At 46.8% G+C, this 72089-nt stretch overlaps 1 protein-coding gene across 1 annotated transcript; it reads right to left on the reverse strand.

The window, feature by feature from the left end:
- Positions 1-31825: 31825 nt before the first annotated feature.
- On the reverse strand, positions 31826-44012 carry LOC146059133 (uncharacterized). Its single transcript, XM_083171250.1, has 4 exons — positions 43871-44012; positions 34821-35208; positions 34430-34604; positions 31826-32344 (listed from the first exon to the last, which is right to left on the reverse strand). Exons 2-4 carry the CDS (start codon positions 35137-35139, stop codon positions 32257-32259), a joined length of 582 nt encoding a protein of 193 aa, XP_083027376.1. The 5' UTR covers positions 35140-35208; positions 43871-44012; the 3' UTR covers positions 31826-32256.
- Between the last annotated feature and the right edge of the window lie 28077 nt (positions 44013-72089).

Raw genomic sequence — 72089 nt, forward strand, 5'->3', positions numbered from 1 at the left:
TTGGGTGGGGGTGACCTCCCAACAGTCGGGATTCTCTACCGACATCGGAATTCCGACTTACAAGGGCGATACCACAACCCCCCTAGAGGGAGAATAGGACCTGTGGCTTGTGCAGCGAGCCACCAAGCCCACAGTGTGGCAAGTGCAGCGATGCCCACAAGGGGCTTTGATGCACTTGCCCCCCTGTCAGAGTACCGGCACTCAGGATTCCGTGTTTGTATATTGACCATCGGTCTTCCGACTGTCATCTGTAATACTACACCCGTATTATTTATTCCTTAAGGGTTTTTTTTACAATTGTGTTTCTTCACTGGTAATCCACACAAAGGCAACTGCGTGTATAGAACATCACAATGCTTTACGTGGTGTTGTGTAGCCAATTTACACTATACAATCAGATAATGATCAAAGTGCAGCCTTAAAAAACTAATATTCCTTATTGGCCCATAATAAAACAAAATAAAGGCCTCTTCTTTTTGCACTATACAATCATTTTCTGATTATTAATATGTAATTCTAGTTGAAATGTACTTATTAAACTGCAAGTATTTTTGTAAATTAATAAAAAATTATAAATCCCTATCTTTATTTCTATGACTATTTATTTATAAATGCCCCTCTAAATACATTTAAAATTTTGGACCTTGTGCCCCACACGCCAAACTGTCGCCATTAGAAGATGTAGTGCTACCCGGAAGTTTCACATGGCACTACACACTGCAAGATGTGTGCCCGGAGTGTGTTTCTGCTACGGCAAGCAACTCTGATGCTGCACTACTGATTAGCCAGATGCATGCGGTGGCACCACTCGCACCACCCTCTGTACAGCCCTGGGGGTATGATACATAAAGGTGGAATTCAGAATGTCTACACTGGAATGTTGACATGATCTGAATATATATAGATTCAGAATGATGACATGGATGTAGACATGTCAAATGTCACTACTTGCAATTTTGTCAATGACATAATGTCAACATGCCAAAATGTTAACATTGTAAATGTCCATAGTTTGTCAACAACGCAGTTTTCCTGAAATATATCAACTAACCCTAATTGCGTATTAACCAGTGGTGGCTATACTGGGAACATCTGTGACTGGCACTACTGGGGACATATAATGTAACTGGCACTACTGGGAACATCTCTAACTGGCACTACTGGGTACATATGATGTAACTGGCACTGCTGGGGACATGATATGTAACTGGCACTATTGGAGACATCTGTAACTGGCACTACTGGGGCACGATATGTAACTGGCACTACTGGGAGCATCTGTAACTGGAACTACTGGGGACTTGATATGTAACTGGCACTATTGGGGCATGATATGTAACTGGCACTACTGGGGCATGATATGTAACTGGAACTACCGGGGACATGATATGTAACTGGAACTACCGGGGACATGATATGTAACTGGCACTAATGGGGACATATGTAACTGGCACTACTGGGGACATCTGTATCTGGCACTACTGTGGACATGATACTGTATGTAACTGGCACTAAATATATACAAGAAAATGATTGCTTGGCATTCAAATTCAGTGCCTGACATAGTACAAACTATGTTTCATGTTTTGAAACCTTGTTTCATGCTAAAATATATATATATATATATATATATATATATATATATATATACAGTATATATATTTGTGTGTATTTGATGTGTATATACAACATATATGCCATATACCTCATTGAAATATAAAAATATTCTGAAATACATAATATCACATTTTTCAAATGGTTCTGGTCCCGAGCATTCTGGGTAAGGGATACTCAACCTGTATTGTTCCCTCTTAGTTTATGACATGAACATCTGCGTTTGACGTGGCCTCAGTTGGCGCGGCTGTAATGAATGTGTGTGTGCCCCATACACCTGCAGTATTAAAAAGTGAAGGGTTCAAGGCTCTGAGGAGTGAGCTAAATGTGCAGCTTTGATCCTCTCCTCACAGTTCACATGTGTGCTTGAGATGATCCATGAAAGCTGCTTTCTACAGTATCTGCAGCATATTTTAGCTTATCAAGTGCCTCTCCTCCACACATACAGTAAGGCAGAGGGTCTGTAACGTATCACTCAGCAGTGCATTACACAGCCGAAGGAAAAGTGCTTTACACATGCCGTAACTTTAGATGAACTACTGATTGGAAAGGTTTCTCTGACCAGACTCTTTCTCATCTGTTTTGCAAAGTGTTGTTTTCACTGCAAAAGCATTAAATTCCATAAGTGCGTATTTACCAAAATAAAGGTTGTTAACCTTGCAACCAACTCGTATTGAAAATCTTGGGGTCCAAAAACCTTCTGGTGAATGGTTAGAAGCAGACTATGGATGTGCGGATGCCAGAGGAACATGTGTAGTGGGGGCAAAAGAGTGGGTTTTGCAGATGGTAATGCCATCTGAAGATGATGTTTGTTATTGGGGTTCAGCTTGGTAAATGTGACAGTTCATCAGAACCCAAAGAAACCTATGGTGGCTGCATAAGTGGTCAGCATTGAAGAGGCTGCAGCAGATACCTAATATATCTGCTGTGGTCTCCACTTGGTAAATCCAGGAGAAACTATGCTTTTGACCCTTGGGATCAGGGCTGCCACTAGAAATGGCGGGGCCCAGGACTGACCTTCAGTCAGGGCCCACAGCGGCACCCCCCCTCCCCGCATGCACGCACCCCCCTAATTACCATTACTTTCCAGCAGCAACCAGCAGCAGCGATGCGGCATCTCCCTCCTTAACGGACAGTTAGGAGCACACACTGCACAGTGCAGTCTGCAGAGCGCAGAGGCCCTCTGTATCCTAGACTCGGCGCTCTGCAGGCTGCACTGTGTATTGTATTGCATGCCTGGCTGGGGGGTCGCTGGGTGGTGGAGGCGTTGTGTGAGTGCGGGGGTGGTGCCGTGTCACAGTGGGCAGCTGCCCGGGCCCCTCCAGAGGCCGGGGACAGCTGTACCCACGGTACCCCCTGTCAGCAGCCCTGCTCAGGATATTGCTATTTCACAACTCCTAGGCACCATGCCAGAAACAACAGAACCTGTTAGATTAAATATAATGGTCCTGCCATTATTGAGCTAATCTCTTTAAGTAATAATGGGTGGTTAATGAAACATTCATTTATATTTATTTTGTGTCAAGATCAAGAAACATTTTCTATGTCAAGACTTTTATTCTACCTGTGACTCAGCACTTCACTCACCAAGTATGAATTCACCTTCACATGAATGGATCCTGGCCTCGCTGGGATTGCCACTCATATACTCTAGGGTGCAGGTAAGTGGCGAATGCTACTTTCCTCTGGGTCTCTCCCGATCATATTCACCTGCGCAGGAAAAGGCAGGAAAGTGCTTGCTGTCCATTGGGCCCCCCAGCCACCGGGCCCCATAGCAGCTGCACCCCCTGCACCCTCTGTATTTCCACCACCTGCAACATGTATTTTGTACCAGAACGTATAAAGTGTTCCCTTAATATTGTGGGTAGGGTGGCCAATCCCGGGATCGGGATCGGCGGGATCCCGGGATTTGGCCCCCAAAACGCCGGGATTTCAATCCCGGGATTGGAATTTCCAATCCCGGGATTTCGGGATTAAACTGCGCATGCGCAGTTTAATGCCGGGCAGCGTCTGAGCACTCAGACGCTGCCCGGCTTCTCCCAATCCCCGCAGTGCGCAGCGTGACGAGGTCACGCTGCGAGGTCACGCTGCGCAGGTCACAGCCGCACGTCCACGGCTGCCCGCCCGCCCAGCGCTCCCGGCCACCTGCCCGCCCACCCACCCAGCGCTGACGGCCGGCAGCACTCACGGCCGGCCACCCGCCCGCTCACCCACCCAGCGCTCACGGGGACCCAGCGGCAGCGGTCCCTGCCACCGACCGACCCGCCCACCTAGCGGTCCCTGCCACACACCCGCCCTCCCACCCAGCGGTCCCTGCCACCCATCCACCCTCCCACCCAGCGGTCCCTGCCACCCACCCGCCCAGCGCTTGGGCGGCCAGGGTGTTTTTTATTATTAGGGAAGCCAATCCCGGGATCCCGGGAATCCCGGGATTGAGCATTTTTCAATCCCGAATCCCGGGATTGAAAAAATGCCCCGGGATTGGCATCCCTAATTGTGGGGGTGATTCTCTAACACAGAAATGCGGTAAAAACCGGGCTTTTTACCGTAATTCTGTATGTTCTGTCCCCCCTCCGCAGTGTCACCGCTGCGGAGGGAATCGCCAGCAAAAGCTGGTGACTCCCTGCAGAAGCCTATGGGCTTCTTACCGCAGCGCTGTGTGAGGGATCTGTCCTGCGGCCGGTGCCGTGCTCTGCACATGCGCAGATGGACTCCCGGGTCACAGACCTGCATGTTCAGCACCAGCGCCGCAATCGCAAGACACAGCACTTATCGCAAGAGCTGTCCCTTGCGTTAATGACCGTAGATGTTAGAGAATATGCGATCATGATCAAGATGTTAGAACCTCCCGCCCTGTGTGTTAACATATTGGGCGAAATTTACTAAGATCTGTATTCTACTTCACATGTGATGTTGCTATGGGCAACCAATCAGAATCTACTTCTTATTTATTTAGCACCCTCTAGAAGATAGTAGACAGGATCTGATTGGTTACCCATAGCAACATCACATGCGAAGTAGAATACACATCCCTCCCACAATTTCCCCCAATGTGTTAGCTCCTGTATCTTATTTTATATATTGCTATGACCACTGCTTGATACTAAACACATAGGGCGAGATTCACCAAACTAAAAATGCCGTAAAAACCCTGTTTTCGGGGTTTTTACCGTTTTTTCATATGTAGCAAAGCCCCACCGCCGGGGCTTCGCTGCGGGGGGTTACACCAGTTCTATATGGCGTAACCCCATGGAAGCCTATGGGCTTCCTTTTGTGTCCCCCATCCCCCGCGCACCCCCCGCCGATTCACGACGCACCCCCCTTACCTGTGTCCGGTCAGCCTCCTGCTGTGCAGCCGGGTGAAGGTTCCCGGAGGGACCCGCAGCACATCGCCGCACATCGCTTTGGCGTTAATAATCGCATATGTTACTGCATATGCGATTATTAAAACTGCGAATGCCGGCGATGTTCTGCGGGAGGTATTAGAGAATCCCGCCCATAGGGCGAGATGTACTAAGCCTTGAAAAGTGATAAAATGGAGAGTGATAAATCACCAACCAATAAGCTCCTGGCGTTTTTCAAACACAGTCCGTGACATGGCAGTTAGGAGCTGATTGGTTGGTGGTTTATCACTCTCTATTTTATCACTTTCTAAGCTTAGTACATCCGGCCCATAGGCTTTAAATGAAAATAAAAGTCTTAGGGTCAGATGTAGTAAGCTTGAAAAGACCAGGATCAAAGATGGGGCTGCAGATCTAATGCTCTGGGATGGGCATGGACATCACATTTAGATGATAGATGGCTCAACATATATATTTAAAATATGATTTCAGGTGGTTAGATGAAGGGCATTTGTGAACCGAGAAGGGGATCTCTCAGAGTAAGCAACATCCTTGGTCCCTCTTCTCATGTGCAGAATAGCAGAACCACTTGCCTCGTAGAAAAACAAATAATCCACCTTTCATTTTGTACAGCACTGGACAACACATGTGGCCTCCAGCAGACAGAAGCTGCTCAGTGTGCTGCATGTTAATGCTGGTGTGTCAGGCGCACAATGACAGTGGGGTGACACAATTCTGGGTACTGTAGTGTGTATTCCAGCCAATTCCGAACTTAAAGAGATAATCCAAGCTGGGACAGAACCGAGGTGTGTGTGATTTTAGCAAAACCGGACCACTCATCTCAATAATAACATCTCATGGGACATTTATAACAGAACTTGTGATGCCTGCTATACCTACAACATTATGTCACATATTGTAGGCTCAATGCATACTTGTAATAAGCCATAATTACACCTGCATTGCATCCTGGGAAAATGCAGATATTTGCCTGCATGTATGCCAGGGTTGCCTACCTTCCCAGAATGGCCTGGAGGCTTCCGAAAACCGGAAAGGGGGCAAGTCGCCCGCATTGCATCCAGTCTTCCGTGACACCCCCCTCAGCAGAGGCCATCAGTGGCACCAAATGACATGGATCGCATCATTGTAGCCCCACCCACCGCTGTGCAATGCCTGTAATACCGGCATTGCATGACAGAGTACATGGCCACAATGATGCAATTGCACTGGCCATACCCCTTTCGCATCATGCTCCCCCCTTCATGGAGAGGGCAGCCAGAAAGTAGGCAACGCTCCTGATGTACATCTATATGACCTCACTCCCTCTATCTTATAGCCTTTATCATTGACAGTGTACATAGTGCCGCATACTTGGTGCAAGAGATCTGACAGAAAACAGGCTTAGCTTCTCATAAACACAACATAATTCAATGTCACTGGGTTGCCTATAACCATTTATTTCCAAGCACAAAACAGATACATGTACAACTCAATGTTATATACTGTATGTACAGGCATAAGTTTAATTAAAACTAATTGTGAAGCCACTAACTTCTAACCCTATAGCAGGCAATGCTTCAAGTATTTTGGGTATTTTCATTTTATACAGTATATTTAAAAGTAAATTAAAGGAAGGCCAATTCATAAGATTTCAGTCATTAAAGGCAGGAAAGATGCCTTAGCTGCTGCAGATCTGTTTGGAAAACCACAGTGGCGGTTCTTACCTATGGGCTGCAGGGCTGCAGCCCCCCCCCCCAGGTAAAATCTGCCACTGTCTTTGCCTAAAGTGAAGCCAGATGCAGTCTGTAAGGCTGCACTGGCTTCAATGTGACTGGCAGTGACTTCCTATTGGAAGTCTGACCTGCCAGTCACTGAAGGCAGTCCCATTGGGAGGTGTTCAATCCCTCCGGGATGCCTCAAATGCGCAGCAGCCCTCCAAACGGGTTCTGCGCATGCGCAGTACTGCGGACCATACTGCCCATGCGCCAGACCCGGGAATCCAATTAAGCCTCCGGGGCTTAGGTAGCGCATGCCCAGCATGTATGAATTTACTGCGCATGCGCTAGCCCCTTGCAGGGGACCGGCGGCCAGGACCGGTCTGGAATGTGTGGGGACGAAGCAGCAGAGGCAGATGCAGCAGAGGGGGGCCCGCATTGCGGCAGCCATCCCTCCTCGAAAGGGGTAAGAGCTGCCACTGGAAAACCGTATTGTCAATCACAACTGTTCCTTTTAATGAGCCTTTAAAGGCACTCCACTAATTGTCAGTAAATCTTCCAAAATCCCCAGGATTTGCAATTGCTGAGATTTCCACAGGTCTTACTGGCAATGTGAATTAGTGAGCTTTTCCAGACCTACCCATTAATGGGCCAGGCGCGCTATGCTTCGAAAGTGATAAAGTGGACAGTGATAAACAACCAACCAATCAGCACCTGTCTGACATTATTCAAATACAGTCTGTGACATGGCAGGTAGGAGCTGATTGGCTGGCTGTTTATCACTCTCCATTTTATCACTATTGAAGCTTAGTGCGTCTGGCCCAGTATGTTTAAAGGCAATGGCTAGATCAGCTGTTAACATATACAGTACCTGGTAATCATTCCCTCTTAATACCACTTGATTTTCACTTCAATGTAGTGACTGTTGAACTGATTTGTTCTTAAGGCTCTGAGTTACAGATAAGCATCGTCAATCACTTAGTAAACATTTTACTTTCTGAATTTAGAAGCCATTTTGCCAATAATAAAGAAATAAACTACTGTAAAAGTTGAAACATGGGAATGATTTGCCTTCGTCTATTAACTTTTAAAATACTTGGGCTGAAAATGGTTTCTCAAGGAATTCTAAGATGCTAAATGAAGAGGAAAGCAAAATGCTGTACAGAAGATTAAAATTTGCCCCCACACAACAGGAACGACCCATTCCAGATGTTCATATACAGATGGAGCCCCTGCCATCCTTGGCCGGGGCTCACCAGACCCTCCCCGCTGGTGAGCGCCGGCGGCAGGGGCTTCACTGAATTGGGATGCACGTGCGTCTCACACGCACGCGCGTTCCAGTCTCTCAGCTGCGTGTCCCTGCCCGTCTCCGCTTCAGGGAGATGGGCAGGGTTAGGGGGGCGCTCGGGGCAGTGAGGGCGACGGTCGGCGACGGCGGGGAGGTGGCGGGGACTGGAGGAAGGCTCCGTTGCCCAGGGGGCACGCAAGCGTCTCGTGCTCGTGCACCCCCTGGTGGGGCTGGCGTGATGGTGGGGCTGGCGTTTCTAACGCCCTGCAAAGATGAAGCCAGCCCCATCTGTATGTTCAGAACTTTATTAGGAAAAAAGTTTATTATTTAAAAAAGTTATTTGATTAAAAAAAAAGATCCCAATAAGATTTTAATCCCAATTCCAAGTCTAAAAACAAATGAAACTTTTACCCTTACTTATATTAGTACATTGAAAAGTTTTCTAAAATAGTACAAGAAGATCTAGAGAAAAATAGAACAGGCAAACATGGGACTTGCTGGATTACAACCCCAAACCTTCAAGGGACCTATCTCCTCAGTCCCACCACATGCCAAATGTTATGCAGCACTCCCACGCCCCAATGATATGTGAAAGCACCACTCCTCACACCAGAAACACAGGTACACCTTGCCAGATTCTGTGTGTGTTCCTGGACAAAGTATGTATACAGTGTGTGTGTGTCAGTGTGCCCTTGTTCCTTGTACAATGTATGTGTGTGTGACAGTTTGACCCTGGCCCTGTACAATGTATGTGTGTGTGTGTGTGTGTGTGTGTGTGTCAATGTGGCCCTGGTCCCTGTACAATATGTGTATTAACATTAAGGAAAATAAAATTCACACTAATGTATAAAAAAAAACACAGACACAAAACACAGACTCTAATATCCATCTCAACACCAAAATTAGACATTGTAAAAGGTGGTTCGGATGTACTGTATCCCAAAGAGCCTTGTTCTTAGACTGTGAAGAATCTGCACAGAAAGTGAAGTCATTTTCCAACAACTTATTCAAATGAAAAAAAAAAACAATATCAAGACAGTGAGTATAATTCAGAGTTACTCAAATAAGCTGAAATGATCGCTTTGACTACTCCAAGAGAGAACGTATGAATTCCAATAAGAAGAAATAATAATAAAAACAGAATGGGGTTTTCTCGCTCAGGGTGCGGAAGAATATAAAGAAATGGAGAATATTACTGTATAAGCAAACATTGGAAAATGTTAAGAAAGATCCTCTGCCTCCAATACTCTCCTAATTTATTTTATTTAAAATCACCAAACCTAAGGGTAAACTTTGGATGAGAAAGACGATCAGAACCAGGGTTCCATAGATGCGGTATGTTCATAGTTTGTAAAACAAAGAAAAGTGAAGTAGCCAAATATCTGGAAATTGATTTAACAGGATAGAACTAGCCAATTAATTAATGTACAGTATAAACTGTCATAACACCAATATAGTATACTTTATGCTGGCCACACATCAGACCAACTTTCCTCCAACCATCCAACTAGTTGGTTGGATGGAATAAAAACCTGGTACTGGATAGGAGCAAAAGTAATTTGTAATTAAGTAATTTGCTTCCCAAATTGGAAAATGGACAACAACTGTCACTCAGACAATGTACTGTAGTTGGACCTATTTGATTTAAACAATTTCACTGAACGTTTTTGTCCATTCTCCTAAATTTGTGAGCAAATTGCTTATTGGCATTTGCCCCCATACAGTACCAGATTTTCAGTCCAACCAACTAGCTGGATGGTTGGAGGAAAGTTGGCCTGATGTGTGGCCAGCATTAGGAATGTCATACTGTATGTGGTGAGAACATCATGAGCACGTAAGACTCGAATTGGGGAGCATATAAGGAATGTTAAAAAGGATAATGTTCCTTATTTCATCCCAGAACATTTTGCAATGATTGTTCAATGATATTTTTAGGACAGGAGAATGTTGGGGCAGCTGGAGACAGAAACATACAGAATCTTTGTTGGGCAAAGTTGAAACTAAATGGATTTTAACTGAAATGGGGAAATTTATCATTTGGGATTTACAATAACAGTCATATTATACCAGTCACCTTATCACTTCTCCTCCCTTATCACTGCTTCATACATCTACCCCTCATTATCAATTACCGTAACTCATCTTTTGCCACATCTTATATTATACCATACGACAGTGTTTTTTTACCACCGTGCCGTGGCACACTAGTGTACCTTGAGCTGTTCTCAAGTGTGCCCCAAGATCTAGAGATGCCCAAACCAGTTTGCAGCCACCACCAGTTCCACTGTTATATACTGGTCACTTCTTTTCATGTAAAGGGCAAATGTATTTTATTTTTGTTACCTGTGGGGACCAGTGTGATTGTTTTTTTATATGGGGGCCAATAGGTTTTTTTTTTTTTCTGTGGGGCCAATGTGTTTTGCCCTGTGGGGATCTCAAGGTGTGCCTTGGCAATTTTAAAATCCTATTTAGGGTGCCACAAGGTAAAAAGGTTGAAAATCACTGCCATACGACATCAGAATTTTATACCCAACCCATTAAGTTTTTCTAGAAGTAGTAACATGACATTCTATGGTACATAAAGGAGAAATGATGCAGTGTAGGTTGGTCCATATAACAAAGCAGGGTAAATACTGTAACTGTTGGAGACAAGTCTGCAAAACTTAGGATGGTTATTTGCAGGCAGTTACAGCATATGGATTAGGGTCAAAATATTCAAATTCAAATTGCAGGTTCAAAATATACAAATGGTATCTGGCACAATGTCACAATCTTGTGAATTTGTTATATATTTTAGGAGGAGAAAAGAGCATTAGGGGTTAATGCAGACACATGTAAATTGTTATTAATATTTATGGCAACGTGTAGAAAATCAAGCAGAATAAAAGTTCACTATGCAGTAATGCAGTCTCAAATTCAGCTCCTATAGCGGTAATTCATTTTTCTGCCATGGAATATATAGCTTATATAAATACATATTCAATGTTTACAATCAGCGTTATGCAGTACAGTGTGTGAGTCAGACTTTTCTCTATGCTTAAAAGGTTACATACCAAACCTGGGAAGAAACGCTGGGGCTCTCAGAGAAACTATGTACCGAGCAGTAAAACAAGAAAGAAGAGTGCCTACGCTGGGAGGAATACACTGCGCTATAAAAATCGCATTGTTCTCTATGTCTATTTAAAGAATACATAGAAAATCTGACAAAAATACTGGTTGTTTGCCATTAGACTCAAAGGGGTAAATTGACTAAGATGGGATTTGTATTAAAGATTAGACATTGGCCATTGCACCCTATAAGATTCAATGGGGCAGATGTATTAAGCCTTAACAAGAGATAAATGTTAGGATGATAGAGAGATGATAAACATCCAGCCAATTAGCTCCTTACTGACTTTTTTCAAACACAGGCTGTAACATGGCAGACAGCGGGTGATTGGCTGGAGGTTTATCTCTCTTTATCACCCTTGCATTTATCTCTTGTTAAGGCTTAATACATCTGCCCCATTGTATTATCTTCTAAACCAGGCAGTCCCAACCTCGCTCCACAAGGCACACTAAGGGTCTGATTCAGCAAGGTTTGCAAAGCAACAGTAGTACGTTGCTTGGCGAGCCCTGAAATGCAACCCGCCTGAACGTCTGTCCCTTGCCACCGAATCCCCTAGGTAACATGCAAGAGGATGTACACAAATACATCTCCTCGCATGTGGCTGAATAAAAAACATTCGATGGTCACCAACCATCGAATCATTTCTCTCCCCTGCGGAAATAAAAGACAGTCTAAATTGACTTTTATTTCCTTCGATGTCTGCCATAGAGGGAACATGCGCTGCCCCCCGCAGGCATCGGACCGCCCGCGTTTCCAGGGGAAGTCCAGCGTTTTCATGGGGACCCCCCAAAAATGCTGAGCATTCCCTAGATCTGTCCCCCTGTCAGCCACAGTCTGCCTACTCTGGAGCGAACGGAGCGGTGAATGTGAAACTCGCTGAAGCCAGTCACTCCCAGAGTCTGCACATCATCATGCACAACTACGCTGGTACCAGCACCTGCTGCAGAGATTGTGCAGGTGCCTGCCCAGCTATTCCATGGCCCGCCACACTGACCCACGGGCAGGAGATGACAGAGTTGTGGGCGTATGACATCTCTCACCACAGGGAGGGGAGCTGGGGGCTGCCAAGCTGCTCAGAGAGCACTGGACATGCATTCAAAATAACAAAAATAGGCCCTGCCCCTTTTCGGAAGCGGTCACACCTCCAGAGCGGCATGTCCCGTTGGCCATTATAGCAAAGTTGGGAGGTATGGTTTGGGTATGTGTTCTTGTGGTGGGGAGGGGTAAATAGATGATGAAGGAGGTGTTTTATTTCACTTATAACCACATAAAAGCCCTCATTCTAATTCACTCGGTCCGTGGCGTGTTTGCACCGAGGAGCGATGTTTTAGCACTGCGCATATGTACATGTGCAGGGCTTCTCTTTGAGCGCCTTTGATGACTACAATAGTTGCCATGGGGGTCGCAGAGGGGGGTGGTGGGATGGGCAGGGGGTGTGCACATTAGAAGGCTCGATAAGCAGAAAATTTTCACTGCTAAGGGAGTCACCCAGAATCACCCCCAAAGAGAATTGGGACACTTTTTTTTAGTGACTAGTTACTAATAGGGGTCAGTTGTCAGTGACAATGTACATGTTGTGGTGTATTATATACAGGGCTATCTTTCTGCAGGCTCCAGCAGGAACTGAGGGCATTATTCTAGTTCACTCTTTCTGACAAAATCCTTCTTAGATGGACAAAACCATGTGCACTGCAAGTGGGGCAGATGTTACTTGTGCAGAGAGATTAGATTTGGGTGGGGTTTTACTTCAAAGTGAGATCTATATTGCAGTGTAAAAATAAAGCAGTCAGTATTTACCCTGCACAGAAACAAAATGACTCACCCAAATCTAATTCTCTCTGCACATTTTAAATCTGCCCCCCCCCCCCCCTGCAGTGCACATGGTTTTGTCCATCTAAGAACGATTTTGTCAGAAAGAGTGAACTAAAATAAGAAAAATAGCACTGATTTTATATATATATATATATATATATACTGTATACATATATATATATATATATATATATATATATATATATATATATCTTTTCTAGTACACCATCCATGGGGTGTTCACCACTCTGCTCATTTGTGTATACAGTATATAAATAAATACAATGGCCCTTATTCTGATCTGTGCGGCCGGAGCCGCATACGTTGCTCCGGCCGCACAAACCAATCCCCGCCTACAATACGGATCGCCACGGCCGTCCGTACGCGGACGGCTGGCGATCCGCATGAAAATGGTGGGGCGTACGCCTCCACCATGGTGGGAGCTGCCCCCTGCATTCGATGGTCGGCGACCATCGAAGGCAGGGCCGCACGCTCCACCAGCTCCCGCAAGCTTAGACCACACGGACAATCGTCCGTGTGAAAGCTTGTATGGGGGCGGAGAGCTGACATCCGGCGATGTCAGCTTTCCGCCCCCATCACTGGCGTCATAGCCTCATTACCATGCATACGCCCCGCGTTTGCATGGGAACGCCCATGAAACGCTGGGCGTATGCATAGGGTAATGAGGCTATTAAGCCCCTCACGCCCCTATACGCCCCCTTTGCGGCGTATACATTTTTTGTGCGGCGATTTCGACTGCACATGCGCAGAGTGACCTCTGCGCATGTGCAGAGTGAAAACATCGGCGGTACGGCCGCACGCGGGTTGTACCGCCGAGATCAGAATAAGGGCCTTTGTGTGGAACTGACTACTGCTGCCCAGGCTTAGGCTATAACAGCTACTGTGACATCTCTCCATATACTGGGATTGAATATGGAATATAGACATCTGCAATTCAGTTATGTGTATACTGTATCAAACATGCCTATATTTAATTTCATTTAAATGTACATGTATGCCATGGGGTTGAGGGTGCGTAATGTATTAATCTAAACATTCTAGAGTATGTGCACCCTCTTGTCTCTTTTATACACATGACGCACACATGCAAGAAGATAAAGGCAGCACTCACAGGCTTCTAGCCAAGGGAAAAAAAGTGTATTCTACTCAGAAATTAACATTTCAACAGCCCACACTCAGTGCACATAAAACAATTTAAAAAATGGCTTTAATAGGACAACATAGTACGCTAAAGGTTATTTTGTTGGTCCAGTTCATCCATGGAAGTGTATCTCTGGCATCTTACACACTTGTAAAGCAAGCAGGATTGGCATCATCGAATTGCATCTTTTTGTCCAACACTCTACCCACTATCCTGAGAGTTGCGGCAATTCTCTCACTAAGGGGGCATGGTTGAATGACGTGATACTGTACATGCTCCCCGAAGTGGCCAGCAGCATCTTGGGGGGGATGCTCTAACATCCGCACCCCCTTACCACCGCACATCGCCCCCCATCGCCTAAATAATTATCGCATATGCTTTAACATATGCGCTAATTATGGCAAAGGACAGCTCTTGCGTTAAGAGTTGTCCTTTGCGTTGAGAGACAGCTCCCTGCGGCTCTCCCCTCCCTCCCTTACCCGGCGCTGCTGCTGCTGCGCTGGGCTCTCCTCCTCCCTGCACCCGGAAGAGGATCATAGTGCAGGAAGAAGGAGGTCACAGGTCCGGGCAGCACAGCTCTGTGCTGCCCGGACACAGGTGAGGGGGGTCGATGCGGGGCGGCGGTGGGTCGCGGTTAAAGCCCATAGGCTTCTATGGGGCATCGTCAGATTTTGGCGATGCCCCCCGTCGCGATAACCCGGCGGGGGGTGATTAGAGCATCCCAAAATATGGTAAAAACCCGATAACGGGGTTTTTACCGCATTTTTTATTTAGAGAATCTCCCCCCTCATCTCTGGGCTTCTCACGACAAGGAGACAGAAAATGTAGGTAAGAATGCAAATATGACGTATACCTTCTTATTCCCTATCTAAATTCAAATGAAACTTACTGTATAATTATCAGAAAAGTTTAGCAAAGAGTTAACGTCTGACTTGTCTGTTCTTTTCACCTCAAAAAATCCTTTTGGCTGAAATTAAGACAGTCAAACATTTCCTTACTTGTTAGGCCAGTAATATATCAGTTTGCACATGGAATGGCAAATCTGGTTTCGGCCCAACTGGTTTATATATCACAGACTGTGAAACAGTAAAGTTCTGCTGGCTCTGCCTCCAATTGCTTCTCTCCTGCTAGTCTCTCACTTTAGGTATTGCGGGTATCCCCACCCTGTAACCGCCTGGCCTAAACCTCAAATGGAGATCCCCTGCTCAGAATATTTCCTCCCTAATCTCCATTCATATTCTAGGCCATCAGCCATCTCTTCAGGGGGTAGGAATGTTTTGCACTAATCTTTGTCACATTAATTCTATCTGTCTTTACTCTTCCAGGTTTTTGTTTTCTCAGGGAAAGAATTGGCTGCAGAAAGTTAAACACGGATGGAGGAATATGACGAGTGCACAGTGTAAGTATTATTCAGTTCACAGATAATGACATAGGGAACACATTCCTTGATGGTCTCTACTTTACAGTAATTCCCTGATACAGAGCCCAACATTTTTAACAACGTATTAAGGACAACAATTTTATTATTATTTTTATACGTGTTTACAGGCAGTGCCTGATTGACCAATAGGCTGATTAGGCTGCAGTCTAGGGCACCTGGATGGAGGCAGGGGCCTTACAGGTGAAAGCTGAGGAATGAAATGATGGCCTCGTTTATTCCGTGGTTGTTAGCTATCGCTTGCCACGGTGTACTGTGTGGGGTAAAGTCCTTAAGTTGACTTCCAGATGGCGGTGCCAACGTAACTTATTGATGGAACCATTACATTATGTACATTGTGCTACAGTGCCAGTGGGGAAGCCTAAAACCAAAGTCTCCTTCCCATACCACAAGCATTAGATCGGGATGCGGTCAAAATCCCCGCGGTCGGAATCCCGACGGTTGAAATACCGATGCCGGAATCCCGACCGCCGCAATCCCGACGACCGCAATGCCGGAACTTTGTCCCACTATGGGTGTCCACGACACCCATAGAGGGAGAATAAAATAGTGTGCATGGTCTAAGGCAATCACCTCTGCATCACAGTATCACACGGATCTAGAATGGGTTGGCAATAAAATAAAGGTGGAAATACCTTTCAACTTATGTATTTTCAGACATCGGACCTAAGTTATAGGTGGATAGGCATGGTCTCATATAGAGAGGGCTTAGCCTAGTGTGCAACCTCAGTTTTGTAATTTTTGGGGGCATGCCCAGCACTCCCTGAGCAGCTAGACAGCCCCCGGCTCCCTTTCCTCCCCCAACTGACCCACCCCCCTCCCCCCCCGGCATAGGCCAGAAGGACAGCATCCAATTAGCTGGACTGTCCCTCTGGAATTGGGACAGTTGGGAGGTATGCAGTCCCAAACATCCACCATTAAAGTCTCCAGGTTTTAAGTATATCCATGCTCAAGCACAGGTAAATTAATTAGTACCACGGTCAACTTGATTCAATCATGGGGATATCCTTAAAACCTGGTGGGGTTTGGGAAAGTCTGGAAGTAAGTAATTATTAGTAGGGCTGATTGCATGCATATTCATGGCCCCTATTGCGCAATTAGTAATTAGTTAATCAAAAGATAAAAGCTCCGGTCTACTGGAAATAGGTGGTCTTTACAGACAACTGTCACCAAACTCAATGGTGAACTTTCCTGTGCAAACTATACCTAGTAATTGATATGACCCGTATACCCTCAGTCAGGGGCACCAACAGTTTTGCCAGGCCCTGGTAAAAAATATGGGATGTGGCCAGCAGGAGGGGCCAGGTGGGTGGGAGAGTATGGGTGTGATCACACAGGGAGAGAGAGAAGACAGACTGAGCAAAGTGGAGAATACAAAGATGACCCGAATCACACTAGGTGACTCTGGGTCAGGTGCGCCTGATCTGAGTTGTAGTTCCCAGCTGCTGCTCTATGACAGGATAGTTAGTCCTGTGCTGACAGACTGAGCAAAGTGTGCTGGGCTGGGGAGAGAGGCTGCTGCAGCAGCAGAAAGTTCTCTCTTTTTCTATGTGCCCAGCTCTCTGCAACGGGGGTGGAGGTAGAGGGCATCCATCGGCCCCCTCCATCAGACCCAGGTCCGGGTAAAGAATACTCCCCACACACACTCTCGGTGCCACTGCTGTCAGTGCATCCGGGCACAGAGATACAGAATATCGAAGGAGGGATATCCATACACCCCAGCAGGAACAAGCACAAGCACCGGAGTGTCATCATCCCCCGCCGCGAGCTGAACACCAAACCCGGCTGCTCGCCGTGCAGAGAAGACCGTGGACGTGGAGAGGGTGAGTAGGAGACAGAGCGAACTGTGAGGCAGGAGGTCCCCCCGGGCGGTCAAGCGAGGCGGTGTCGACGGCGGCGACCAGCTGCCCCAAACACCTTCCCCCGCTGCCCTTAGTCACCGTAGCCAGCGAGAGAGCGGCGCGTGAGGTACTGAGCGCTACAGCACTCATACATCACCGCTGCTATCTCGCTCAGCAGCGGGCCTGACACCGGCACCCTAAGCTGCACCGGTCCCCCCCCCCCCTCCGAAAACCTGCTGAACAAATCTACACGTTAAAAGGGGTACCCGAAGACTTGTGCTTAACTTGCGAATCTAGACCACTGTTTGACGGGACGCCGCAAACAAAGTCTAGACATAAACTGAGATCCATTATACTGCAGTTCATGAAGTTTTGTTCTGATCAATTGCATATTGGGACATTGAGACTTTTTTATCGGGCGTACAGACTGGGAGATAATACGACAGATTGTGCACAGTGAATTACAAACTAGTGCATCCTTTTTATGTATTAAGACCACAGTACTGCAAGCTTGTATCTTTCAATACCTAAAATTATTTTTAAGTAAAATATTGTTGTAATAAACAATGTGTCAGATTAATTGAACCACAATTTAGAGTTTACTACAGCATATACAAGACAACCTTAGATTGAGCGCAGCACTACCCCCCATACTATAGAGATACAGAATATGATCTTTATGGAACACAGAAGTATGAATCATGTAAGTCTTCTATTAAATGGGCAATGCAGCAAGGGTGCACTAATTATACCGTACCTTATGTAATCTCAAAATGAGGAACATTAGTACTGTAGGGCGCAATGTGTGATTGGCAGACAGATGTAACATTCTATTATACTTAAAAAGCCCTTTTGTTTTAAGCATTCACAGCTAAATGTGGTCAAAAATTGCAGGAAACATTCAACATAATTTAGCTGTATGAGCCCTTTAAAAAATATCTATGTGGTTTCTTTGATGCTGGCACCCCATGAATATTACCCTGAGTGAGAATATCTTGCAGGGTATCACTATATAACTGTGGAATGTCTGGGACTGACACAGCTGCAAGCTTTCAAAAAATTATAAGGAGAACATCACACATGCAGTTTATTTACCGTTATGTTTAAATGCCGTTTTCCAAAACCACCATTACTCCTTGGCATGTGAAAGAACTGATATGGAGTAAAGTGTAACAAGCTGCTCACATGCAGAGTGAAATGTAACAGCTGGACTGCAGTAAACACAAAGTTGCTTCTTTTATTGCTATTCAGAATCTCTGTTGTGAGCTCACAGCATCATAGGTGCCGATTTATGTTTTTGCTGGTCGGTGCTCAAGCCAAAAATATAGGGGAGTGGCTTCATGGGAAAGGGGCATGGCCACAAAATAATACTGATTTATATTACGCAGCACAGTTGTCTCCAATATTCAAATTATGGCAACAGTGCCAAATACATAAATGCCCACACAGTGCAGGTACAAAAATCCCCCCCACAGTGTCAAATACATAAATGCCCCCACAGTACCAATACATAAATGCCCCCACAGTGCCAAATACATAATACACCGTACCTGTGCCAGCGACAAGGGAGTGGGAGTGCAGTGGGACACGGGCGAGTGGGTGGGTGCTCATCAATTTGCATGGGTGCTCGGGCCCTCAAGCACCCACAGAATCGGCACCTATGCACACCATCAATGGTTCTTTTGGCTTACACCAAGGCTTTATGACAACATCAAATAGCAGTAACTGGGGGAAATTTACTAAGATCGAATGGGTACGAATATACGTATTCGTACCCATTCGATGTTAAATACGTCCGGTAAATTAGCTTCAGCCAAATTCGGCTCATTTGCTGTATTTATATACGGCAAGGTCAGGCGAATTTTGGTTTTACAAATGAATACACCATCGGTAGAACACAGACGTATATGGCCATGATTTCAATGGTGCTGTGCTCATTTACTATCATTTGAATTTGGCCAGTAATTCAGCAGAAAATATGACTGGAAAATACTCCTTATTTTCCAGGTGTATTTGGCTGAAGCCTGCACTGATCAGTCAGATCCGTGCAGGCTTCTCTGTGTAAAAAGTAGAAAAATAAATAATTGACAGAAAACACGTGCAGTCCCCCCCGCCTGGCTATAATCAGTCCCGGGACTCGATAAGCTGCTCCTGGTTGAAAATGAAATGGGGTCCCCCTGTATTTCTATAACCAGCACCAGGCTCTTGGCTCAGTCCTGGTTCACAAAAAACGGGGGACAAAATGAGTTGGGGTACCCCCCCGTGTTTCAGAAACCAGCACCAGGCTCAAACAGCCAGCAGTCTCATGCCACAGCCACTTTTTACATAAGATCCCTTGGCCAGACCGGGCTGGGTCCCTGGGTGAGTGGAGACCCCCCAATAAAGCCCTCCCCTTCCAGGGGAACCCAGCCCGAGCTGTCTCCGCCACCACTGGGCTGTGCTTTATAAGTGTAAAAAATAGACTAAAGTATTGTGTTCTGTTGTGGAACAACAAGTCCCAGCAAGGCTCCCCTGCATGCACAGACTTGGAGAACCACAAGTTCCAGCATGCGGGGCAATAATGGGCCCACTGATTCTTGTAATTCAACAACATTACCAATATGTAAATAAATCACACACACCGTAGTATACGTGGATTAAACGTAGGTATACGTTTAATACACACCACACACATCCAAACTCACCTATAGGGTCCCACATAGGCCTATCCTCTTCTCCAGTAGATAATCCATAGGGTACCTCTGGAAAAAATTATACTCAACATCTAATTCGGTGTAGATCGAGAATCTTCCAGTAGCATCCTCGGCTGTATCAAAAAAATTATATATCCAGTGCACTGAGGGATCTGTAAGTGTGTTGACACTTGCAGAGAATGAGGGAATCCCCGGTGATGCCAGTCACCAGCTCCTATCTCAGCAAGTCAGGAGCGGGCTCTGGTGGGGGAGCTCAGCGCATGTTAGGCTCTGAACGGCTCTATAGAAGCTCATGTTATGAATTTAACATGGACTACTTTGGTGGGAACCGGCAACTCAGGCTGACCACAAGTGCACTCAATGGGGTCAGTCTGAGTTGCCGGTTTCCATACTTGCTGCAGGGAATGCCAGTGACTGACATCTCATATTGGCAGGCACATTTAAATGAACGCTCAGATGTGACATCATGCGCGACGAATCAGGCAGACTATTGGCAAGTGTGTAAGATAGAACCACGTATCAGCAATGTCGTGAGTGACAGCAGAAAAATAGAAATCTGTTCAAAATTTTGGGTATTGTGTATATGTGCATATTTAAAAAGTCCTTTGAAACTGTCATACAGTACGGGTTAGACTCAGAGGTGGTTGACTGTATAAGAATCTGCAAACATAACAGAATTGTAGCACATAATGTGCCTTCATAGGAGAACATGGCTACCAATGGATCTGTACTTGGATATTTACTCTTGCAACCTAGATAACAGTATTGACAGTATGCATTTTCTGTGAATATATGCAAAGATATCCAACAGGCAGTCAGTCCCGGGTTTAAACAATATGATTGCCAATGTATGTAGGTCAAATGAATGGTCAAGTACAACATCTAAATTATATAAACTCATTTGAACTAAACATCACAAGAGAAAATACCATTCCCCCAACAAGCCTCTTCTGGCATATTTTTTGCCTAGTTTGAGTATATTTTCTTGGGAACGTAAATTAATTTATTGTCAGCCTTGAAAAGTTAACAGATGTCTGAATATTTCTTAAATATTATAGAGGGTTGTGATCTGTGCATATCTCAGTGGTTATTTTAATGGTACAATTACAATATCTGAATAAAGGAAGTTTCCTATAATACATCTAAGTGTGGTTTGCCATGTGCCACAGGCAAAACCAAAAGAATGAACGACAAGAGAAGATGAAAGAAAACACAGTTAATATGACCAAACTCTTAAAGGCCTTGCAAATGGAACCGTATCCAGAAATAATAGACTGTGTCTAAGAGGATTTTTTTGCTTTAGCATGCAACAAGAATCTTACCATTGTACAATAAAATAGAGGAAACACATTATGCATAAATCTGAAAACGATCACATGGACCAGGTAAAAGTTCAAACAGCACCTCTATTTCTCCAGCAGCAGATAGTCACATCGAGCATTTGTACTGTAGGTTGCAGTTTTGCATTCCACAGTCCAAATAAACATCCTTTTTAACAGTCAAATGACGGTAATCCAAGCCTATCACCTGGCCAGCTAGCCTAGCATCAGGAGTTGCTAACCTGTCCACAGAAATCATTCTTAAAGGCAGCTACTAATCAACTTAGTTGCAGTTGATTCTGTTGTAGTGTGATTAAACAGGGTAATCCTATTAACCCTGTCACAATATGTAGGTGGTATATATCTAAAAAGACTAAGTAACCCAGATAATGCTCACCTAGTTCATCTATTTGTACTACATACAGCTATGTATATAGAGCCTTATTCAGCATGGATTGCATATGCAAGATGAATAAAACTTGCCTCCCGTGCAGTCTTTTGCCCAGCTACTCCAGCAAAATATGGGGGGTGACACATCCCTGTTTCTGGAAATGCCTGCCGCCTTTGCCCCTCCTCACAAACGCCTCTGCCTGTCAATCAGGCAGAGGCATTTGCTATTGTGTGATACCATTGGGGCTCTCGTGTGCGCGCCCCTTCTGTCGGAGGACAGCGCCTGGCGAGGGGCGTCGATTGGCGATGGAATCACCAGGAGCAGCTCAAATGAGAGCTGCTCCATCTGTATGACATCATCAGGAACTGGGTTCCTTAGCCTGTTCTGGGCCAAAATGTATTTTCCATAAGATAAATCTGGAGTGCCTTTGGCTCTAAATGCAACATATACATCTCTCTCTCTCTCTCTCTCTTTCTCTCTCTACTTATTTTTATTTAATCAATCTACTCCCACTCCCACCCGGAGTTCCTGGACCTATTTTTCCAGAAAAATAGTACTCGCTAGGCCTATACATAAAATAAAATATACAAGTAATTATATATAAAAAGTATCCACATGATCCTTCATTAGTAAATGTGCAATGTCGTATAGATTGGCAACTAGGTCGGCACAGGTTGACTCCATTAGTAAGAAAAATGTAGCTGTCATCAGAAAACACAATTCCGTGTATGTATATATATATATATATATATATATATATATATATATATATATATATATATAGGATACTGGTAGACGGCGGCACTCACAAATAATGACACGGAAACAGCTGGATTAGTGTCCCAACGTTTCGAGACCTGGTGGTCCCTTTATCAAGGTGCAGAGGATAACTCGTTATCCTCTGCACCTTGATAAAGGGACCACCAGGTCTCGAAACGTTGGGACACTAATCCAGCTGTTTCCGTGTCATTATTTTTGAGTGCCGCCGTCTACCAGTATCCTGCATAGCGCCTATCTCCTATAGGCTTTCTACACGGAGGGCACCTGTCTACCAACAGGCTGAAGGGGAGTGCCGCTTGATGAAATAATCTATATATATATATATATATATATATATATATATATATATATATATATATATACTACACAATAGTGGAGTGGCGCCTTTCACACAAATGTAAGATAGTCCTGATATAATATCCAATTTTTAGATCCAAAGAAGCAAGAAGGGAATTCTTCCAATATTCATTTATTATTCTTCAGTGGATAAGAGTATAAAACAACGAGTAGATAACATCCCAATGCGTTTCGTCTCACAGAGACTTCATCAGGGGAATATGTTGTATCAATCTTCTATAGTTGAATTCTACTGCTCAACTGCGTAACTCCTATTAAAGTATATGATAACGATGGTTTTAAGAGATAAGATTAGGTTTTAAGAATGATTCTGCTGGTCTCTTCAGAAGGAAAAGGAAGCTCTCTGGAGGGCATATTCTATTTCTATTCTTCTGGAAGATATTTTATCACAATCCGGTCACTATTTTCTGATCAACCTGAGAGGCCATCAGAATTTCCTTTTTTCAATGGACACTTAGGCATTTCTAACTAAAAATTATCCGCAATATATATGGGAAATCCTTAAATTAAAAAGCATCAAGGAGATTATTTCTTAAAACCATCGTTATCATATACTTTAATAGGAGTTATGCAGTTAAGCAGTAGAATTCACCTATAGAAGATTGATACAACATATTCCCCTGATGAAGTCTCTGTGAGACGAAACGCGTTGGGATGTTATCTACTCGTTGTTTTATACTCTTATCCACTGAAGAATAATAAATGAATATTGGAAGAATTCCCTTCTTGCTTCTTTGGATCTGAAAATTGGATATTATATCAGGACTATCTTACATTTGTGTGAAAGGCGCCCAGTTTCAGACTGGGGCATGAAGGGCCCACCAGGGAAATGCACTCACAGGGGCCCACCAAGGGCCGTGGTCTTTTTGAAGGGGTGTGACCACCTGACCAGAGAGGAATGGCTATACACTATGTGATTTTGGGCCAATTTCATCCGATTTCGGCACTTTGTACCAATAATCGGGCGAAATCGGCCCAAAATCGCATGTGTGTGACATCTGATCCGTAAATCCCCCACCCTGATAATAATGCACATAGGTCCCACAGATAATAATACAGCAAATAGCCCCCCAGATAATACAGCACATGGGTGCTCCGCACACAGATAATAGCACAGAATGTAGGTCCCCGCACATATAATACAGCACATAGGTCCTCCCCACACAGATAATAGTACAGCACATAGCCCCCCCCCCCCACATTTAATACAGCACATGGGTCCTCCCCACACAGATAATGGTACAGCACATAGGTCCCCCCACTCAGATAATAGTACAGCACATGGGTCCTCCCCACACAGATAATAGTACAGCACATGGGTCCCCCCACTCAGATAATAGTACAGCACATGGGTCCCCCCACTCAGATAATAGTACAGCAAATGGATCCTCCCCACACAGATAATAGTACAGCACATGGGTCCTCCCCACACAGATAATAGTACAGCAAATAGACCCTCCCATAGAATACAGCACATAGTAGGTCCCCCCACTCAGATAATAGTACAGCACATAGGCCCCCCATATAATACATTACATAGGTCCCCCCACTCAGATAATAGTACAGCACATAAACCCTCCCATATAATACAGCACATAGGGCCTTATTTTGGTTCATTCTTTCTGACAAAATCCTTCTTAGATGGACAAAACCATGTGCACTGCAGGGGGGGCAGATGTAACATGTGCAGAGAGAATTAGATTTGGGTGGGGTTTTACTTCAAAGTGAGATCTATATTGCAGTGTAAAAATAAAGCAGTCAGTATTTTCCCTGCACAGAAACAAAATTACTCACCCAAATCTAATTCTCTCTGCACATGTTACATCTGCCCCCCTGCAGTGCACATGGTTTTGTCCATCTAAGAAGGATTTTGTCAGGAAGAATAAACCAAAATAAGGCCCATAGTAGGTCCCCCCACTCAGTATACACAGCACCCTCCATAACACCACTCGGTATACACAGCACCCTCCATAACACCACTCGGTATACACAGCACCCTCCATAACACCACTCGGTATACACAGCACCCTCCATATCACCACTCGGTATACACAGCACCCTCCATATCACCACTCGGTATGCACAGCACCCTCCATAACACCACTCGCTATACACAGCACCCTCCATAACACCACTCGGTATACACAGCACCCTCCATAACACCACTCGGTATGTACAGCACCCTCCATAACACCACTCGATATGCACAGCACCCTCCATAACACCACTCGGTATACACAGCACCCTCCATAACACCACTTGGTATACACAGCACCCTCCATATCACCACTCGGTATGCACAGCACCCTCTATAACACCACTCGGTATACACAGCACCCTCCATAACACCACCCAGTATGCACAGAACCCTTCATACCACAATACCACACAGTATGCTCAACACCCTCCATAACACTAATTAGTAAGCACAGAACCTCCCATAATACCATGCAGTATACACAGTACTCTCACAGTACTTAATAATCTGTAATTTTAATGGGTACCTGCAAATATTTAGTATACACCAACTAACCTATGAAGGGATCTCCTTGACCTTCCAGGCAGGCAGTGCGGATGGGAGCCTGGTCACGTGCATCCAGGACCAGATTCCAGAGTGACTTGTCTCCAGTAGAGATGGGTCGTTCGCGAATGAAGCAAATCTTTTGAACGGATCCCATGTAAGAACGAGTAAGCCACCAATCCCAAAAAGGTGATCCGTCGTTTTTTTTACTTTCAGTTTAGATTTTAATTACAATGCATTTTCCTGATCTCAGCACTGCCACCTGTGGCAGCTGAGATGTACTGACTCCGGAGACTGAGTACAGTGCTGTGACTGCAAGTGAAAGAAGGAATAATAAGGCTGCTGCTGCTAGGGATGGCCATCGGTGCCGACACCATCGATGGTTTCCATCGATGGCGATTCTGCACCCAGCCATCGATCAGTGTTTTACTCGGTTATGTATGTTCTTATTTGTTCAGCTCAATGTTTAAAAAAAAAAGTAAAAAATAATGGGAATAAATGATTGTAAGACAAAGTATGCTTCGTTATTAACAAATTACCCCTTCTTTCAAAGTGAACCGTTGACTCGCCTAAAAGATACAGATCTTTTCACTGACTGATCTGCTGGATCCCAGCTCTCGCTAGTGACCCGTTGTTCCCATCTCTAGTCTCCAGCAGAGCGCTGGAAGGGTGTAACGCAGCATCAAGTTCTTCTTCCCGGCCCCCAGACAGTAAAGCTCGGGCAGGTCCACGTCCACTGGAAGGATTACCTGACAGCTGACGTCAAGACGCTGCGGAGTGCGGACGTCCGCGTCAAGTGACGTCAGCCCACACTGTGCAGCCGCCTAGTGATGCCCAGCAGCGGCAGCTGTCAATCAGACAGCCAGCAGCAGCACCAGCCTCAGCTGATGCTTCATGCCGGCCCCGCCGCCTCCACCACCGGGGTCAGTCATCCGCGACCGCAGCGGATGCCACTGACTGACTACCAGGCGGCGACTTCCCGGGCCAGCGGCATTGTCAGGTGGCAGCCACAGCAGGCCCCTCCCCCCTTTAAAAGTGGGAGGGGTTTAGACTGAATGGGGCTACCGGGTAATCTCCTGGTCCCCCGCCAGGCCAGTCCGAGCCTGTGTGTACACATACCCTAAACACACACACATCTATATATACCGTATATTCAGGGGAGCCAGAACGGTTTTATGTTGGGGGGCCAAGATATAATCTTAATTTGGCACCCATTAAATTGCTATATACCCCCCCTCCCATCTCCCAGAGAGAATAGTGGGAGATAGTGACACAGGGGAGAGGTAGAGGGTAAGGCAATGGGTGACAGTGAGAGGGCAATGGGTGTAGCCAGGGAATGGGACAAACAAGGAGAAAGTGGGTGATGCCAGGGGTAAGCAGAGGGGGAAGTAGAGAGGAAGATGGTGAGAAATAGCCAGTGTCAGGTAGAGATAGTAGGAAATGGAGAGGCAGTGGGTGATGGTAGAGGGGGACAGGGAGAGACAGAGGGTGATGTGGTTGGAAATATATGGTGTGTGAGATATAGTGGGCGACAGAGAGGAAGTGGGTGACAGGGCGAAGGAAAGGGTGACACTGAGATAGAGTTTGACAGGGAGTTAGTGGGTGCCCAATAAAGCAGTGGGTGATGTTGGTGGCAAAGAGAGGGAAAGAGTGAAAAGGAGAGGGTGACAGGGAGATAGTGAATGACAAGGAGAGGGTAAGGGTGACATGGTGATAGCAGGTGACAAGGAGAGGGAAAGGGTGACAACGGAGACGGTAAGGGTGACACAGAGACGGTAAGGGTGACACAGAGACGGTAAGGGTGACACAGAGACGGTAAGGGTGAAAAGCAGAGGGTAAGGGTGACAACAGGGGGTAAGAATGACAAGGAGATAGTGGGTGACATGGAGATGGTAAGGGTGACACAAAGAGGAAAGGGATGACAGGGAGCTAGAGAATACCCTTTCCCTCTCCATGTTACCCGCTAAGTTCAACCTCTTCTCTCATCAGCAGCTAACAGCCCCCCCCCCCCCCACCCCCTCCACGCTACAGGCTTCCCACATGTGTCCTGCTTGTGGCTCGCTGCAGCATTTGGGCTGACTTTCTCCTCGTGGCTGGCCTGGCTGGGAGTCCCTCGGAGCTCTTAGGAGTGTCAGTCCACCTCCTCCAGAGCCTGCGCTGATGGCTGCTGGAAGCAGAGCTGGTGACAGGAGTCGGACAGCCGTCAATCAGTAGCAGCAGTGCTGATGGCATTGTGGGCAGCAAGGTGAGCTGGAGCAGGAAAGATGCCCCATACAGGGAGGTGGGTGCCGGGCAGGGGGCACTGGGGCAGCGGGGACTGAAGTACAGCACAAGCAGGGGTGTCTCTTCAGCAGGACATGATGGTGGCAGCGGCGGAGGTGCACCTCTCTGATGTTGCATGCCCCAACATTAATACATCCGCGGCACAGGGAGAGCCAGGCCCGGGATAATAAAGCGTTCCATTGCGCCATGCTGCAGACGGGAGTAAAGGTGGGGTTTCCTTGGGGACTGATTGTGCTGCCAGGGAGGGGAGGCCCAGGTCTCCATTAGTGCCATCGGCTCCATAGCGCCCCTAACTGCCACCCACCCCTTACCAGCAGCATTGACCCAGCTGCTGGCCGATTGCTGGAGTAGCAATATAATAAATGTAAATGTTGGATAGATCAAAAGGGCACCCTCCATTGGCCGGCGCCCTAGGCAGTTGTCTAAAGCTGCCTAGTGGTAGTGTCGGCCCTGTGTTCAGAAGGCTGTATATATTGATATGCACAGAAGTCCAGCTGTCGGGATGTCAGCAGTCAGAAAACCAACTGCAGCATCCCAATGATCTGGATAAGGGGCTGGGTAAGAATAGGTATGCTCTGCCCCCAACCGCAACCACTGTAGCTTAACCAAAACCTCCAAAATCATACCTAACCCTCTGCCCTAAGTGCCAATCAATAGCCCCCCTTTTTAGTGCCTAGCCCTAACTTTCCCTAACCACAGCCTAATCCTAACCCTCCCCCTAGTGCCCAAGCCTAACCCTCCCCCTAGCGTCCAAGCCTAACCCATCTCCTAGTGTCCAAGCCTAACCCTCCCCTCTGCCCTAAGTTCCAATCCCTAACCCTTCCTGCTAATGCCTAATCCAATTCCTCACCATTATTCCCTATCCCTCCCTGCTAGTGCCTAACCCTAACCTTCCTACCACACAGCCTAATACTAACCCCCCCACACACTTTAGACTAACCCTAAGTCCCCCACTGCTGCCTAAATCTATCCCTCTCCACCTCAGCCTACCGCTAACTAGCACCACATACTTACATTTGGGATTCCAGTGTCAGCATCCTCATCGATGATGGGATTCCGGTGCCAAACTTGTGGCCGAAAATCAGGATGCCAGCATTGGTATTCTGATTGCCACATCTTGTCTGCCAGGACGTTATCCATAGCCTGTTGAATGGCGTTGTTGCTGAATAAATTAATAATTTATTAGGGAGGATATTTCATGATGAGATGATATGTTTGAGAGTCAAAAAATTGCTCTTAGAATTGTTGTAAATGCTGTCAAACTTGTATGGTAGACACAGTAATAATCCACAAAAATGCTTTTAGTATTATGGGGCAATAGCCATCATGCTGTCAGTATTATATGGTGGTCACAGTAATGCTCTCTGTATTCTCTGTCGCTTGCTTAAATGCTCTTTGTGTTGTCTGGCGGCCACTAAAATGCTCCGTGTATTGTATAGTGAGCTATAAAATGTTCTTCGTATAAATCTGCAGGGTTCTTGTATATTAGATCTACAATGTCTCGGTCTATAGTCATATGGTCAACCACTATTGGTAGACAGGGTTGACAGTAAAAATGTCGACATTAGTTTTTCATTTTTTGGGGTGTCTATGTCGACATAGGTTGGCATGGACACCATCTAAGTGTACCATGTCCCCTCGCTTGGCTCGCCATGCTTCAGGACTCCTTGCACTAGTCACACTATTATAGTCTCCCTCCACGCCAGGGCTGCCACTAGGAATTTTGGGGCCTGCACTGGCTGGTGAGCCAATCAGAGTTTGTGTGCTGGCAGCTGCTCTGATTGGCTGACGGTACATTAGCTAGGATTGGTTCAAAAGCCGGTGCAGCATTTTAATTGGCCGCCGCATCCTGCATTGAAGAAGCCTGTGCTTCGTTCAGTGCACCGAACTCAGCGCAGGCAGCACAATGGAGACAGTCGGGGGGGGGGGGGGGGTGTTGTGTTGCTCAAAATGAGCTGCCTGGGCCCTTCCAGAGGCTGGGGCCCGGGCCAGCTGTACCCACAGCACCCCCCTGTTGGTGACCCTGCTTCACGCTGTAGTAGAGGGTAGGTTATGAAATACCGCCTGTCGGCACATATCGGCTCTATTTTTTTTTTACTTCATGTCGACCTTTTGATCCTGTCGACCAATTGTGGTCAACCATATGACTGACGTCCTAGAGTAAATCTATCATGAGTCCGAATACCTTTCTGCAGACGGTATTATTATTATTTTTATATTATGTTGTTCATAAATCTAAAAATACATATTTCTATAATTACTGTATTTATGTGAGTGGCCGGCGGAGGGTATTTGGAGATGCAGGGGCGGTATTGTGTAGCTTTACCTAGGGTGGGAGTACCGTTATCAGGGATCCCGATGGGTTAGTATGCAGGGGTAGCTAGCATGCGGCCGGGGGAGGGGGGTTTAGGTCTAGGTACTATCAGGGGCACTCAGGGTAGGCTGCGGGGAGGGGAAGGTTAAACATGACTGCAGCAAAGAGGTCCTGCATCAGCACCAATGTACTGCACCTACCAGGGCAATAGTCACCTGCAAGGCAAATAGCTGTTTGTCCAATTAGCCATTGTCCCCTGATTGTACCCTGCTGTATGTGGGTATGTGTGTCACTATGGCAGTCATGTATAAACTATGGCCCTCCAGCTGTTGTGAAAATACAAGTTCCATCATGCCTTGCCACAGTTTTGCTAATAAGGAATGCTAAAACTATGGCAAAGCATGCTGTGATGTGTAGTTTCACAACAGCAGGAGGGCCACAGTTTGGACATGTCTGCATCTATCTTCTGAGTAGAAAACCCAATGTAACCCAGGGAGGGACATAGGGGCCTATTTATCAATTAATATTTGTGTCTAATTCACCAAATATACCCACTTTGGGGGTTAGCCGCAAATAATAAATACCTCCAAAATGTATTAATCTCTGATCCCTGCTGCGGTCCCTCCTTCACCGCCGCCAGTGGCTTCATCCATAGGTTTCTATGTGATGCTCCCCAATGTATCAATATCAGGCAACATGACATCATGTCCCTGGACATCATGTCCCTGGGCTTCCACCATTCTGACATGGCGGTAGCCCATTGCAGCCTATGGGCTACTTACCGCAATGCCGGCATACGGCACCCGGCTGAGCAGTTTGCAGGGGCGGCTTTTCTACCCACCCGGAATGGCCATGACGTCGCGTCCCCCAAGAAAGTTTCCAACACACACACACCCCCCACAGTACTGGCATTGCACGGCAGGGAGCATGGCCAAGAGATGATGTGTTTGCACTGGCCACGCCCCCAGTAAGGGACATTACCATAAGCCCCCCGTTTTCCGAAAAATGTATGTATGGTGTAGCTGCACAGATCCTTATAGCCCACAGTGCTGCACCGACCTACCATATACTTGTTATTACACATTACATGTCCACAGCTATTTAACCCTTTCAGTGTCAACATCTAACAGATGTGCAAAATATCAGCTAAAAATTCCAGCATCGCTCACATTTTTTTCTATACATTTGTATAAATTTTGAGTAAAAAAATATGATATTTCCTATATAAGGTAACATTACCGGTCATCATGGTGAATACAATTGTTTGCTTGACAATGTTGACACCTATTTTGACAAATTTACTTGGCTCTCACAGGGCCATATTCAATGCTCTTTAGTGAACTGTGACAGAGAGCAGTGCTAATTGCTGTCCGTCACAGCTCGCGGATCAGTATTCAAACCCCCACCCCCCGGGCACCCACCATCTTACTGTGTTTTTAGAGCACGGTGCAAACGGTGTGTGCGGCCGCCAAAACTACGAGGCTCATGGCTAAATGCAGCAGGCTACCTGCATTAGCCGCGAACCTCGCTGTTTGGGTGAACCCTCGCCGTTCTCTGACAGCAAGGATTACCCCGGAATGTTGAATAGGGTGAGCAGCCGAAGCGGGGGTTAAATGGCGAGGGTGGTTTGTTTTTGGCAGTCTTCGCTGTTTAACCCCATCGCCGGCGGCATTGAATAACACCCAAAGGCTTAACACAAAAGCAGGGGTCAGACAAATATAGTAGTACAATGGAAAATTGAAACATTAAAACAGACACTGATTGATTTGCCAGTCTTTTTTTTTAATTGTTGAAACAGATCCATATATACATATGTACATTCATTTCTGTATGTGCATGTATATTTATTACACATATCAAATATCTCTATATAGAAAAGGCTGAATACGCCTCACCTCTAAGGTGAAGTACCACCTGTGACCACTAGAGACCACTCAATGGACCAAATTACTCCTTAGAAAGTAAAAGCAAAATCATGTGTTTCAGACTTGCTGGATATGGAGAGAGGGAGTTGTGAAGACAGAGATTGGGGGTAGGGGGATTACCTGTCAACGGGACAGGCATGGGTAGGGGGATGAGCCGTCAACGGGACAGGCTTAGGCAGGGGGATGAGCCGTCAACGGGACTGGCTTTAACATTAAAATAACAGTTGCACAAACTGTAATGATTAAGTTTGATGCAATTAACTGACACAAGTCAAATCAAGTTTAAATTTAAAAACATGTTCCCAGGTTATGGGATGAGAGATGTTATGGGCTCAGTGAGTCCGATGTCCACGTTAAATGTCGACTCTAGGCATTCCGTCCTCCTCCTCCTGCCACTCCTGCCATAGGAATCCAACATCTACACGTGTCTTGTAGATCATCCTATAAAAACAAACTTTGATCAGTGACTGTTATTATATAGACACAAACGTTTGCCATGTACAAGTCACCTCATTATTCCCTGGCCTGCTGCTACCTAGCACCTGCACCATGTTAGTGGCCCTTACTGACTACATTTATCCATGTGATTCCTCTTTGGACCAATAAGAGAGCTGATACTGTGGGTGTGACATGACAAGGACGGACCCATACAGGAAGCCCAGTGTACAGTGATGTGAGATCCCTCTAATGTGGCTACACACCCAGAGATTGTGACCTATTTTCTAAGTGTTCTGACTAGATTGCCTAGAAATGAAGCACACATAGCTGTGTGTGGGGCCCATGGCGATGCGTGGCCCCGTGTATCGCTATCACCGGGAGATGCAGATACTACATGCAGTATATAAATCTGGTCATCATCTGTGTTCTCTCTATTGAGAATATGGGCTGTGTGCTGAGCGGTCTGTTGAGAGTGAGAGATCTGTGCTTAGCGATCATCACTCAGATCACTGATAATATCGCTACGTGTGTGTAGGCCCCATATTTGACATGACATTTCTCCTGCTGTAGCATTTCTCTTCTTATAATGTTACACTCCTTAGTATAATGCAGAGTTGCCTACCCTCCCGTAATGGCCAGGAAACCCAGCAATCTGGTCCTCTGAAAGGGGGCAACCCCACTGGGGAGCCGTCTGACTCCCGCGACCCCCCCCCACCTCGACGGAGAGCAGAGCCGGCCCCAGGCATACTAGGCAATTGCCTAGGGGGTTTGGCCTATGCCTAGGGCGGCACCCTCCTTTACCATTGGTGAACAGTGGGGCCGCGGCAGGCATTTGTCAGCAGCGCTGCAGTGCTGAGCTGAAATGAGAATTGCCCGTCTGGTGCCCGCCCGCCAGCAGTAACGCCGGAGCAGGTGATTGGTGCTGCGGCTGCCGAAGGGGATGCGGCACTGTATGTGAGAATTGACGGCGCTGGCTATACACGGCGGGAGGGAGCGTCCAGCGCAGCTGCGGACTGTACACAGCAGGAAAACTCCACAGCAGGAACTCACTACTGGCGTCACCTGGAGGAGGCCGCCAACACTGGGGGAGACGGCAACACTGGGGTGAGACAAGATGCGCTCGTGAGGGCTTGGGGATGTGTGGTGATTCTACTGAGGTCTAGGGAGGAGGAAGGCTGCAGCTAAGTGCTGGGTAGGGTGCTGCTGCCGAGGGCTGGCAGCACCTCACCTCCTAGCTTGCCCTCACTAAAATCAAAGTTTACATCCGCACAGTGTGGGTGTAAACATGCATATTTCTTAAGTGTACACATTTTGGGCGGGATGTACTAAGGGAAAAATGCAGTAAAACCCCCGTTTTACCAAATTTTCCTATGTATGAAAATGCCACCGCCACGATACCGCATTGTAGGGTATCGCCACCTTTGGGTGGCGATACCCTATAGAAGCCTATGGGCTTCTTTTCGCCACCTCCGAAATCATTCTCTGCAAGTGACTGCATGCGGGGGGATGCGTTAGTGAAGAGAGGTGGTGCTAGGGGGCACCAGCCAAAATCTTGCCTAGGGCATCAAACTGGTTAGGGCCGGCTCTGACGGAGAGGGCAGCCAGCAAGTAGACAAGTATGGTATAATGATATATACATGTATGTCATATAAGTAGAATACCAGCCCATCAGCGCTGTGTGTGAGAACTTGTGTAGCGGCCCCGGCTGCAGGAGATATGGAGATTAAAAATACAGGGAGATTTTGACTAATGGACAATTTTGACTAAGCACTTTTGGGAGAGATTTTGGCTAGATGCACTGGGGATTTTAACTAAGCGATTTTGTCTAAGCAATGATAGTCTATGATCTAGTCAAAATTGTCTTGCCTGCACAGTCAGTCAATCTATGCTAAGCCATTTCTGCTAGACAATATTGACTAAGCAGGAGAAAAATAGGGAGATTTTGGCTAACCTTCTAGAAGATTTTGACTATCTAGTCAAAATCTCCTGTTAAAAGTTCTCCGTGTGTACACCCCTTAAGACAAGAGACCTGAAATCTACCCCAGGGACCAGAGCAGGGAGAACGCGCGGATTGTGCCGGCAACCTACCCGGGAGAGGAGTCTCTGCTGCTGACTTCTTCCATGCTCCCAGAAGAGGCAGTGCTGCTATCAGTGGGCATTTCCACCAGGTCTCCAAGCTCTGAACAGTAACTGCTGGTATCAGATAGGTCCTCAAGCTCATGACAGTCACTGCTGGCATCTGTGGTCTCAGTAGATGTATCATCTAAAAATGAGAGACAGAATCTGATTGATTGCTCTGGCAACATCACCTCTTTTCAGTGTAGTAAATGTACCCCGTACTGTCTATGGGCTCTATGTAATAGGGTGTGAGTTCTGTGCGGAGGCGCAATCTCCTGTGCACCCGAACAAAGCAACACTAGAATTAGAAAAAAGTGATCAGAAACAAGCAGCCCATACATAACACAAGGGGGAAACTTACCATCAATAGGGAAGAAGGATGCCACTACTTCATGAATGGCTGCTGCCACCGCTGTTGCCACATATGCCTCTCGTGCCAGCCTAGAGTCCAACTTAGCGGAAAGTTCATCTGTCAGCTGACAGGGCACGGGGAGCTGCACGCTGGTGGAAAGCTGCACGCTGGTGGAAAGCTGCACGCTGGTGGGGAGTTGCACGCTGGTGGGGAGCTGCACGCTGGTGGAAAGCTGCACGCTGGTGGAAAGCTGCACGCTGGTGGGGAGTTGCACGCTGGTGGGGAGCTGCACGCTGGTGGAAGGCTGCACGCTGGTGGGGAGCTGCATGCTGGTGGGAGGCTGCACGCTGGTGGGGTGCTTGGCCGGTCCCTTCTTCAGACTCGCAGACTTGCCAGGCTGTAAGGAGCAGAGGAAGAGACAACATGAGCTGTGACTCTCTGCAGTGCAAGCACTTTCTACCATGGAAGCAATAGAACAGATCAGGGCAATGGAACCAGCTGTAACTTCACCATTGTGGCTTATCATTTATTGCAGGGCTGTCTTTTCATATGGGCTTAATGGGCACTTACCCAGGGGCCCCAGGTGTATAGCACCCAATGCTGATAGCTGAGGATCCCCTTTTTCCAGGGGAACTGGAGATATCCAACTTCAAAGCAGCAGTACACATTTGACCTGTTAATTGCATTTCCCAGTCATATTTCTCAGGTTCTCTCTGACTTAAGGCCCCCATACATTAGGCCGACTTGTCCTAGGGACAAGTCGGACCCAATTTACCTGCGAGCCGCCCGGCAGCTCCCCGGGAGGCTCACATACAATTTGGCACTTGATGTGCCATTTTTACATGGGATAAATCGCATGCGATTTATCCCATGTAAAAAAAACCCCGGGGAGCTGCAGGGCGGTGAGCAGTAGTGGGGGCGGGCAGCGGCAGTAGTGGGGACGGGCAGCGGTGGTGGGGGCGGCCAGCGGCGGTAGTGGGGGCGGGCAGCGGCGACGGGCGGCGTTTGCGGTGAGCGCAGTGTACTTACACATAGCAGCAGCGGCGGGGATGGGACGCGCAGTGGCGGCTATTATATTTTTAAAATACTTGTCAAATGACCGGCCGCTCTCTGATTGGCCGGAGAGCTCTCAGCCAATCAGAGAGCGGCCGGTCATTTGACAAGTATTTTAAAAATATAATAGCCGCCACTGCGCGTCCCGTCCCCGCCGCTGCTGCTATGTGTAAGTACACTGCGCTCACCGCAAACGCCGCCCGTCCCCGCTGCCCGCCCCCACTACCGCCGCTGGCCGCCCCCACCACCACTGCCGCTGGCCGCCCCCACTACTCCCCCGGTGTCTGTATGCATATGCCTGTCAGGTGGCAGGCATATGCATACAGGGAGGTCGGACGTGATCGTATGTACAGACCGTCCGACCTCCCTGATCCGGTCCGATGCGCACGGGACCGCGCATCGGATCGGATCAAATGTCACATACCTACGATTTTGGGCCGATTTCATCCGATTATCGGCACAAAGTGCCGAAATCGGATGAAATCGTCCCAAAATCGCATAGTGTATGGGGGCCTTTAGAGTTTTTCTGAGAGTATATTCTAAAAGCTGGGACTCTCCCCTTGTCTCTATCATGCCCAGAACCAGAGATATCAGTCTTCCAGCAGCCGGTCCCTGCTCCAGCTCCAAAAGTCTGGTGTACAGTTTTATATTTTTGTCAATGGATTGATCTGGCTCCTGATCTCTGATCCCCAAGTTCCCAGCACCTCCTGAAAGTTGGGACTCTAGGTTTTTATACTATTGAAGGCTAAGAAATCTATTTCCAGATAATGGCGATATCTGCAGTCAAACAAGCTGCCCTTCCACTGGAAAATGACGAATCTTAAGCCCACTCCATTATCCAACCCTCCCCTGCGTATAAAACACCCCCTACCTCCCTGGAAGTCATTTAAAAGGGACCCTTCATACAGCTCAGTGCCCCCTTCCACACGTTAGTGTTCTCCCTCCCACCACCTGTGCAGTAAAGGAGTAATAGGCAGAAGTTACTGCTCCAGGTCCTACATGTTGAGTGGAAGATAGAGCACCCCCTGCCACCCATGGGACATCAAAGCTGCTGCTGATACCGGTAGCACCCCCCACCCCTAGGAGAGGAGAATGGGTAAGGGCCCCAGTGCATTGCTTTGCCCAGGGGCCCACACTGCTGTTAAGATGGCCCTGATTTATTGTCATAACTATTAGTACCGGCGTCAGCAGTTATAATAAGATTATAGCAATGTATAATGATGCAGGTAAGATCCGCTCAGCTTTGTTACCATATATTCATTAAATTTCATATATTGTCAGTAATATGTAACACCCCTAACCCCCCCCCCCTTCCCCCCCCCCCCCCCCCCCCGATTTTCTTTTAAACATGTGAGCTTTGGTAGGCAATCAAAGCTCCGCCCCTCACAACATAATTTCATGAGTAGCAGGTCTGTGGTGAGGGGAGGAGCTAATATGATGCAGTTCAAAAAATTCCATCATATTTGCTCCACCCCTTCAGACAGACCTGTTATTTGTGGCATTATGCCAAGAATGGGCGGAGCCTAATAATGCAGACTGTCCGGGCCTGACTTCATCTTTACCTGCGCTGCAGTAACAGTGACTGTATTGGTGATAAAAAATATATATATATATATCTCCCGTGATCCACTCCAGAATGCACAAAATAATGTTATTCTAAATCAGCTATAAACCATCAATGTCTATGAATCATGGTGGTTGTCCATCCCTACTCTTATTTTAGGAATACTATCACCTTTCTTTACAAGTATCTAGTTCAACCCGGGTGACAGCAATCATAATATCAGAGGGAAGCCCAGGAACAGAGCATTGTGTCCCTCCTGGAATGGGTCATGTTGGGAGAAACCCCCATCTCACATCCTGCATTTTCCCTGGTATGAGGGTCCCCAGCAGGGGTGCCAGATCATCACTTTAATAAGCGCACATATGAATTACACAAGTCCCAGGGGTCAGAGTTCATACCAACTGTCATTACATCAAATCTGCAGTAATATTTGTGTAACACAGGTTCTGGGGCTAAATGTGACTGCTCATCGGACATAATGACACCTGAGACCTGTGTAATTCATATGTGCGCTTATTACAGGGATGGTCTGACAACCCTGGTCACCATGGCGCATGGGCAGTTAGTGTCAGTTAGTCAGGCAGGAGGAGAACGGGCAGGAGGCAGCTACTGGCAGGAGAAGGAGCACACTGCACACAGCCAAAAATGTGAGAGGGTGTCTCCAGGGGGAACCTACAGAGGGGGTCTCCAGGGGGAAGTGCTTGCAGAACTACAAAGCCCAGCAAGGTGGGATGATGGATACTTCAGTGCTGATAATGTGAGAGCCTGTGAGGCTACCTCTAATACTACATACAGGGAGCGTCACCCATCCATGTATCCCTAATGCTACAGAATAATAGTGTGCCATCTAGTGGTCGCTGGTATGGAAAACCCTTGAATTCCCCCTTTAGAGGTGAAGAGCAGCTTAATCGTTTTTGTTACATGGATGTTCAATATGTGTAAAACAAAACCTTACATTAACGTGTGGAAATTTGTGCACATGAGAATAACTATACAATATACCTATCCCCCCATATTTAGGCTACAGAACTGGACAAATCACCCCCCAATCTGCCCAGAAATGCCCTATATCGGGTGAGCTCACCCCTATTGCGGCCTGTGATAACCCTCTGTATGTGCAATGTACAACCCCTAAATATAACAGCGCACTTACCTTCCTGCTGGGTGCAGGGATGCACATTTTGCTGCACAGACAGCCCATCATGTCGCCTGTGATACAGGTAACTGCTAAAATTCACAGTAATTTAGATATAGCAGATAAAGCAGGAGAGAAAATATCCGCTTCTTCTCCTGATGCTGCCAGAAAGTCCTCTGACACAGCCTTTGTGATGTCATAATGATGTCATGGGACAAGATGGCCGCCATTCAGCAAAAATTTAGTAAAAGTCTCCAAATTATGTTTAGGGATAAGGGGGGGGGGGGGGAGGAAGACAAGCGCACATCCCAACTGTCCTGATTCACAGGCCTCAAAGGGGAAGGGGGAAATTTACAAATAATCACCTTTGCCTGTGATTTTACCTCTGGATTTACTATTCAGCGGTTTGGAAAGTAATTGGCGGGTGGATAAAGGTGATATTGAACAATTTTAATAAAAATTATTTTTTTATAATGGAGGAAGGTTTTATGTCCTATTGACATATACAATGTTATTTTACATGTTGGTAATTTACTGATATATTTTGTGGATAAAAGGTCTTGTCCAATTCTTACTTCAGTGTTAGTGCGTATTACTGTATATATCTCAGTATCTTCTAACCATAACATAACACCGTCATACACTCAGTTTTACCATTGGCAAATGCAGCACAAAACTAGTAGGGATAATACAGTTACTATGAGGGTGATGGAGAAAGGGGGCATAGCGCAAGGCCTAGACCCCATGACTGCCTCAGTGAGCCATATGCCCCATCCACTTTTTTGTGTGTGCAAATATGCTGCTAAGCAGTGACGTGCGTTGAGGAGAGTGGTTAGTGAGGCACTGCCAGGGGAGTTGTGAGTCGGGGCTGTGGGGTCAGGGCGGCCTGCACCTAATTTGTGACAGCAGGGACATAGGGGGGACAGGAAGTGACAAAAGGGAGATTGGGAAAGGGAGTGACAATAGGGACAGAGAGAATGACAGTGGGGACACAGAGTAACAGCGGGGACATATGGACAGAGAGAGTGACAGAAGAGACAGGGAGTGTTAGCAGGGACATAGAGACTGTGGGGTAGATTTATTAAGCTTGGTGAAGTGATAAAATGTCTGGTTTTTATCACCGGCCAATCAGCTCCTACCTGTCATTTTTCAAACCAAGCCTGTAACCACACAGTTAGGAGCTGATTGGCCGCTGATAAAAAACAGACAGTTTATCACTAAACCAAGCTTAATAAATCTGCCCCTGACAGAGAGAGTGACAGCCCCCAAATGTGTTCACAAGCTGGTGTTTGCATACAAATGACCGGCAGTGGGGTTACCCTCACCCTGCCTCCATGGCCTAACTTTAAGTCCCACCCAGTGTCTAAACCTAACCCCATTATCCCCGGCCTATCTCTAACCCCATGTTCCCTAGATAACCCTAACAAACTCCGACATACTGTACTTAATGTTCAGCGTCCTGGCACTGGCCTCCTCTTTGATCCCAGGATTCCTCCTTTTAGTAGTTGGGATGCCAGGTCGGTATTGTGAACACTGGTATCACAAATGCATCCTGTGACCTGTCCATTGCTGCATTGATCCACCTGCCAGAGATCCCTTCTCACCTCTCTAGGCAGAGCCAACAGAAGAGATCTGTGGCTGCCATACAAAGGACAATGTCAGCCATGCAAACTCAGCATGGGGTCACTGATGCTGCAGATATCCCACCCTCGCAGTGATCCCTTCCCAGGCTGCGGAGCAGACCCAGCAGTGGAGATTAGCAGGTACTGTATATGACAGTGAGACCTCTAAACCTTCGGGGGTCCCAGCAGCATAGCGATCCTCCCTTTCATGGTGCTCATACATTGTACCCACCTTGAGGATGCCCCCTGCTCACCTGGACACTCGTTACAATGTGTGCACATTGGATCCGGGTAGGGTGCGGGCACACTGGGTAAAACACTGCAGTCCCGGGCCCACCGCTGTGTTTCTTCTGATCTGTGTCCCTCATTCAGCCGCCTCAGTGAGAGGATCTAACACCCAATCACATCTTCCCCAGTGACAGGGACCCTTTTTTATGGGCTTTTACAGCCTGCAGCTTTGCCGCGCCCACTACCCGTCCTCTGTTCCTGCTCCTTTTACATTGACAGTCGGAGGAACCGCTCTCGGTGCCTCCGAAACTAGTAATAAAAAATGATGACACCTAATATGTGTCATAAGTATTTTCTTTGTATTATATTGTTAATAATTAATGACAGGGGAGGCACTGCCTCCCCTGCCTCCCCTGACTGCACGTGCCTGCTGCTAAGGAAACGACAAACATTATTAGTGGGCAGTGTCGGACTGGGGCATGAAGGGCCCACCAGGGAAATGCACTCACAGGGACCCACCAAGGGGCATGGTCTTTTTGAAGGGGTGTGGCCACCTGACCAGAGAGGAATGGCTATACACTATGCGATTTTGGGCCAATTTTATCAGATTTTGGCACTTTGGACCAATAATCGGGCGAAATCAGGCCCAAAATCGCAGGTGTGTGACATCTGATCCGTAAATCCCCCACCCTGATAATATTGCACATAGGTCCCACAGATAATAATACAGCAAATAGCCCCCCCATATAATACAGCACATGGGTCCTCCACACACAAATAATAGTACAGCACGAAGGTCCCCGCAGATATAATACAGCACATAGGTCCTCCCCACACAGATAATAGTACAGCACATAGCCTCCCCCACATTTAATACAGCACATTGGTCCTCCCCACACAGATAATGGTACAGCACATAGGTCCCCCCACTCAGATAATAGTACAGCACATGGGTCCTCCCCACACAGATAATAGTACAGCACATGGATCCCCACACTCAGATAATAGTACAGCACATGGGTCCTCCCCACACAGATAATAGTACAGCACATGGGTCCTCCCCACACTCAGATAATAGTACAGCACATGGGTCCTCCCCACACAGATAATAGTACAGCACATAGGTCCCCACACAGATAATAGTGCAGCACATAGGTCCCGCCACTCAGATAATAGTACAGCACATGGATCCCCACACTCAGATAATAGTACAGCACATGGATCCCCACACTCAGATAATAGTACAGCACATGGGTCCTCCCCACACAGATAATAGTACAGCACATGGGTCCTCCCCACACAGATAATAGTACACTACATGGGTCCTCCCCACACAGATAATAGTAGAGCAAATAGACCCTCCCATATAATACAGCACATAGTAGGTCCCCCCACTCAGATAATAGTACAGCACATAGGTCCCCCCCATATAATACAGCACATAGGTCCTCCCCACCCAGATAATAGTACAGCACATAGCCCCCCCCATATAATACATTACATAGGTCCCCCCACTCAGATAATAGTACAGCACATAAACCCTCCCATATAATACAGCACATAGTAGGTCCCCCCCACTCAGATAATTGTACAGCACATGGGTCCTCCCCACACAGATAATAGTACAGCACATAAACCCTCCCATATAATACAGCACATAGTAGGTCCCCCCACTCAGTATACACAGCACCCTCCATAACACCACTCGGTATACACAGAACCCTCCATAACACCACTCGGTATACACAGCACCCTCCATATCACCACTCATATGCACAGCACCCTCCATAACACCACTCGGTATACACAGAACCCTCCATAACACCACTCGGTATACACAGCACCCTCCATATCACCACTCGGTATGCACAGCACCCTCCATAACACCACTCGGTATACACAGCACCCTCCATAACACAACTCAGTATGCACAGAACCCTTCATACCACAATAGCACACAGTATGCTCAACACCCTCCATAACACTAATTAGTAAGCACAGCACCTCCCATAATACCACGCAGTATACACAGTACTCTCCATAATAATCTGTAATTTTAATGGGTACCTGCAAATATTTAGTATACACCACCTATGAAGGGATCTCCTTGACCTTCCAGGCAGGCAGTGCGGGCGGGAGCCTGATCACGTGCATCCAGGACCAGATTCCAGAGTGACTTGTCTCCACCAGAGCGCTGGAAGGGTGTAATGCAGCATCAAGTTCTTCTTCCTGGCCCCCAGACAGTAAAGCGTGGGCAGGTCCACGTCCACTGGAAGGATCACCTGACGGCTGACGTCATGACTCAGCCCACACTGTGCAGCCGCCTAGTGATGCCCAGCAGCAGCTGTCAATCAGACAGCCAGCAGCAGCGCCAGCCTCAGCTGATGCTTAATGCTGGCCCCACCGCCAGGGTCAGTCATCCGCGACCGCAACGGATGCCACTGACTGACTACCCGGCGGCGACTTCCCGGGCCAGCAGCATTGTCAGGCGGCAGCCACAGTAGGCCCCTCCCCCCTTTAAAAGTGGGAGGGGTTTAGACGGAACGGGGCCCACCGGGGAATCTCCCGGTCCCCCGCCAGGCCAGTCCGAGCCTGAAGGCGCCACTCCACTATTGTGTAGTATCTTGGTTGTTTTATTCCCTTCCCTCAGGGAATTTAGTGGAAAGGCTGCCATAAGTCAAGTCATTACTAATATTTCTACTTTGTGTCATATATCTGAGCATAGCGCGTGTTGGAATATTGGGATTGTATATATATATATATATATATATATATATATTAGGGATGTGCACCGGCCACTTTTCGGGTTTTGGGTTCTGATTACCTTGAGGTTTTGGGTTCTAATGGGTTTTGGCAAAACACCTCCTAAGTGTTTTGTGTTTGGATTTTTTGGGTTTTGGGTTCTGATTTTTTGTTAAAAAAGCATAAAAACTGCTAAAATCGCAGAATTTTGGTTTTCATTTTTTCGCTCCTACACTATATTAACCTCAATAACATTCATGTACACTCATTTCCAGTCTATTCTGAACAGCTCACACCTTACAATATTGTTTTTAGGGCAAAAGGTTGCACCGAGGTAGCTGGATAACTATGATAAGCCACACAAGTGTGCGGCGCAAACACTAGACTGATATGGCACACCACTTAGCATCCCCTCTAGGCTGATACTGCACACCTAGAATTACCCCTGGACTGATATGGCACAGGTAGCATCACCCCTGGACTGATACGGCACATTTAGCATCACCCCTGGACTGATACTGCACACTTAATAGCACCCCTGGACTGATACGGCACACAGCATCACCCCTGGACTGATATGGCACACAGCATCACCCCTGGACTGATATGGCACACAGCATCACCCCTGGACTAATACAGCACACTTGGCAGCACCCCATGAATTATACAGAAGACTTGGCAGCAACCCATGAATTATATGACACATTTGGCTCACCCCAGGAATTACGCGTCACACATGCGGGCACCCCTGACCTGATACAGCACACATGGAATTAGACGGCACAGATGGCGGCACCCCTGGACTGATACGGCACACATGGCGACAGGCATGGAATTATACGGCAGACATGGCGACACTCCTGCAGTAAAAAAAAAGAAAAACTTTTATTCTTTTAATTAAAAAAAAGAGCAGCACACCTGGAATAATACGGCAGACTTTAGTAACACCACTTGAATTATACGGCACTCTTGGCTCACCCCTGGACTGATACAGCACATTTAACAGCCCTTGGAGTAAAAAAAAAAAAAAAAAAAAAAACACTTTTTTTTCTTTTCATAAAAAAAGGGCAGCTCCCCTGGTCTGATACAGGACACATAAGGGCACCCATATAATTATAAGGCACACATGTTGGCAGACAGACCTTTGCAGAACTTCACTTTGAGACCAGAAACTGGATGTTCTGTTCTGCCTTCTACGCGCGTTTTATTTACTATCGGATAAGTAGACATTGTGGAGCCTAATCACTGGACTAGGCCAAACATTGATTGTACCGGGTGAATAACCCCCTTTTTATTGGATGGTCCCACTTATATAAATTTGAACATCAACTACCACCTAAAGACCCACAAAAATTGGGGACACTCCGTGATTACGTTGACCCTACAAAGAGACAATCTGGGTAATCGTCCTTTTGAAGTGAAAGCGACCACTATGGAATCTATATGTTAGTATACTTATTGAATTAATCTTTTAGATATCTGAATTATACTCCTGTGAGGGAGGTCATCACTACCCACGTAATTTTGGAGCATAACAAGCTGGTACAAACACTGCTAAATTGCTTTTGATTTTGAGGTCCGCCCCTTTGAGGGAGTTTTAATACCATTTACGCATATTTGAGGAAATACACGCTGGTATAAGCGTTCTAATATTACTATGTACTAAACCCCTGATGAAGTCTTTTTCAAGACGAAACGCGTCGGGTTACTTGCATTTCCGAAAAGGATACCACTTCCAGATGTGACTCTGAAAAAATCTTTCAATAAAAAGCACACTGGTTTTATTAAGATTTGTACTGTTTTGTATTTTAACAAATCATTGGTTGAATCTCCATTTGGTGGTTGAAAGCACTCTCTATACCTCTATTACTCCTATATATATATATATATATATATATATAGAGAGAGAGAGAGAGAGAGAGAGAGAGAGAGAGAGAGAGAGAGACATCCTCATCTAGCCCTTTAATAGGATTGTAAAATAATACACATATTAAAAGCGGTCAAAAAATGAATTAATACATTTAAGCAAAATATATGGATAAATGTTGTTTATTCTAATGACCACTTTTAATATATGTATTTTTTTATTCGCCCATATTGTATTTTAAGTTAATGCTGTACTACTGTATACTGTTGCTGTGTTGGAAGGGAGAATCAATTCAGATCATATTTTTATGACATCATTTTTATGAGTTAACTAGACAGGGTATAAATACCCGGCAGGTAGAAGCTCCCCCATACCTTGAAAAAGGGCCACTCAGGACGGCACAAAACGCGTTGGTGAGGAAGAGAACAACTATCCAGATGCACTGAAGTTCCTTAGCCATTTTTTCCAGCAGTGTGGCACCCATCTTATTCTCCTAACTTGGTGTATTAAGGATTAAGTGATCATTGGATTTTTATCTTTTTGTTGGAATTTTTCTGCAAGATTTCCATGTGAAAAATTGTGAACTTTTATTGTGTACGTGGAGAATAAAATCCTTTTGTGTATCACTGGATTCCGCAATTAGTCTATACCTGCTGAGGAGGATCCACGGTTCACAGTAAAGATATCGCTTTGTGAACATACAGTGCTTTATAAAGGTGAGCGTCTAATACCTATAAGCGTGTGACCTGATTGGAGTCAAAGAAACCTTTATGTGCATATAGCGCAGGGTGGAAAGGTCAGTTATCGAGTTTTGGGAATTCCTGTGATCTCATTATCCAGAAATCATCAACTGACCAGTCTTTCCCTTGTCTTATTTTTTCTTCCCATATATTTTAAACCCATGAGAGTTGTCCATTGACCGAAAAAAGAAGTTTAAGAATATGTAAATCTGAGACAGCGCAATTGTGTACACCTTTCTGACTACATAGCATCAATGCCTTCATCTTGCAGGAACTGCTCACACACTCCAGCCACGAGGTCTAGCATTGTCTTGCATTAGGAGGAACCCGGGGCCAACCGCACCAGCATATGATCTCACATGGGGTCTGAGGATCTCATCTCGGTACCTAATGGCAGTCAGGCTACCCCTGGCGAGCACATGGAGGTTTGTGCGGCCCCCCCCAAAGAAATGCCACCCCACACCATTGTGGACCCACTGCCAAACCGGTCATGCTGGAGGATGTTGCAGGCAGCAGAACGTTCTCCTTGGCGTCTCCAGACTCTGTCACATCTGTCACATGCTCAGAGTGAAGAGCACAGGGTGCCAGTGGCGAATTTGCCAATCTTGGTGTTCTCTGGCAAGTGCCAAACACCCTGCACGTTATTGGGCTGTAAGCACAACCCCACCTGTGGATGTCGGGCCCTCATACCACCCTCATGGAGTTTGTTTCTGACCGTTTGAGTAGACACATGCACATTTGTGGCCTGCTGGAGGTAATTTTGCAGGGCTCTGGCAGTGCTCCTCCTGTTCCTCTTTGCACAAAGGCGGAGGTAGCAGTCCTGCTGCTGTGTTGTTGCCCTCCTACGGCCTCCTCCACATCTCCTGATGTACTGTCCTGTCTCCTGGTAGTGCCTACATTCTCTGGACACTATGCTGACAGACACAGCAAACCTTCTTGCCACAGCTCGCATTGATGTGCCATCCTGGATGAGCTGCACTAACTGAGCCACTTGTGTGGGTTGTAGACTCCGTCTCATTCTACCACTAGGGTGAAAGCGCCGCCAGCTTTCAAAAGTGACCAAAAAATCAGCCAGAAAGCATAGGAGCAGAGAAGTGGTCTGCGGTCAGCACCTGCAGAACAACTCCTTTATTGTGGGGGGGGGTCCTTGGTACTTGCCTATAATTTCCACTTGTTGTCGATTCCATTTGCACAACAGCATGCAAAATTGATTGTCAATTAGTTCTGCTTCCTAAGTGGACAGTTTGATTTCACAGAAGTGTGAGTGACTTGAAGTTACATTTTTAACATATAAAACATATATATATATATACAGATGTAGCAGGATTCATCTTTGCAAGTGATGGCGATGTCGTCGCCATCGCCATCCCCTGCCCAGCCGCCATCTGTATGCCGGAAGGGGCTTCTGCTGGTGCTGCCCTCACCCCCCGCACCCCCCGCAGCCTCCTCGGGTCCCCCCCAGCACTATCGAGCGGGAGGCGGACAGTATTGCGTCCGCCTCGCCGCCCGGATACTGAGACGCGCGTAAATGTTATCTTCTCCACACTCAGATACTAAGGGGGAAATTTACTAAAGGAAATTTGTAAAAAATAGGTGTATTTGTATCCAGAAATACACTCATTTTTGACATTTACTATCCCGAAAATACGTTAATTTGTATTCGTATTGCTAGCACATCAATACGAATACGAATTGCCGTATTGTGTTTTGGGTAAAATAGTTTTTTTTTATTATCTTGAAAATGAAGTGTCTTCAACACTGTGTCAATGATCACATACAATAAAGTCAACAAAGAACTGAGTCCAAGCAAAAGTGAATTGGACTCGCCTACGCATGGCTGGGATAAAGTTAAAACAGATGTACTGCACTTAGAGAATTAAGTTGTGTTTCTCGGGGTACTCTTTGCTGTAATATCTATAATATTAGGCCAATATATATATATATATATATATATATATATATATATATATATATATATATATATAATTGTAAAGCACAACAGAATATGCTACGCTATATAAGAAACTGTAAGGGGTGGATGGCCACATCCACCACTGCTCTTTGCATTTAAGAAATGACTGTACACACGTGATGACAGCAGTCCTCAGTTGATTGAATTGTTGGCTAGAAAACATTAAAATCTGGTGGATTTAAGGTGAATTTAAGGGATTTAAGGTCAGTTTGGCTAAGTCTTATGTATAATTCCACCTTTATGGTAATTTAGCTGCTAATTCTTCGGTTGAGCAGAATCCAGGCACCAATATAAAACCCCTAAACACATTAGTTAATAAACAACAGTAATAGCAATCAACATTTGACTCCATTTAATCCATAATGCATACATGCAGATCTTTGAATAACAATTGAACTGATTCATAAGTAATTACACAATTCATCCAAGTTTAATTCTAAAAAATGTGCAATGTGCATTCATTTGCAATAGTAAATTTCAGGTTTAACAAATGGCATAAATCATATATCTGAAATACAGCAATTATCATACATTATAATTTATTTATTTTCAAAAATCTAAGAAATCCCAAGTTGTTGAACAAAAGGTCAATTTTCAGCAATTGCTAACAAATTACTGCTTAGGTAAAACACACAACACGCAATAAGTTACTTGAATCTTGGATAAAAAAATGTATATCGCATAAAATAATAATAATAACTTACAAGTACAATATAACAATCAAAATGATAATTTTTTATTAAATAGTTCTTATTGAAAGTCACTGTTTTAACAAGCAAAGCATACAGTAAAATCATAAAACAAAAAGTAAGCGGATGTGAAGCAAAAAATGATAAAGTGTTTGCATTATATAATGCCCTTCCACGCACAATAAGACTCTCCACTAGCCTCCAAACTTTCAAGCGTTCCCTGAAAACTCACCTCTTCAGGCAAGCCTATCATATTTAAGTTCTACATGCATAACCCTCTGAGGCACTTATGTACTATATAGCCCCCCTTCTGGACTTGTAACTTGGTGGGACTGCTATGATACTGTATTACTGGTGCCTGTCCTTGAGTTTCCCCCCTATGTCCCTATAGATTGTAAGCTTGCAGCAGGGCCCTCCTACCCCCAAGTCTGTCTGTTGTTACCCAGTTTGTTCTATCACTGCCTACAATTGTAAAGCGCAACAGAATCTGCTGCGCTATATAAGAAACTGTAAATAAATAAATAAGCATTTCTAGCTATGTAGGTATTTTATTTGTTTGGCAAATGGAGGACTGACATTTTTGGGACCCTGATGCTTAAACTGTTATCGCCACATTCTCCAAATGAAGTATCTACATAATTTTATGAAGAAAAGCTTGATACTGTTAATAGGTCACTATGATAGATGCCCGCACTACACCAGTTTCAGTTGACCAAATGAAGGTTGACATACATTGGGTCAACCACTGAAGGTCGATACAGACAAAATGTCGACATGGTCTACAGGGCCATAAGATCGACACATGCATTAGGTCAACATGGGGAGGGGTGACAGTCAAAAGGTTGACATGGGTTTTTCAAATTGTTTGACCCAAATTTCGACATAGTCGATGCGCTCGCCATGAGTAGGGCACGGTGTTAGGCACACTTTTCTATTCTCCCTCCATGCCCTAGTGGGTGGATCGTCATGAAATACCGCCTGTTGGCACATGTGGTCTAAAAAGAAAAGTGAAAATCCTATGTCAACCTTTTGACTGTCGACCTTCCACATGTTGACCTAATGCACGTGTCGACCTTAGCCATGTCAACCTTTTGTCTGTGTCGACCTAAGGCATGTCAACTTTCAGTGGTCGACGCAATGTAAATGTACCTTAGATGTGCCGAGTTAATGACCGTTTCCCATCATGCTAGTAGAAGCATCGCCTTTATAAAATTCTGCTATGAAGCCAGCTTTTCCCCAGTAATCCCCAAAGGATCTGATAAATGTATTTACTCTGGAGGGTATTTGCTGAGTGCTAACATTTGTTGATTGCTTATTGCATTTGTGTTATGTTTTTTCTTCTGTTGTTTTCAATTTAAATAAACTCTGCTGATTAACAAAGTCTGTTGATGTATTTTGTTTAGGACAGAAAAGACAGAATATTTTTGATACACAAAGTAAGTTACCATAACCATGATGCACTCTTTGAAGAAAAAAAAAGAGTTTCAAAGGTACATAGGGGGTGCCTCGGGGCATAACTAGATATTCATAGGCTCCATAGCAAAAGTTTATAAGGGCCCCCTATTTAGCAACTGATGGTGATAAATATATGTAAAACATATTACTTAAACAGCAAAGATGGGCCCCCTACAATACTGGGCCCCATAGCAGCTGCTCCCCTTGCACCTATGGTAGTTACGCCCTTGGGGGTATTCTGGTTGGTTCACTCGGATGCAACTTCACATCCTTGTGAGTGAACCAGATCCCGCCTACCATTCGCAATGCACATACGTTCACACTGGCTGCTAATGGAAGCTTTACATAAACATCCATTAGCAGCCTGTGGGGTAACACCAGTGGCGGTTTTTAGAAATTGGGCTGCAGGGCTGCAGCCCCCACAGGTAAAATCTGCCACTGTCTTTGGCCTAAGTGTCTTTAAAGTCTTTGAGACTGCTCTTGCTTCAATGTGACTGGCAGTGACTTCCTATTGGAATACCGACCTGCCAGTCGCTCAAAGCAGTCCCATTTGGAGGTATTCCCTCCCTCCGGGATGCCTCTCTGTGCACAAAGGCGTGGCAGTCCCTAAAACGGGTTCTGCACTGATGATGATACTGCGCTTGTGCCGACCCGGGAATCTGAGCAAGCCTCTGGGGGCTGCTGCAAAGGCAGCCCATGGATACTTGGGCCACTCCATGCGCAGTATGTATGAAGTTACTGCACATGCGCTGCCGACCATCGAATGATGTGGAACGTGCACGCAGATCTAAGGTTGCTCAGAGCACCCTTAGATCTGCGTGCACATTCGGAGGGAAGTGAGCGGGCAGCTGACATCAGATTGGCACATTAGCATGAGAACGTCCAGCGTTCTCATGGGAGAACCTATGAAACGTTGGGTGTTCCCATATGCTAATGGGACGCCCCAACGCCCCGCACCCCCTCCCCCCCTCCCCCCGCCCTCCGTTCGCAAGGCTGGATGGTTGCACCCAGCGAACAGTTTGTTCGCCGAGCCTGCACGCACCCAGCCAAAACATCAGCCCCGTGCGAATGGATCAGAATAAGGTCCACAGCCATGTGTTCATGATGTTAGCACATGGCAACAAATTAGTAAACTGAAATACATGGAGTTGTAGAAGTTTCAAAATAATGGAGACATGATATAATAGGAGTCAATCTAAAATCTCAATAAAAAAAAAGAAAGAAAAAGAATATATATATATATTACTTTGAGATGAAGACGTATATGAAATTGTAAAATGCGCTCAGAATACAGGCATTGCGCTTAGCATACTGGCAATGCACTCAGAATACAGGCATGCGCTCAGAATACAGGCATGCGATCAGAATACAGGCATGCGCTCAAAATACAGGCATGCGCTCAGAATACAGGCATGCGCTCAAAATACAGGCATGCGCTCAGAATAAAGGCAAAGCGCTCAGAATACAGGCATATGCTCAGAATAAAGGCAATGCGCTCAAAATACAGGCATGCGCTCAGAATAAAGGCAATGCGCTCAGAATACAGGCATGCGCTCAGAATACAGGCAATGTGCTCAGAATACAGGCATGCGCTCAAAATACAGGCATGCACTCAGAATACAGGCATGTGCTCAAAATACTGGCAATGCGCTCAAAATACAGGCATGCGCTCAGAATACAGGCAATGCGCTCAGAATAAAGGCAATGCGCTCAGAATACAGGCATGCGCTCAGAATACAGGCAATGCGCTCAGAATACAGGCATATGCTCAGAATACAGGCAATGCGCTCAGAATACAGGCATGCGCTCAGAATACAAGCAATGCGTTTAGAATACAGGCATGCGCTCAGAATACAGGCATGCGCTCAGAATACAGGCATATGCTCAAAATACAGGCATGCGCTTAGAATACAGGCATGCGCTCAGAATAAAGGCAATGCGCTCAGAATACAGGCAATGCGCTCAGAATACAGGCATATGCTCAGAATTAAGGCAATGCGCTCAGAATACAGGCATGCGCTCAGAATACAGGCAATGCGCTCAGAATACAGGCATATGCTCAGAATACAGGCAATGCGCTTAGAATACAGGCATATGCTCAAAATACAGGCATGCGCTTAGAATACAGGCATGCGCTCAGAATAAAGGCAATGCGCTCAGAATACAGGCATGCGCTCAGAATACAGTCATGCGCTCAAAATACAGGCATGCGCTCAGAATACAGGCATGCGCTCAAAATACAAGCATGCGCTCAGAATAAAGGCAATGCGCTCAGAAAAACAGGCATGCGCTCAGAAAACAGGCAATGTGCTCAGAATACAGGCATGCGCTCAAAATACAGGCATGCGCTCAGAATACAGGCATGCACTCAGAATACAGGCATGTGCTCAAAATACTGGCAATGCGCTCAAAATACAGGCATGCGCTCAGAATACAGGCAATGCGCTCAGAATAAAGGCAATGCGCTCAGAATACAGGCATGCGCTCAGAATACAGGCAATGAGCTCAGAATACAGGCATATGCTCAGAATACAGGCAATGCGCTCAGAATACAGGCATGCGCTCAGAATACAGGCAATGCGCTCAGAATACAGGCATGCGCTCAGAATACAGGCATGCGCTCAGAATACAGGCATATGCTCAAAATACAGGCATGCGCTTAGAATACAGGCATGCGCTCAGAATAAAGGCAATGCGCTCAGAATACAGGCAATGCGCTCAGAATACAGGCATATGCTCAGAATACAGGCAATGCGCTCAGAATACAGGCATATGCTCAAAATACAGGCATGCGCTTAGAATACAGGCATGCGCTCAGAATAAAGGCAATGCGCTCAGAATACAGGCATGCGCTCAGAATACAGGCAATGCGCTCAGAATACAGGCATATGCTCAAAATACAGGCATGCGCTTAGAATACAGGCATGCGCTCAGAATAAAGGCAATGCACTCAGAATACAGGCATGCGCTCAGAATACAGGCAATGCGCTCAGAATACAGGCATGCGCTCAAAATACAGGCATGCGCTCAGAATACAGGCATGCGCTCAAAATACAGGCATGCGCTCAGAATAAAGGCAATGCGCTCAGAATACAGGCATGCGCTCAGAATACAGGCAATGTGCTCAGAATACAGGCATGCGCTCAAAATACAGGCATGCGCTCAGAATACAGGCATGTGCTCAAAATACTGGCAATGCGCTCAAAATACAGGCATGCGCTCAGAATACAGGCAATGCGCTCAGAATAAAGGCAATGCGCTCAGAATACAGGCATGCGCTCAGAATACAGGCAATGCGCTCAGAATACAGGCATATGCTCAGAATACAGGCAATGCGCTCAGAATACAGGCATGCGCTCAGAATACAAGCAATGCGTTTAGAATACAGGCATGCGCTCAGAATACAGGCATGCGCTCAGAATACAGGCATATGCTCAAAATACAGGCATGCGCTTAGAATACAGGCATGCGCTCAGAATAAAGGCAATGCACTCAGAATACAGGCAATGCGCTCAGAATACAGGCATATGCTCAGAATAAAGGCAATGCGCTCAGAATACAGGCATGCGCTCAGAATACAGGCAATGCGCTCAGAATACAGGCATATGCTCAGAATACAGGCAATGCGCTCAGAATACAGGCATATGCTCAAAATACAGGCATGCGCTTAGAATACAGGCATGCGCTCAGAATAAAGGCAATGCGCTCAGAATACAGGCATGCGCTCAGAATACAGTCATGCGCTCAAAATACAGGCATGCGCTCAGAATACAGGCATGCGCTCAAAATACAGGCATGCGCTCAGAATAAAGGCAATGCGCTCAGAATACAGGCATGCGCTCAGAATACAGGCAATGTGCTCAGAATACAGGCATGCGCTCAAAATACAGGCATGCGCTCAGAATACAGGCATGCACTCAGAATACAGGCATGTGCTCAAAATACTGGCAATGCGCTCAAAATACAGGCATGCCCTCAGAATACAGGCAATGCGCTCAGAATAAAGGCAATGCGCTCAGAATACAGGCATGCGCTCAGAATACAGGCAATGCACTCAGAATACAGGCATATGCTCAGAATACAGGCAATGCGCTCAGAATACAGGCATGCGCTAAGAATACAGGCAATGCGCTCAGAATACAGGCATATGCTCAGAATACAGGCAATGCGCTCAGAATACAGGCATGCGCTCAGAATACAGGCAATGCGCTCAGAATACAGGCATGCGCTCAGAATACAGGCATGCGCTCAGAATACAGGCATATGTTAAAAATACAGGCATGCGCTTAGAATACAGGCATGCGCTCAGAATAAAGGCAATGCGCTCAGAATACAGGCAATGCGCTCAGAATACAGGCATATGCTCAGAATAAAGGCAATGCGCTCAGAATACAGGCATGCGCTCAGAATACAGGCAATGCGCTCAGAATACAGGCATATGCTCAGAATACAGGCAATGCGCTCAGAATACAGGCATATGCTCAAAATACAGGCATGCGCTTAGAATACAGGCATGCGCTCAGAATAAAGGCAATGCGCTCAGAATACAGGCATGCGCTCAGAATACAGGCAATGCGCTCAGAATACAGGCATATGCTCAAAATACAGGCATGCGCTTAGAATACAGGCATGCGCTCAGAATAAAGGCAATGCGCTCAGAATACAGGCATGCGCTCAGAATACAGGCAATGCGCTCAGAATACAGGCATATGCTCAAAATACAGGCATGCGCTCAGAATACAGGCATGCGCTCAGAATACAGGCAATGCGCTCAGAATACAGGCATATGCTCAGAATACAGGCAATGCGCTCAGAATACAGGCATATGCTCAAAATACAGGCATGCGCTTAGAATACAGGCATGCGCTCAGAATAAAGGCAATGCGCTCAGAATAAAGGCAATGCGCTCAGAATACAGGCATATGCTCAGAATAAAGGCAATGCGCTCAGAATACAGGCATGCGCTCAGAATACAGGCAATGCGCTCAGAATACAGGCATATGCTCAGAATACAGGCAATGCGCTCAGAATACAGGCATATGCTCAAAATACAGGCATGCGCTTAGAATACAGGCATGCGCTCAGAATAAAGGCAATGCGCTCAGAATACAGGCATGCGCTCAGAATACAGGCAATGCGCTCAGAATACAGGCATATGCTCAAAATACAGGCATGCGCTTAGAATACAGGCATGCGCTCAGAATAAAGGCAATGCGCTCAGAATACAGGCATGCGCTCAGAATACAGGCAATGCGCTCAGAATACAGGCATATGCTCAAAATACAGGCATGCGCTCAGAATACAGGAATGCGCTCAGAATACAGGCATGCGCTCAGAATACAGGCATGCGCTCAGAATACAGGAATGCGCTCAGAATACAGGCATGCGCTCAGAATACAGGCATGCGCTCAGAATACAGGCAATGCGCTCAGAATACAGGCAATGTGCTCAGAATACAGGTTTGCACATTTGAGACTTATTCAGAGTCAGAGTCAGACACTACTGTAGACCTGGAGCTGTGCTACTATAAACATGCCTGTAGGTGTAATTCACTGTGAGTTGTAAAATTGAAGGACACAGTACATTACAGTTAATGGGCAAGCAGTGTAAGTGAATACCTTTAATAATCTCGTTACAATGGCGCTTGCCATGGGGTGGGCTATATTAAGCAGCAAGTAAACAGTTTTTGATGTGTGTGGAAGCAAGAAAAGGGGCAGGTGTACAGATCTGAGAACATTTGACATTAGCCAAAGAGTTATGGCCAGACAGGTCAGCACATCTTCACAACAGCAGGTGTTATGGGGAGTTCCCATTTGCAGCAAGCAGGTTTAAGATGACCACTGGAGACTGAAGTGCTTCAAAAAAGGTAAACTTTTATTCCAGTAAACAGATGCAGCCAGTGCAATGGCTTATTACCAGCAGCAGTTTTTACCTATGGGATGCAGGAATGCAACCCCAGATAAATTCCGCCACTGTGCCTTGAATAAATAAAGCCAGATGCAGTCTGTGAGACTTTCTTTGGGATGCCTCTATGGGCTGCTTCGGCTGCAGCCCATAGAATCTGGGGTATGTGCATAAGCAGTACCGAGGCCAATACTGCACAAGCGCCGATGCCTGTCATCTGTTTTTTCTTGTAGGGGGACAATGTACGTTTGTTTCACTGTCTGCACCAATCTATTTTATGTGATGGCCAATGTGTTTTGTTGTTTTTTTCTTCCCTCTGAGGACCAGCATGTTTTTCATTTTATTTTTCTGTGAGGGACAATGTATTATTTCATTTTTTTGAGGACCAATATGTTTTTTTTTGTGAGGTCCAAGGTGTGGGTGTGGGTGTGGCTGAAATTCGTTAACTCAGTCCTTGAATATTCAGAGCCGGATGTATCAACCTTCAAAAAGTGATAAATGAAGAGTTATAAATATCCAGCCAATCAGTTGCTAACTTTCATTTTTCAAACAGTCTGTGGCATGTCAGTTAGCAGCTGATTGGCTGGCTGTTTATCATTCACCACTTTATCACTTTTGAAGCTTGAGACATCTGGCCCTCAGTCAGAGACACAACTGAAGCAGAAGATGCAGAGAAGGTTCCCCACTCACAATCTGGCCCCAGGAGGAGGGAGTATACCAGGCCTGCTGACAGACCCGGCCCTCTTTAAAGATTCCACATCCAGAAATTTCCTTGTGCTGGATTTCTATAGCAATCTTCCCATGACTTCCTATACCATTATGTGGATTCAAAAATGTAAAATTAAAAGTAAACCTTTGCTCTTAGGGGGAGATTCTCTAAGCTAGAAATGCAGTAAAAACCCCGTTATCTGGCTTTTTACCGCATTTTTGGATGCTGTAAGCATCCCCCACCGGGTTACCGCAGTGGGGGGCATCACCAGAAAAATCTGGCGATGCCCCATAGAAGCCAATGGGCTTCTACTGCATCCCACCGCCGCCCCACAACGACCCCCCGCCGCCCCGCACGGACCCTCGCCGCCCCACATCACCCCCTCCCCCCTCACCTGTGTCCGGGCAGCACAGAGCTGTGCTGCCCGGACCTGTGACCTCCTCCCTGCACTGATCCTCTTCCGGGTGCAGGAAGGAGGAGAGCCCGGCGCAGCAGCAGCAGCACCGGGTGTGGGAGGGAGGGGGGATCCGCCGGGACCTGCTGGGACCCGGCGACTCTCACCGCAAAGGACAGCTCTTAACGCAAGAGCTGTCCTTTGCTATAATTATCGCATATGTTACAACATATGTTATAATTATAATTGCGAAGAGAGGGGAAGGGGGGGGCGGAGATTCTTAGAGAATCTCCCTCTCAGTCTGTATCTTTATACTGGGAATAAATTGTTCACACTTTACGGAGGAGAAATAGCTGGTTCAACTTTGGGGAATATTTTTGTAACTTTTTGACAGTAAGATTAATGTACCCATGGAAAATAGTGCTTTTGTGAGATCTTCCAAGTCTGACAAATTAAAATAAATGTATTCCAACCAATATTTTGCAAGACTTTACTTAATACTTTACCACCTCAATATATAATAGTATAAATTTAGTTAAAAAGTTTTATGAAAACTGAAAAATATTTCTGGTCATTTCAGGTGTAATAACTTCAGGTTGTGAAGTGGTTTTGCAGCTTTCGAGAACGTCATATACTTTTTTTATTATTATTTAAAACGGTTCCCCAGGACTTGTTATTATGACTAGCTTTACATCTGTTGTTCTGACCCTTTTGACTTTTTGAGGGAAAAAAACGAAAATCCTATTTTCTCATTCCCTAAATGTATCTTTCCAGATATATTGGAACATTTGATCCTTGGCTTCAAGGATTGAATGGTTGAGAAATGAGGGGAGTGGAAGCTGTTACTAATTCAGTTGACAGCTGAAAAACTCGTTTGTAAAGTTTTTCTTTTCTTCTTCCATTCTAGTAGCTAATAGGTTAATTTTACTTTAGGGGCATGAGTTATAAATATCCCCAGACAAACAGAATAAGGAATCCTAAAGTTTGCCTGGGGTTAACAATGTAAAATACTTTTGGGCTAGGTGGAGCACTCTCAAAGGAGAGATGATGTCTGGCAGACAGTGTAGGAAGAGTGATGTACATTCATAGGTTGTGCCAGACTTCCCTGCACTCCAAGGCACAATCAGCGAGTGACCCAAAGGAGATTTAAAAAGCATAGTGTGAAGTTGTGCAGAAACAAATAAAATGCCTCCATAGGAAAACTGAAACCGAACAAATCATACTGTATAGTCTTGTATAAGTAACTTTGGTACTCTTTACCTAGAACGGCGCCCATCGCGGTGATCGCGACATCGCGGGCAGTACATAAACGGCCGCGACGCGATGCCCGCGATAACCGCGATTTTCCCATAGGGAACAATGTTAAAAAGCCAGATTGACCGCGATTTTGCATTTAATGCCTCAATGCCCGCGATTTTCACATAGGAATCAATGTTAAATGGGCTACAGAGCCCAAATAGGCAGAATTAACCCTTAAATGTCCCCCCAATTTTTGTACGCCACCCCACGATCCACGCGAACCCGAAGCGTGGCGAGCGCAGCGAGCCCGCGAGGGGCGGCGGTACGCGTCCTCCGACCTTTTCATGCCCTACTATCCACGTCGGCGTGGAGTTGAGAATAGAATAGTGTGGCGAGCGCAGCGAGCCACCGAGCCCGAAGCGTGGCGAGCGCAGCGAGCCCCGCGAGGGGACGCGGATACCTTCACAGGTAAACGCGTCCCCTCGCGGGCTTCACAGGTGTCCGCTTTTCGCCACGGATACCTGTGAAGCCCGCGAGGGGACGCGTATAACTGTGAAGGTATCCGCGTCCCCTCGCGGGGCTCGCTGCGCTTGCCACGCTTCGGGCTCGGTGGCTCGCTGCGCTCGCCACACTATTCTATTCTCAACTCCACGCCGACGTGGATAGTAGGGCATGAAAAGGTCGGAGGACGCGTACCGCCGCCCCTCGCGGGCTCGCTGCGCTCGCCACGCTTCGGGTTGGCGTGGATCGTGGGGTGGCGTACAAAAATTGGGGTGACATTTAAGGGTTAATTGTGACTATTTGGGCTCTGTAGCCCATTTAACATTGATTCCTATGTGAAAATCGCGGGCATTGAGGCATTTTAAAGTAAAATCGCGGTCAATCAGGCTTTTTAACATTGTTCCCTATGGGAAAATCGCGGTGATCGCGGGTACACGATTTTTATGTACCCGCGATTTACCCGCGATGCCCGCGATGACCGCGATTTTTTACCCCCGACGCCCGCGATTCTAATCGCGGGCGCCGTTCTAGGTAAAGAGTACCGTAACTTTTTTAAAACATATTTTCTGTGCTCTAAATAATACAGGAAGCACTTAACAGACACATTTGTTTTCTTAAAAAAGTAACCCAAATTATTGTTTCATTTTTTAATTATCAAATGATGTATTAGTCATTAAAACCTGATTCAGTATATATGTTTTACAAGTATGCAGACTTATCAATTTGGGGTAAAATGTTGAGTATAAATAATTTTATATATATATATATATATATATTATAAAAATAATTATACTTATAAATAATTATACTTGCATCCTGAGCTTAATCCTCCATTACAAATGGACATACTGTATACCCTTCATACCGATAGCTTCAACAGACTTTACACACAGGAATGAATTGCACACAGAGGCTGCCCAGCTGAAGGCAGCCTCTGTGTGCAATTCATTCCTGTGTGAAGTCCGTTGAAGCTATCGGTATGCTGGGTATATATAGATATATATATATCTATCTATATATATATATATATATATATATATATAGATAGATATATATATATATATATACATATAAACACAGGGGGCCCAGCACTCACTACAACAAACTAACTCACCTTAACATTCAAATAATCAATTAAATAAATAATGGGATTTTATGGGAACCTGGCAACTGTTTGCACATCATAGCTAAAATGAACATGTGTTATTTTCCTGGGTTAAAGCTCAACTTTATAAGTATATATACTTTATATACAGTGGTCGAAGTGGGCCGGTATGCAACGGTATGACATACCGGCACTTTTCGTCCACTGATCAGGAAGTGATTTTTTTTTTTCAACTGTTCTCAGCCTTCAGAGGCAGCCCTGTGCAGCAGGTGGTGGTGGAGTGGCCATCCTGCTGCACTTACAAAAGGCTACCCTGTTATAGGCTGCGGGTACCCTCCCGGCAAGAAGCTACTGCCGCTCTTACTCCCTTTTGCCCTGCCACAGCTCGCTCCGCCCATTTGTGCTGCCGCTGTGGTCCCACACCTGCTCCCACCATCAGTGCTGTTCCCACTCTCATACTTCAGCCCGCCACTGGATCCCCCGCTGGGCACCCCTGCTGCTATGGGCTCAGTTGTTCCCCAAGCTCCTCCCGGCCGCCGCTGGGTGTGCATCAGGCATCTGTGGGGTGTCCTGGCTATCCACCCTCCTCCCGGCTGCTGCTGGGTCCCCTGCCGGGTGTGCATCAGGCATCCAAATGGTGGCCTGGCTATCTGCCCTCCTGCTGACTGCTGCTGGGTACCCCGCTGGGTGTGCACCAGGTATCCGTGGGGTGTCCTGGCTATCCACCCTCCCGCCTGCCGCTGAATCCCTGTCTCTTCAAAGTATTCAAGTAAGAGATGCTACAGCTGTAAAGAAAATGGATGCAGGGCAGGGAGGGCTTGGACAGGGTCTTAGTAGGGGTGCACAGGACTGGGAAGGCTGGACTAGAGGGGGATGGTAGGAGCCTGGGGGAACAGGTCAGAGAAGTCTGCAATGTACTGAAATAGATACTTAAAATGCTTTCATAACACCTAGTGCAGCTCTCAGTGTGTGCCCCTGCCCGTGTGTGCCTCTGCCCATGTGTTCCTCTGTCCCTGCCCATGTGTTCCTCTGTCCCTGCCCATGTGTGCCTCTATCCCTGCCCATTTGTGCCCCTGTCCCTGTGTGCCCCTGCGTGCCTCTGTCCCTGCCTGTCTGTGCCCATGCCCATGTGTTCCTGTCCCTGCCCACCCCCCTCCCCAACCCCGCTGGTGCAAACATGGAGAGCATCCAGCTCCCAGTAATGTTGCTGCTTGAGCTCCTGTGCTGGGTGAGCAAGTAGGGTGCACCCGGCTCTCATCCTTACTGCCACTGGAGACCGGCCAGGCATCACCACTGGACCCCTAATAGGTCTCTGTCCCCTTGGTCACTGCCTCCCCTGGTCCCGATCTCTGCCTCCCCAGAGTCACTGCCTCCCTGTCCCTGTGTCTCTGAATTTTGTATAAATCTGTGTGACATTATGTAAAGTTTGACTCAATCTGTGTGGCAAAATGTGAAAGTTTGGTACTTGTTACCTAGCACGCATAGGCGAATCTAGAATTATGGTAATGGGTGGTCCCAAATCCAAACACACAAGCAGGGTGGACCTTTGCGTGGCGAAGCCGCGCGGCAGAAAGGGGGCGTGGCCTCATGGGAAGGGGGCGGGGCATCACAAAAAAGGACGTGGTATTACACTTTAGACTACACACCGTAATGCCCATTACACATTTTAGCAAACTCCGCAACACCAACATGGCACATACAGAAACCTCCTCCTCTCCCCATACGGCATATACCCTGGGCCGAGGGCTGGGAGTATCATTTGGTCCACTCACATAAAACAAGATACACATATACTCCGTGGTCGAAGTGGAAATTTTAAAGTGGGGGTATGGAAAAGTGAGGGTCCATGCTATGTGCGCGCGCTCCAGGGGAGAGGGGGCGTGTCTTTGAGTGTAGTGTGCCACGCCATATACCTCTTATATACATTTTGCAACTCAATAGTAGTTGCCACATGGAATGAGCCAAAATTCACCTTAATCGACACACAATGAGCCAAAATTCAAATGGAATGATAAAAAAAATCACATTATACCACCCGGATGGAGCAAAACTTCATTTTAAGGTGCCCATACATGGAGGGATGTGCTCCATGCATTTTGAACTACATGCAAAGCGATCTAGTTTAAAAAGTACATGCAGCACATACTTTTTTGGGGGACCACCATTCGCCTCACAAAACAGGATCGCTCTGTGTGTGGGCACCTTGCCAAAATTTCAGTGGCGAAATTTGCTCCCCCCAAACCAAAACAGTTTCTGGTACCGCCCCCCTTAGAAAAGCAGAAGTACAGGGACAGTGACAGTACAGAGAGAGAGAGGGGAGATGGAGAAAGAGAGAGGGGACAGAGAGAGAGGGGGAGAGACAGAGAGAGAGGGGACAGAGAGAGAGGGGGAGAGACAGAGAGAGAGAGAGAGAGAGAGAGAGAGAGGGGGGAGAGACAGAGAGAGAGAGGGGGGAGAGACAGAGAGAGAGAGGGGAGAGAGAGAGAGAGAGAGAAAGAAGAGAAAGGGTGGACAGACATAGAGAGAGAGAGAGAGAGAGAGGAGAGAAAGAGAGAGAGGGGAGAGACAGAGAGAGAGGGGACAGAGAGAGAGGGGAGAGAGAGGGTGGACAGAGAGAGAGGGGAGAGAGAGAGTGGGGAGAGACAGAGAGAGAGGGGGGAGAGACAGAGAGAGAGGGGGGAGAGAGAGGGTGGACAGACAGACAGAGAGAGAGAGAGAGAGAGAGAGAGAGAGGAGAGACAGAGAGAGGGGGAGAGACAGAGAGAGAGAGAGAGAGAGAGAGAGAGAGAGAGAGGGGGGACAGACAGAGAGGGTAGAGAGAGATGGGAGAGAGAGGGGGGAGAGGGAGAGAGGGGGGAGATGGAGGAGGGAGAGAGGTGAGAAACAGAGAGAGACAGGAGAGTGCAAAGAGAGAGAGTGACCCCCCCCCCCACACTCTCTCTGGGAGAGGGAGTGAAAGAGAGATAGCGAATGGGGGTTACAAGAGTTGTACCCATACCCTCCAACATCTGGAGGGCAGAAATCGGTACACATTTGTGAAGTGGGCGTGGCCGTTTGTAAAGTAGGTGTGACCACCGTTAAAGTGGGCGTGGCTACATACCTGGGACAAGTTTTATCAATAAAATTGCAGCCAGGTACCTCAGCAGCACCTGAATATGAGAAAGCCATGTTGATCTGCATCATGGCTGAATCGGCAGGAGCTGCTGAGTTTGTGCAGTACGGATGGCCAGAGCCTGGGAGCAGGAGACCAGCAAGTACTCTGCCTCTGCAGCCCACAGCATAGCTGAGCTCAGTCAAGCGCTGCGGATGAAGTTATTTTGTGGTCTGCCAGTGACGCTGTATAAGCAGCAGCTACTGGCAGCCACATTCCAATGAGCTCTGCCTTGATCCTCCCGGCAGCTCTGTCCCTGCTTGTTATCTGCAGACGGAGGACAGCAGACAGGAGCCTGGACAACACTGCAGGGCCAGAGGGGGAGATTCTCTAAGAATCTCCGCCCCCCTTCGCCGCCCATCGCATACTTAATTATCGCATATGCTGTAACATATGCGATAATTAAGGCAAAGGACAGCTCTTGCGTTAAGAGCTGTCCTTTGCAGTGGGAGTCGCCGGGTCCCAGCAGGTCCCGGCGGCTCCCCCCTCCCTCACACACCCGGGGCTGCTGCTGCTGCGCCGGGCTCTCCTCCTCTCTGCACCCGGAAGAGGATCAGTGCAGGGAGGAGGTCACAGGTCCGGGCAGCACTGCGCTGTGCTGCCTGGACACAGGTAAGGGGGGGGGGGGCGATGCGGGGAGGCGGGGGGCTGCGCGGGGCGGCGGAGGGATGCGGTAGAAGCCCATTGGCTTCTATGGGGCATCGCCAGATTTTTCTGGCGATGCCCCCCGCCGCGTTAACCCAGCGGGGGATGCTTGCAGCATCCCAAAATGCGGTAAAAACCCGATAACGGGGTTTTTACCGCATTTCTTGTTTAGAGAATCTCCCCCAGAGTGAGTTAAGAAGGAGGTACAAGTGATATGGGGAGGCAGGAAGGAGGTGGAAGTCCTAGCCTGTGGCTTGCCAGTGGCAGGCGAGCAGGGGAGGGACTCGGGAGGAAGGAGGTGGGAGGCAGGCTGTGCAGCACCTACATCTTGCAGCCGAAACCCCTGGCAACAAAATGTAACCCCTAGCAAAGTAACACAATACCCTCACTGATGACTGCTGAGGCAGCGTCTGAAGTTCCCAGCACCTTCTCCCTATGTATGCGTGTGTGTGAGCAGGGGGAGGCAGATCCGCTGAGTCCCCCCCGCAGAGCACCTTGGGAGATGTAGTCTGCAGTCACTCCTCTGCTCTGCTCACGCTGCTGGAAGAGCGTGAGCAAAGGAATTGAAAACTACAACTCCCAGAGACTGAGGAACAGGATACAAAAAAATTGGTACATTCGGTACAGTTAGATTTAGCCGGTACAGACCATTAAAAAACGGTACTGTACCGGCTAAATCGGTACAGTTGGAGGGTATGGTTGTACCTATGGCAGCAGCTCGATGGTCAGTGTCAGTCAGCAGTGGTCCCATGGAGGAGGCTGAGGCGGGTCCTATGGAGGAGGAGGGTGAGGTGGTAGTCCCATGGAAGCTGCGGCTTCCGTGGAGGAGGAGGCTGTGGCCGTGGTTCTCAATGTGGCCTTAGAATGACAGGGAGCACATGATTCCTCCTCCTCTGAGGAGACAGACACTAGAGGTCATATTTCACCTCTAGCGTCTGACAGGAAGCACAGCGCTGCAGCGCTTAGCGCTGTGCTCCCTGTCAGACGCTAGAGGTGAAATATGACCTCTAGTGTCTGTCTCTCAGGGGAAGGCTGCTGCTGCAGCAGAGGCGGCGGAAGACTGAGGGACAGGCAGGCGGCAGCGGGAGACGGAGGGACGGGCAGCCGCCGGCGGGATATGGAGGGACGGGTAGGCGCCGGCGGATGGAGGGAGGGTGTCATTTTTAAAAATGTATGCGGCTGGCGGTCTAATGGGTGGTCCGGTGCACCCCCGGACCACCCCTTAGATTCGCCTATGCTAGCACGGCGTCCCCGATGTCCATTGTAGGGCATCTGATCGCATCGCATGCCATATAGCCGCATACGATGCATGCGATGTGATGCAATGCGTTTTTTAAGTGTACAAGCACCCTGATGGGTTCTTTCAATGTTAAATGCACCCCCACTATCAACGCAAACCCGAAGCGTGGCGAGTGCAGCGAGCCCGCGAGGGGCGGTGGTACGCGTCCTCCGACCTTTTCATACCCCCACTATCCACGTCGGCGTGGAGTTGATTTTAGATAGTGTGGCGAACGCAGCGAGCCCCGCGAGGGGACGCGTATTACTTTAGATGTATTCCGCGTCCGCTTGCCTCGCTGCGCTTGCCACACTATCTAAAATCAACTCCATGCCGACGTGGATAGTGGGGGTATGAAAAGGTCGGAGGACGCGTACCGCTGCGCTCGCCACGCTTCAGGTTTGCGCTTGGGGTTTGCATTGATTGTGGGGGTGGCGTGGGGGTGCATTTAACATTAAAAGCACCCATCAGGGTTCTTGTAAATTTAAAAAAACACATCGCATCGCATGCATCATATGCGGCTATATGGCATGCGATGCGATCAGATGCCCTACGATGGACATTGGGGGCGCCGTGCTAGGAAACAAGTACCAAAATTTCACATTTTGCCACACAGATTGAGTCAAACTTTACGTAATGTCACACAGATCGGTGCTGGGGATCTTGCGTGAGTAGCGAGATCCCACGCATGCCCAGTCCAGCCGGCCATGAGGAAGGAGACAGCGTCAGTGTTAACTGATGCGCTGTCAGCAGGAGGAGGCATCGCCGGAGTGAGGAGTTAGCGCTCCCCCGCTTCGGAGGGCAAGATGTTCATACATCTTGTCGGTCTCCCCTCCTGCTTCGCCTCGCTAATGAGGTGAAGCAGGAAGTGTTATAGCGGCGCATTAAGTGATTCATCCCCATGCACGGCCCTGCGGCTTTGGAATCAAATGCAGAATTAGACTGTGCAGCACAGTCTATTTCTACTATCTCAGAACAAGGGCCATGCTGCACAATACAGCGCCCCCCCCCCCCCCCAAATTGCATGTTTAGCATAGCTTGTGGCTTTCACCAAATGTAGCTAGATGTCTTGTGAAGGGTTGTATATTTGCATTTGTGTTAGTTGTAATCAAAAGATGGATGCACAGTAAACAATGATTTCATCAATAAACTTCTTTGACGGGCTACTTCCTGCCAGATAATCTGTATACAAACAGTTTGGGATTACTTGTTCCCACCTCAGCTCTCTGCTAAATGGCTCGTCTCCTCTGCAGCCTTCACAGCACTGATGTAATGCGGTGCCGGAGTGTGGTCACCTGCTGTCCAGACTAATAATCACCTGATGCATGCTATACTAACATTAAATCAACGTAAAGCTCTAAATGTAAGTTGTGTTTGCTACATATACAGTATATGAATGTGTAAAACAAATAACATTCAATGAGAATAGCACGCACTTGAATGATTGCAAATAATGATCAAAACAACATACAGATAGAGCCATCCTCATCTAGCCCTTTAATAGGATTGAGTGAGCCAGAGCTGTCTGACTTAATCCTCTGCTAATCCCCTATTGTATTGTTCTATGTATTGTATTGCAGCTGAGAACAATAGATGATAATTAGCCTTGGTGAGCCATGCCTCACTATGGCTCTCCAGAGAAGGCCAGTTGAAGAAGGCTCCATCTGTAATGTCGCTATCAAGTGGTGGTTAAAGTTTATTTTAGAGCACCAAAAGAAACTTTCATGGAGTGGAGGCCCATACACACTAGGGGATTTTGAGATGAAAGTAGCTCCCTTTTTCTGTTTTTAGCTACTTTGAGATCAAAATTTCCTAGTGTGTATAAGCAGGCAATGAGCGGTAAACACTGATGCGCACTCCCGCATCATTGCCGGCCGCCGGCCATGTGAACCCCTTTCCATAGTCTCCTACTATAGAAGGTGTTTCACCCTCATGAAAATCGCTGGGCCGGGTGAACATTGCTCAGTGGGTATGCACTGAGCGATTTATCGCCAAGTTATTTTCATAGCATCGATCATGGACAAAAGCACCTAGTGCGCTTGCACCTTAAGGGACGCAAAGATTTGTCCATTACACAGTAAAGCTCATTACAGATCTGTAATACAGCCGCCTAAGTGCCACAATCACTCATTTCTCATTTCTATGGAGCAAATTGAGATATTGCTCATGTTGATGTCATAGGTCATAGTTTGTAAGTGTTCTTTTGTATAATATAGTATATACTGTAGGCTCTCGTTCTGATGTGGTTGGCAGCAGCAACTAGAGCTTTGTACGTAAATGCAGCTACTGCTGCAGTAGTGATCTGATGCTGCATCCTAGGACGCAGCATCAGATCACTGCAACACCATTGGGGGGGTCAGCACTGCAGCACCCATGAGGTTGCGCAAGCCACCCTTTGCAGATCCTTATGATAGGTCTGGAAGTCTCTATCCAACAATAGAGATCCTGGCCTATTCTTTCTAACTAAACAGCAGTAACAACAAAGTTTTCACAAACAAGAGCCGCCCCATCTCTGCATCAAATTGCATCAAATCTGATACTGTCCTGGGTCCTGTGTCGCAGGACCAGTTCATGAATGCAGTTATCTTTCTTTTGCTATTAGAATATTATGTTACATGTATTTTTTTGAAAAGCATTTATATGGATCCCACCACTTCTTATGAAATAACTTAACAGTGAAAAGCTTTGGACTGGCCTACAGGGGTACAGGGGGGAAACCAGTGCCTGCCCCCCCTCCTCTTCCAGGGATCAGGTTCCCAACTGTGCATTTGAATTATAGTGTACATTATACATATGTCAACGTATGCTGCACAGGGCTGTGATGTATTCTCTACACTGCATTGCTGTTATCAATCCGGTACACTATTATGTATGCACTAGCATTATTTACTATATATCAAAGGGCCCAGACCATGCCTCTAATGTTTAGCCATGTCTCTGCGGCAGCTGGCCACACCTCTTTTGGAGAGGGGCCACACCCCTAAACATGGGCCCCGGCCACTACATTTTCCTGGTGGGCCCTTCATGCTCCAGTCTGACATTGACTGTGAATATGAACATAGAATTTAACATAGTCCCCTTGATTACAGTTTCTTACTTTCATTACATTTGTCCTATCAGATACTGTATGAAGGAGTTAGAGAAAGGGGGATTTTGTGATGACAATCTGGAGAGCAATGGTGCTTACAACAAATACTCTTCAAAAGACCTCTAATTGGGGTGTCTCTTGGGGCCCAACAATTGACATGGCCGGTGATAAGATATTTACATTTTGTGTTTAGAAATATAGTATAAAGTCATCTAGGAGAAAAAGTTTGTAAATCATTTATTTTAGTTGTGTAAACACAATGAAGATAAAATGATTGTTTAGAAGTGGTGACAGGAGGAGTTATGAGAAGCAAAGTGAATTTAAGTAAATAAAAATAAATACATTTTGTGAAGTAAAGTCATTTTGTTAAAGGATAAATACGGGGATCTAAAGAGTGGAGTACCCAATAGAGGCTATGTGATAGATTCAAAAAGTTGCATGGAGAGCAACATACCTGCCCCGTGGTCTGATCTGTCCCCAAACACCCATATTTTTGTACAGTCTGTAGCCGTATGGGGTTGTGAACAAGAAACAAGACCAGAGGTATTGTAAGTGTAACAAACAGTATAGCCGGTACACCAATATCTCTGGGGCCCCCACAACCCACAATGACCCCCCTCCTTAGGGGGGTCATAGAGTGTCTTTAAAGAAAAAAGTATATATTTAGGTGTTGAACCAAAAATGTGTTGATAGGTGCAAGGATACCATTCAACCCAAAATATAATGCAACAGGGTATTAAATTAGATAGAGATCAATTGTTAAGCCAACAAGTGCCTAAAGCAGGGAAGGCCAAACCGGTCCTCGGGATCTACCAATGGTCCATGTTTCCAAATTACTTTGGTGGTGTACAGTTGTAGTCCCCACTAGGTAAAATCAACCACTGTTCCCTGCCTAAGTGAACTCAGATGCAGTCTGTGAGACTGCACTGGCTTCACTGTGACTGGCAGTGACTTCCTATTGGAAGTCCGACCTGCCAGTCACCAGGGCAGCCCCGTTGAGAGGTGTTGCCTCCCTTCTGGACGCCTCTACATGGGCTCCAGATCGCCAGCTCATAAAAACCGGGTTCCGTGCATGCAGTACGTGCACGGTACTGCTCATGCAACGGACCCGGGACCCAGAAAATACCTCTGGGGGCTGTTTCAAAAACAGCCCATACAGGACGGGGGTCGGCACATGTGCAGTACCGAAGAAGCTACTGCGCATGCATTTACCCCACGGTGGGGACCGGGAACGACGGCTCGGACAGGGACCCGGGGACTGTGATTGGTGGTGGGGATGAGCACAGCAGCGGCATCATGGCAGCCCCCCTCCTCCGCAGAGGTAATAGCCACCGCTGTTCATTACTAACTGTAACATTTTCAAACATGCTGCATTCATTCCTACTATATAGATCCACAGGTTTCCGGAAAAACATAAACTGTTGGCAGATCTTGATGACCGGTTTGGCCATCCCTGGTCTAAAGTAAAACTTCCACTTATTCCGTGAGTCAATTAATTCACTCAAGTTATTAGCCAGATTGTTGCCTATTATTCAAACTGATCCAGATTTTAAAATTGAAAACACTAGACATGTCTTATTACATCCAGTGTAGAACCTTACGTGATATCCTGGCGAAAGGAGACATTTCGGTACTCTTTACCTAGCACGGCGCCCACGATTTTGATCGTGGGCATCGCAGGTAAAAAAATCGCGGGCATCGCGGGCATTGAATGCACTAAAAATCGGGTGTGACGCGACCGACGCGATGCCCGCGATTTCACATAGGGAACAATGTTAAATGTCTCAATTGACCCGATTTTCATGTTCAATGGCTCAATTGACCCGATTTTTCCATAGGAAACAATGTTAAATGGCCCACAGAGGCCAAATAGCCACCCTGAAGTGTGAAATGGCCCCCACAATTGTTAACGCCACCCCACGATCAACGTCAACCCGAAGCGTGGCGAGCGCAGCGAGCCCGCGAGGGGCGGCGGTACGCGTCCTACGGATCCGATATGATATCCCGGCGGTCGGGATCCCGGCGGTCGGAATCCCGACACTGGAATACCGACCGCCGAAATCCCGACAAGGGGGGGACATGGATCACCCCCCCTTGCGGGCTCGCTGCGCTCGCCACGCAGCGGGCCCGGTGCCTCGCTACGCTCGGCACGCTATTTTATTCTCCCTCTATGGGTGTCGTGGACACCCACGGAGGGAGAAAGTTTCGGGATTTCGGCGGTCGGGATTCCAGTGTCGGGATTCCGACCGCCGGGATCCCGACCGCCGGGAAATTAACCGCATCCCCGTCCTACGACCTTTTCATACCCCCACTATCCACGTCGGCGTGGAGTTGAGAATAGAATAGTGTGGCGAGCACAGCGAGCCACCGAGCCCGAAGCGTGGCGAGCGCAGCGAGCCCCGCGAGGGGACGCGGATACCTTCACAGGTAAACGCGTCCCTTCGCGGGCTTCACAGGTATACGCGTCCCCTCGCGGGGCTCGCTGCGCTTGCCACGCTTCGGGCTCGGTTGCTCGCTGTGCTCGCCACACTATTCTATTCTCAACTCCACGCCGACGTGGATAGTGGGGGTATGAAAAGGTCGTAGGACGCGTACCGCCGCCCCGCGCGGGCTCGCTGCACTCGCCACGCTTCGGGTTCACGTTAATCGTGGGGTGGCGTTAACAATTGTGGGGGCCATTTCACACTTCAGGGTGCCTATTTGGCCTCTGTGGGCCATTTAACATTATTTCCTATGAAAAATCGGGTCAAATGAGGCATTGAACAGGAAAATCGGGTCAATTGAGACATTTAACATTGTTCCCTATGGGAAATCGTGGGCATCGCGTTGGTCGCGTCGCACCTGATTTTTTAGTGCATTCAATGCCCGCGATGGCCGCGATGGGCGCTGTGATAAGTAAAGAGTACCGACATTTCTAATAAGAAATAGAATAAATTGAGGCCACAATGCAACAGAATGGGCTACCAAAGATGTGTTGCATTTATGACCTGAATTAGCACATGACTTTGGGAAAATGAACACAATATGCAAGGAGCCATGCTTATGTTACCAGCAGACAAACACACATTATAACTGGCAATTATAAACAATCCTACTTAGAAATGAATGTTTTGGATCTGAATATGCAGCCTCTTTGTGCAAGCGGGCACGGCAAATTGATTATTCACCGGCCGCTCGCAAACAACAGTGAAGGGGGCGGCGGGCTGTGTTCGCACCTATGGGAACGCCCAGTGTTTCACGGGCATTCCCCTAAAACCGCTGGGCGTTCCCATGGTGATTCACCGGTGATGCCAGCTGCCCTCCATCTTCCCGTACAGGGCGCCGCAGTTCTAGGACAGCAGAGACTGACAGATCTGTGAGCACTGGTGAAATCATTCGATGGTCGGCGACCATCAAATGATTTTGCCCACGCACGCAAGCTGCAAATGGATGTTTATGCAAAACACCCATTTGCATGAGTGCGGGGAGATTTGCGGTGCGTGCGAAAACTGTGAAATTTGCAGTTTTGCGAGTCAACCAGAATAACCCCCAATGCCTGTGCACATTACCAAACTGAAAATTATTAACAGGAACAAGCAGCTTCATCAGCTATTATACTAATATGAGCAAAGGTCTCAGACAATTAATGGAGCGTGCATAATGTATAGCTGTGCAAAATAGCTTCTAGTTTTGCTGAATTGAGAATGTTGACTTTATTTAATGATTATATAGATTATTCTTCATGTACTGTTGAAGGGGGACAGGGATTGGCTTGTCACAGTGTGATGCACCCAAGGAAAAAAGGAGTTGGATACAATAATATCTACCTTTTAATAAGAATCAATTAAAATTGTGAAATATGACAAACTACATGAAACATTAAACATAGACAGGAGTGACTACAGTGTAAATTAAACTCACACGCACAGAGTCTCTGTGTGTCTGATGCCTCCGAAATAAATAGTAGGAATCAGTCTCAGTGTGGTCTTTTATTCCTCCCTTTATTGTGGCTACTTAGCCATATTGATATGTAGGGGTAGACAATCAACCGGAGATATTCAGTGTATCCTTGTTTCTTTGTCTGAATATGTCTCAAGGCAATGCTGTATAGCAACTTTAAGTGTCCCACTGATTGCAACAAATTCAATGAGCATTTTGGCGATGTGCAGCGAATCCTGTTTAGGATTCGCTGCACATTCGCCACTGCCCGCCGCGTTCCG

This window comes from Crinia signifera, chromosome 2 (genome assembly GCF_055691185.1).
Source record: "Crinia signifera chromosome 2, ASM5569118v1, whole genome shotgun sequence".
NCBI lineage: Eukaryota > Metazoa > Chordata > Amphibia > Anura > Myobatrachidae > Crinia > Crinia signifera.

Excerpts from the sequence above, each read along its gene's own strand:
- LOC146059133 (XM_083171250.1), bottom strand. The coding sequence starts at position 35,139 with ATGCAGCTCCCCACCAGCGTGCAGCCTTCCACCAGCGTGCAGCTCCCC. Across the intron at positions 34,605-34,820 it reads ATCCTTCTTCCCTATTGATG|ATGATACATCTACTGAGACC; the intron begins GTAAGTTTCCCC and ends TCTCATTTTTAG. Across the intron at positions 32,345-34,429 it reads AGCAGAGACTCCTCTCCCGG|GATGATCTACAAGACACGTG; the intron begins GTAGGTTGCCGG and ends TTGTTTTTATAG.